The sequence below is a fragment of the Pollachius pollachius genome (genome assembly GCF_949987615.1).
Source record: "Pollachius pollachius genome assembly, chromosome: 2".
NCBI lineage: Eukaryota > Metazoa > Chordata > Actinopteri > Gadiformes > Gadidae > Pollachius > Pollachius pollachius.
The window spans coordinates 45638046-45709485 of NC_136935.1; the positions used below are offsets into that span (position 1 = coordinate 45638046).

Sequence of the window (71440 nt, forward strand, 5' to 3'; positions counted from 1 at the left end):
TTTGAGTGCACCAGGACAGATATCCGGTGTTTTTTTTAGAGGCAGCCTTTCTAAGATGCTCTGCCAGTGTAACATCATACCGTGCTATGAGATCAAGGATACCCAGAAAATTTCCATTTCTAGTATTTCCTAACATTTTTCCCCCTCAGTGGCAGGTTTCTTTCTGCAAGAAAGAGTATGCAGTCGATCACTCGAGTCAACAGGCTCTCTGCAATACGCTATCAATAGTTTTACCTGGGCATAAGCGGGATGCCAATTCTTTCCACATCAGATAAGCATTTATGTGATAACCACTTGTTTCATGGTGCTTAAGTATTTTTGAAAGACACTGCCAGTTATTATACCCCACCACAAGGCTCGTGTCAGCAACTCTAGCTTCACCAAAAAGCTTACAGGCAAAACAATAGACTCTGTTAGAACTTTTTGAGTACAGTAACCAATAGGGGTGGGAAAAATAATCGATTATTCGATGCATCGCGATACTGTGTAGAACGATTCAGTCTTGATTCAGATATTTTTTTTGATTATTAACTTATCTGAATCGATTTTTTTGTATCAACTTTATAACTCCGTTTTTACTGGGTCTATTCACATAAAACAAAGATTTGCATAGAGATTGAAGAAAAACAAAATAACCAAAAACAAGTTCCTTTATTTTTCTTGTCATGATCTGTTATATTGTAGGCTCCATTCTGATCAGTACACAACTGCAAGACAACAGTAACCTGTTGTTTTACTAGTAGTAGATTTAGCTAACCTGAATATTTACAAGCCTCCTCTTGATACACTGACATAAAAACGACTGTCTTTCAACCACTTTGAAACGCTTCATTTCATCCCTGCGCACTCTTTCTCCTTCCCAATCTTTATTTTTCTATGTTGTGACCCCGAGAGCTTTCTTCTCTGCCTCTCCATATTGAGGTACGTGTCATCAGATGACAATACGGTTCAAATGAAAACACTCTGGCGAGGGGCCGCGCACTGTAGCGCCGTGTGGGGAGGAGGGGGAGGGAGGCGAAGGAGGGGGGGGGGCCTTATCAGTGACGGTCCTCTGTTATTGATCATCATATCATTTACACAAACGCTGTTAAATACAGAAAATGCCGACTCAAATAATTTTACTTCCATCGCTTTGGCGCCCCTCTTGTGCGGCGCCCCTATGCGCCGCATATAGTACATGCCCACTTTTTGCGCCACTGGCTCAGAAAAGACAAACCCTCCTATGTTCTGTTTGATGGAAATGATCTCCAGAGGACTTCTCCTCATTTTAGGTAAACTTTTTCCCCTTTTATCGATTATTTGTATATTTCATTGCTCGGCTTCTGCACAAGAGGTCTGGTATTTATTTTCTTAAATGTACTTGAATATTCAGCGATAGAACGGCGCTGTGTGTGTGTTTGTGTGTGTCTGTGTGTGTATAAGTAGGCCTACTCTACGTTATGCTTGGTAATATATGTCGTTTATAGTTGTAATAATGTTGTAATAGTTGGCTATTAATCAAGCAATAAAAGCGGGTTTATAACGGTTGGATAAACAAACTATTTCCGCGTTTAAGAAGCAGTCGCGAGATACCACAATGCCAACTAATATTAATGGTTGAATAAACTCGATTCTAATCTGTTCCAAAAAGCTTAACTATTGGTGAAGGAATTATTCAAAAAGCTTAACTACTGGTGAACGAATGGTTGGCAAAGAGCAACAACTCATTATGATGCATGAAAGTACATCGAAAGTACATTCTGACAAAATGTGTCTTTCTCTATTACTTCGGCTAGGAAGGAGGAAACATGTTTATATTCTCAATAGTTATTATTAATGATCTGAAGTAGGCTATGTGTAAAATAAAGCACTTGATGGTAGGACAGAGTGTTCATTTTAAGTAGGGGATACATATTTTGGTAGGTCGAAAGTATACAGTCGGACAAAATATGTGTCCCCCTATAACATTGTTTAGAGAAAAAGAATCATGTATATTCTTCCTTATTCCTCATTCCTTAAGGCATCATAAGGCCCTACTAATAATAACGGGTTCTTCAGTGAATAATTGTTTTAGTATAGCCTACTCAGCGGCGGTTTTAGTTCACGGGTGAACCGGGCGGGGGCGGCAATCTTTCGTGACATGTGGGGTATTGGTATATTGGCGCCCCTATGGCTGCAGGCGCACCTGCTTGTTGAGAAGGTGCCGTTTTTATTAGCGGTTTATTTGTTTTTATTAGCGTGATGAGACGACCGTCAAGCGCGCTCCCCATTAGAAAACAACAGGTTTTTCTAGGTTTCTGAAATAACCGGGGCATAGCCTGGAGGGCGGAAATGGATTTTTTTTTGTATGCTTTATTGTGCATGCACATTTTTTCATTATGCTTTACCTAAATAAACAAAATACACAGTTATTATAGCTTTAAATATCTACCTGACTGCTGTGCTGCTTATTCAAAGACATCTAAAGTTCCAATCAAGTTATTTCAGAGTAAAATGAATACAAGTGAGACAGACCAGACCTACATATATATGACTGGGGATAGGATAGGTTAATTCACTTGAGGTGGTAAAGAGTCTGGTTATGTTTTTAAACTGTTTATTCTCTTGCCAGAAGGTCTATTTAGAATGACTAGGTTACTTTATTTTGAGATACCCTTGGAATCCCCATGTTTGTTTCTAGTGTAAAGAAAGCTAAATAAAATAAATTAAAAAATAAGCAAGTTGATATTTTTTCATTTTTCTTTTTGATCCTTTTTGGTATGACCCTGCCGGGCACGGTATGACTCGGAGTTCCGAGTTGCAGCTCCGGTCTCGGGGTATTTATAGCGTTCCCGTGCGACTTCGTGATTGTGTCATGAAATTGGCTAGTCGTATATTGTTAGCTACCATAGCCTCTTTAGCAAACCAGCTCGAAAACAAACAACACAACTATACATTGTATTAGACGCACAGCAAGATCGTGCAATGCATAAATTGGTGACCGGAATAAACTAGCAATGTAATCAAGTGTGTAAGAGCATTTAAAATTGACATTAAAATGACCAACGTTGTACAAATACAAAGAAAATAAATCTCTTGACGGGCGCAGACATTTTGTTGAGAGCGTCATCAATGCTCTCGGTCTACTCTCAGAATTCAGAGAGATGAAGACAAAAAGGGGGCGTGCCTCCGAGAAGTGCCGCAAGAAAGCTGGGAGATTTTCCAACTTCCAACTCGGAAGGCTGGCGTCCGAGGATTCAGGAACACAGCATAATTTACCCAGGTAAACCTTTGGTCTGTCTTGGCTTTAGCGGAAATGGCAAAGTGGCCATTAAACTTATCTACAAAATCATAAAAACGTATACGGTGTTGTCCATTATGTGAAAGAAGAAACCATTCATAACTGTTGTTAGCTTGACACATGTCATCAGAAATAACAGAGTAAAATAATTGACATCAGGTGGAGAGCCCTTTCGCTCAGGTTGGAGAGCCCTGTCCTGCCGTTAAGCTTCATCACCACTTTGCACCAAGCTCACACCAGCCATTTGCTTTATTATATTTAGACGTAGGACTACTCAAACAACCGGAAATGCCTCCGAGAAAATCCGCGAAAGAGTTCGCTAATGACAGGGGGCGGGGCAAGATGGCGGAGGGAGCAGACGCGCTGTAAACTGCTCCGAGTGGCAAAACCTTAAAACATGTAAATACAAATTTAAAACTCACAAAACTCGTCTTTGTTCGATGCGGAAAAATACCCAAGTCAAGTTAAATCAAGTCAAGTTAAAGTCGCTCAACTTCCAGTAAGTAATCCCGGACATCTAACAACACAAAAGGCTACATGGCTAAAGCTAATGTCAACGCTAAACCTCGTGCTCTCCAACAACACGATTACTGCGGTCCAGGAAACATGGAGACAAACGCCAAAGGCACAAAAAACTATCTAACATCGCCTTCTAATCCACCAACTCCGCAGAAAAAATCAAGAGGAGAGGAAAACACGCTTGCAGGAGCCCGTGCCGACGATGCTTAAAACGCTGCTATCCTGGCTGCAATTGGGACACTTCAAAACATGATGGAGGACTTCAAAAAAGAACAAAAACAAAACACAGTCACCATGGCCAGCATCGCAAAATCAGTTGAATTTAATTTGGCTGAAATCAAAGAATGCAAAGAAAAAAACAAAGAGTTGGGAACAGAAATGAAACAACTCAAGAAGAAAAACACAGAGCTGGAAATGAGAGCTGCAGAGTTGGAGATGAAAACTGCAGAGTTGGAGAGATACAAAAGAAGATGGAATTTAAGACTAAATGGCCTGATTGAAGAAAAAGAAGAAAACACAGGTCAGATCATCAAGGACATCATCGGAAAGATTGTGCCACACTGGAAAGAGAACATGGACTTCATCATAGACTCTGTGCATCGTCTAGGACCATACAACGCCGACCGTCCTCGCCAGATCATCATGCAGTTCACTGGGAGACACTTCAGAGATGATCTCTGGCGTACTACCAAACATCACTCAGTCTGCAAGGAGCTCAATATCCGCTTCGCAGAAGATGTCACCAAAGAAGACAGAGAGGCCCGAAGAGCTGTATGGCCAAAGATTGAACAAGCAAGGAAGGCAGGCCATAAGACTATGTTCCGAGGCCCCCATGCCTTCATCAATGGACAGAGAGTCACACCATGATCAAAGTAACAGGGGATTTTTAATCCTACAAGCAAGTGAGTTTTAATAAGCAATTGACACGCTTAGGGTTTTGCTACTATAATGGGTTAGTATCCTTATATAGCACCGTATTCTTGTTTCTAAAACAGTTCAGTTACTTCATCTCATTTTTTGTTTGTTTTGAATCATATGTTCCAGTTAAAAAATGATATTTCTCTGATGTCTGTTAATGCAAGGGGTCTAAGAGACATGACCAAAAGAAAAAGCTTTTTTTTTATTTTGTAAAGGGAAAAATGCTAATATTATTTTTTTACAAGAAACGCATTCCAAGATAGAAGATATCACTTTCTGGTCTAAACAATGGGGAGACAAGGTTTATTTCAGCCATGGTACTTCAAGATCAGCAGGAGTCGCCGTCCTACTAAAAAATTTCAAAGGTCAGGTTATTTCTCATAAGGCAGATGTTAATGGTCACTGGCTAATGCTCATACTAACCCTTGATGATTTCAAATTCATCTTAATCAATATTTATGGGTACAATGGGAGCACTGAAAATAAAAACCTGTTAAAACAAATTGGCTTACAATTAGCTAATATGAAATCAACATACTCAACTGATAACGTTATAATAGGTGGAGATCTTAACTTAGTCCATGATGAATTCTATGATAAATGTCCTACTAGATTCTCTGCAAGTCATCCAAACAACACTTTCATAAACTTCTGCAATGACCAAAGCTTAACGGATGCTTGGAGACACTTAAACCCAGGAATATTTAAATTCTCATGGTTCAACTCCAATTATAAATCCAGAATTGACCACTGGTTAATTGCAACCCACTTGCTATGCTATGATATCAGCTCTGATATATCTGCTGCTCCACTTACTGATCATAGTGTTATCTATCTATATGTTAAACCTAACAACAGTAGAACTTGTTCAAACAAATATTGGAAATTTAACTCTAGCCTAATCAAAAATAATGATTATTGTCAAAAGATTAAATCACTAATTACTGAAATTGTAAACCTGGAAGAACTAACACCTGTTAAAAAATGGGAATTCCTTAAATATAAAATATGCCAATTTTCCGTCTCATTCAGTAAAAAAAATAAAAAAGAATTAGAGAAAAAGGAACTAGACATTATCAAACAATTAAATGTTTACTGCAATAAACTCAACCCTACTGAAGACGATAAACAGAAAATACTAAATCTTCAACCTAAATTGGATGAAATGTATATTCAAAGAGCACAAGGGGCTTTCATTAGATCGAGAGCTAAATGGATAGAGGGGGAAAGAAATTCAGCGTATTTTTGTGGTCTTGAAAAAAGGAGACAAAAGAAAAATAACATAAATTCCTTGATAACAAATGATATAGAAATCACAGAACCAAAATTAATCTCCTCAGAAATCCTCAAATTCTATAAACAGCTTTATAGCTCTAAATTTTCTGATGTAGACTGCCATACATTCTTAAAGGATATAGAAAAATATATTCCCAAAGTTGAAGATATCTTTAAACAAACATGTGATAGTCAAATAACAATTACTGAACTGGACAAGGTAATTAGCCGCCTGTCTCTTAACAAGGCACCGGGTTCGGACGGACTCACAGGAGACTTTTATAGACATTTCTGGGAAGATATTAAAAAACTACTGCATCAAGTATTCCTGGAAATATTTGAAACTTGTATACTTCCACCCACAATGAGACATGGGCTTATCATCTCAATTCCTAAACCTGGCAAGGACCCCAGACTCATAGAAAACAGAAGGCCTATTACTCTTAGAAATTCTGATTATAAATTACTCACATACATCTTCACCACTCGTCTTCAGACAGGTATTTCAGAGCTTATTGCAGAAACGCAGTCTGGTTTCTTAAAGGGAAGATCAATCCACAACAATATAAGGCTGGTAATGGACATTATTGAATATAGACATCAAATAGAACATGATGGTTTTCTTTTCTTTTTAGATTTCTATAAAGCGTTCGATTCCGTAGAGCACCCATTTATCTTCCAAGTTCTTGAACATTTAGGTTTCGGAGTCAAATTTAGGAATTTAATTAGTGGATTATATCAGAATATCAACAGCTGTGTCATGCTACCTTGTGGCGCCACCCCCAGTTTTAATGTTAATGTGGGAATTCCACAAGGTTGTCCCATTTCACCATATTTGTTTATATTAGTCACAGAAATGTTAGCAATTTACATTAAAAATTGTAATGAAATAAAAAATTTAAATGTCTTAGGTACCAATATTGTCATCAGCCAGCTTGCGGATGACACAACAATATTTGTACAAGACAGACACCAAATTCAAATAACAATAGAAAAAATAAAAAAATTCTCCAAAGCTTCAGGGTTAACTTTGAACTTAAATAAATGTGAACTATTTGCAATTCATGATACAACTCTAAAAGACATCTGTAACGTCCCTATCAAGTCAGAAATTAAATACCTTGGAGTACACCTTACAAAAGACCAAAAACAAAGTCAATACTTGAATGTAGGAAAAAAAATAAAAGAAAGTAAAGCCAAGTTAAATTTATGGCTCCAAAGAGACCTCTCAATACTTGGCCGAATTTACCTTACCAAGATGGAATGTCTATCAAGATGCATTTACCCAGCCTACTCTAATGCCATCTCAAATAAATTAATCAAATCTATTAACCAAATTAATCTGAATTTTATTTGGAGGAACAAGCCACACTATATGAAAAAAAGTAATATGGTTAAAGAAATTAAAGATGGTGGTTTAAAAGTTATTGATTTTGATTGCCTCAATGGAACTTTAAAAATCAATTGGTTGAAATCTTGGATCAAACATAGCAACTCATTTTGGTATTGTGTTCCCAATTCCCTATTCAATAAGATCGGAGGTTTAAAATGTCTTATCATGGCAGACTTCAACATCGATAAATTGCCTATATCGTTGTCAGAGTTTCATAAACAAATTCTATTATATTGGAAAATGTTATATGTGCATAACTTTTCACCACACACTACTATGCTTTGGAATAATAGATATGTTTTATACCGAAATAAATCATTATTTTATCAGGAATGGTATGAGAGGAATATATGGTCTGTGGTTGACTTAATGGATACCAATGGTAATCTCTTAGATTATCAACAATTTTGCACTAAACATAAATTCAACCCATCCAAAACAGACTTTATTAAATTACAAAAAGCACTTCCTCATGGATTTGTATTTCTAACAAAAAATATATTGGCCCACCAACCTATAATACCACAGGGGATTTTAATCCTAGACAAAAAATGTAACAATCATTTTTATTTTAAGGAACTGCCTCAATGAAACATTGTTCCCCGGCAAACAAAACAAAAATAATATCCTACATAAATTTGATAATAAATCAATTGATAAACTAAGAACAATGTACCTAAAATTTCCTATACCCCCCAAAACAAAAGAAACACACTTTAAAATTATGAACAACATTTATCCTTCTAAAGAATTACTTAGACTACGCTTTAATATCAATGACAATTTATGCACATTTTGGGAAAAAGACATTGAAACCACGGACCATGTCTTCTTCTCATGTGCTATAATACAAACATTCTGGGTTAAAATCCACAATTGGATCAAACAAAAAATAGTATTCCAGCTGCTATCTCTCGTGATGATGTCACTTTCGGTATGATCTTACAAAACAAATATGATGAACTCTGTTGCAATTTAATTCTTTGTCTAGCTAAATTTTTCATCCATAAGAATAGAGTTATGAAGTCATCCCCCAAATTTATTGTCTTCATGAATGAATTTAAATTGTACATGAAATCACTAAAACTTGTAACAGAAATAAAGGCACAGAAACTATATAATAATTTAAAGAATTTTCCCACTGAAATGATTAACTAAAAATTATTTGAATTCCCCTTATGAAATCAATGTTTATTCTATTTTATATTTAATTTATTTTTGTCTATTTTGAGATGTTTATTTTAATTTTACTTTTATTTCAACTGAAGCAGTAATGTGTATGTTCCTATTGTGAGTTAACTTGCACTAATGTTGAATAAAAGTAAATAAAAGTGAAAAAAAAAAAAGAGTTCGCTAATGATGAGGAATACGTTACTGTTAATGTCCTAACAGGAATGTTACAACAGCAGAACGTTTTCTTTAAAGACATGATGGATCTCCAGGAAAATAACTTTAAAACGTTCCTACAACTACTCATGGAGACAACAAACAAGCGAGTTGACAACCTTGTTAAAGACTTCACGGCACTAGCGGCGCCAGGATTTTGATTGTGGGTGGGCCTCCAGAAAACTGGATGGGCCAGTTAAAATAAGCAAAAAACAAAAACCGGGTTGCTCTTCATCTCCGTTTCAGCGCTTTTCTGCGGCACTGAGGACAGCGACTCAGTTGCCTACCTGTGTGGCTCTTATGTTGCTGTCCTCAGCTCAGTGCTGAAGCGGACAAAGACATACACCTTGGCATTAAGCCTAACTTCATTTATCTCTTTTGAACGTTCAATACACAAAAAGACTGAAACGGAATTATATCTTTGGAGGTTCTGTTTCTCTCTCCATTTATTTACCCAGCACGGCGGGCAGGGAACTGTCCAAAATTATTTAACTGTTTCTTATAAATTCAGAATGACAGAATAACTGTATGGACATGAAATAACAGCAGCATTGAATCTAACACAGCTGCTAAACAAAAACAGCAGGAAAACCGTCAAAAATTATTTCTCCTGTAGCTTATTTCTTAAGAATAATTAAATTAATAACATATCTAACCATATAAACAAAAGCATAACAATCCGAGATAACTGATAAATAATCACAAATGCACACAATTCAATGAAAACGTGCTTCTGGGACTTGGGGCTTACAGCGAGAGACGGTGGGGTTTCGTGCTGAACACAGCAAGCATTTCTTGATATTCCAGTGAATTAGTCAATTCCCTTTCAAATGAAAGCAGGGACAAAGAGTGGAGTCTATATGTCAACATTTAAGCGTGCCTGTTTTTATCTGATTGACAGCTGAAAAGAGTCTCTCCACAGTACATGTCGTCATGGGTAATGTGAGGAGGCTGTTCATGATGGGAAAAATATCACGGGGGCATGCGTCGAGCACTTCTACGAGTGTTTATTTTTTCTCGTTCATGGTCTTGTTGGCCTTTGCCTTTCTTTTAAGCTGCTGCACAAACACAGTGTGCTCTGCGTCTTCCACCGGAATGGAAAAGTGCGCGCAGGCGGGCCGGATGAGAGCCTTGTCACCAAAGGTGTCTGACCGAGGCAAGCAGGCAGCAGCGGCTCTCATAAAGCCGTATGTGTCGGGCTTGAAACGAGTGTTCAGCTCCATCATCTGCTTGTCCAGTATGTCATTCCATAATTTCTGTAGTTCAGAGTTTTGCTGTACAGGTGATGATTTGCCCAGAATAGAATCAACGTGTGTATTGCAGCCTGTGGGCAAGCAGTCCACAATTGGGGTAGAAGCCGCTGATTGGCTGAGAAGCTTTTACTCAAAGCTTTCCTCAGGCTGCTTATTGGATGAACAGCTAGAATGAAAATCAATCACTACTCACTATAGGCCTGGGTCAAAATGGGCGGCCCCGGAACCTAAAATGGGTGGGCCCAGGCCCACCCGGGCCCAATGGTAGCGCCGCGGGTGCTTCACGGAATACAAACAGAGCCTGGACTACACACAAACTCAGAAATCAATCAGAAAAAGACCAGCGAAGAGATTGCAACATTTAGGCCATAAGGTGAACGTGTTTTTCGTTTCATCCCGTTCCCATGTCTGGGCACTAAATGATTTTTGGTTCTTCAAATAGATATATTGGTTTTAAACGAGAATAGAAAAGTTCTCCTCTTGACATCCTGCAGTATTTTTTTAATTAGTGTTTAAAGTCGGGACTATTTCTTGCTTAGCGTAACAATATTTTTGTTCCAAGTGGTAACGTTTTTGTCACGTGCTTCACATTCGAACAATCAGGTAGCCGTGCAAATCCAAGATGGCGGTGTCAACAACAAGTAGCGACGACGAGGAAAATGCTACAAAACATCTTAAACATCTTAAAAAAGGATAATAAATACGCTATATGCGTCTCACGGCTGTAAGAACTGAAGAGGTAAATTATTTTACTCTCCGAGGGTGGGATACTTAAAGAAACTGTACAACGGTGGCTTTGCTGTCATGGCGAGAGTCAAAAAGTAGCCGAGACATTCAAACACTGTATAGATGTTGGATATGAAAATGTTCCAGAGGACGCTGGGTTTCACCCGACTTGCCACCGGCGTTTCATTGACACAAGGCGCTTGTATTTTGCCGAGAAACGGGCCAAACGGCTGGCTGGAGTACAAGACGCACACGGGGGCGAGTCTGTGCCATGGACAACGTTAGTGCGTCAGGCTGTGACACTTCGGTCCAAGACGGGCCTGCCAATAGTTTCTGCTGACCCTGTGCTCCCTGCCTTGTGCATAATTTGTAAGAAAACGGACAAGAACATTACAGTTGGAGGCAAACGCCAGAAGGACCATCTGTCACAGGCAGATACGTTTTCAGCAGGTAACCACACTCACACACACACACACACACATACACACACACACACGTGTGATGTGAAATGGTGTTCATGTTAATTGAGGTATTAATGTATATTTTATTTAATAGGGTTAGGGATAACCCAAACACTATATCCACTGACCCTAACCCCTATGCTTATGATATATAATAATGCTTATCACTGAATGAACTTATCTTGATTACTGGTTAATTAATTACCCTTATTGTAAAGTGTTACTTATAATTGTATATATATATATATATATCCTTTTTATCAGTGCTAGATGTAATTTCCAAATGCAACTCTAGAGTTATGATAACAAATCAACAAAAGCACATCAATTCGCTAAATTCAACACCCAGATACCGGTGCAATAAAGGTATATGCAATAGAGCGCAACAATGTGGTTCCGGAAATAAAATTCCATTAATTTTCTCCATAGAGGTTTGATTTAAGGCCATGATGTCGTAACCATCCAAAGTATACTGTAGCGCCGGTCAGGGAGACTCGGAAGAATGAGACGGGAGACGGGTTTCAACCGCTTAGTACCACTCGCGCCCCTTACACCGCACGACTGCGAGAGTTGGTTCTTTATTTTAACAACGAACGTAACAGAAACACGGGACAGCTGACCAACACACACAACACTCGCACTAATGGTCCCGATCACACTACAATGGAACAACACACAATTAATGAAGACCCCAAACCCGTTAACCCCACTTAACCCCAACAACAGAACAAATCAACAAAACCCCTTTTGTCAACTGACAACCCCAACCCCAACTCCCAGAATCCCCCGCGGCTCCGGAACATGGCGCCCACACCCGTGGTCGCCACAATACTTACCACGCGTCGTTATATAGTGAAACGATAGAATATGCTGCTGTAGAAGCCGCAAGTTAAAGACGTGAACTTCTAGTCTTTTGAAAAACACGTTTTATTCACAATGTCGTTTGAAACCACTACACTACCCACAATCCTAAAGTGTAAGACGCTGTCTTTGATCGGTGGAGTCCACTGTTTCCATGGAAATGTTTACCACACCCGCGAAAAGTCAGTTGGTCGATGACTGCTGCCATGGACTCGATTGCTTACAAAAGCAACCTTGATTTCACTTAGATTAATGGAAAGTTAGAGAGTTGTTGAAAGAGCTGTGCAGGAAATTAGCTCTACATGTTGACAAATACTTCGATATGGAATTTATGCAAAAGAAAAATATATATATATATATATATTGTAGCGCCGGTCAGGGAGAGACGGAAGAATGAGACGGGAGACAGGTTTCAACCGCTAGTACCACTCTCGCGCCCCTTACACCGCACGACTGCGACAGTTGGTTCTTTAATTTTAACAGCGAACATAACAGAAACACGGGACACCTGACCAACACACACAACACTCTCACTAATGGTCCCGATCACACAACAATGGAACAACACACAATTAATAAAGACCCCAAACCCGTTAACCCCACTTAACCCCAACAACAGAACAAATCAACAAAACCCCTTTTGTCAACTGACAACCCCAACCCCAACTCCCAGAATCCCCCGCGGCTCCGGAACATGGCGCCCACACCCGTGGTCGCCACAATATTTAGCACTAGCAGTGCTTTTTAGTCATTTTGGTAGTATAAAGGCTAGGAATACATTATGTTGAATGAATACTTAACTGGAATACGAGACTGAATTCACATCTATTAAAAACGAGCAAAGTTTTTACGCGGTGATTGTAGTCAGGAACGAAGGAACGTACCATGTCGATGAAAACGCTTTACACTATATGAAACACTGTCTTAACAAACTGGCCAAATTATTTAAGAACAAGTACGCCACTTTAGGTGGATTTCTGTGCAGCGATGACTGTAAATTAATGCTCCCTTTCAGTCAGAGCTGGAAGTTGTACCAACTGTACAGTACTGTACTTACTGTTGTTCTGACTGTGATGTACCTCGTTGCTGCTAGGTGATGCTCTGGCTTGTGGCCTTTCTGCTCACACTAGCAGAGGATGTGTTTTTGCAAGGGAAGAAGGAGACACCTGCAGAGCTCCTCCACATCTACAGAAGACTCAGCTGGTCCGCTAGCCACGACGCCATGGTGGAGGAGTTGACGGCAGACATGAACAACGGGGCCAATGCCCGGCTCTGGGTAAGAGCTGCTTCAGTTCAAATTCAAATTGAATTAAATTAAATTAAATTAAAATACATTCATTAGCATGCTGTGACCCTAAAATTCAGTGGGGCAGAAACTACTGGCGTATGATCACACCCACAATTCTTTTTTAGATAAATATATGTACATATATAATATTGTATTATATATTATTATATATATATACAGTGGGGCAAAAAAGTATTTAGTCAGCCACCAATTGTGCAAGTTCTCCAACTTAAAAAGATGAGAGAGGCCTGTAATTTTCATCATAGGTATACCTCAGCTATGAGAGACAAAATGAAAAAAAAAAATCTAGAAAATCACATTGTCTGATTTTTAAAGAATGTATTTGCAAATTATGGTGGAAAATAAGTATTTGGTCAATAACAAAAGGTCATCTCAATACTTTGTTACATGCCCTTTGTTGGCAATGACAGAGGTCAATCGTTTTCTGTAAGTCTTTACAAGGTTTTCACACACTGCTGCTGGTATTTTGGCCCATTCCTCCATGCAGATCTCCTCTAGAGCAGTGATGTTTTTGGGCCTTCGCTGGGAAACACGGACTTTCAACTCCCTCCAAAGATTTTCTATGGGGTTGAGATCTGGAGACTGGCTAGGCCACTCCAGGACCTTGAAATGCTTCTTACGAAGCCAATCCTTCGTTGCCCGGGCGGTGTGTTTGGGGTCATTGTCATGCTGAAAGACCCAGCCACGTTTCATCTTCAGTGCCCTTGCTGATGGAAGGAGGTTTTCACTCAAAATCTCACGATACATGGCCCCATTCATTCTTTCCGTCACACGGATCAGACGTCCTGGTCCCTTGGCAGAAAAACAGCCCCAAAGCATGATGTTTCCACCCCCATGCTTCACTGTAGGTATGGTGTTCTTTGGATGCAACTCAGCATTCTTTCTCCTCCAAACACGACGAGTTGAGTTTTTACCAAAAAGTTATATTTTGGTTTCATCTGACCATATGACATTCTCCCAATCCTATTCTGGATCATCCAAATGCTCTCTAGCAAACTTCAAACAGGCCCGGACATGCACTGGCTTTAGCAGGGGGACACGTCTGGCACTGCAGGATTTGAGTCCCTGGCGGCGTAGTGTGTTAGTGATGGTAGCCTTTGTTACTTAGGTCCCAGCTCTCTGGAGGTCATTCACTAGGTCCCCCCGTGTGGTTCTGGGATTTTTGTTCACCGTTCTTGTGATCATTTTGACCCCACAGGGTGAGATCTTGCGTGGAGCCCCAGATCGAGGGAGATTATCAGTGGTCTTGTATGTATTCCATTTCCTAATAATTACTCCCACAGTTGATTTCTTCACACCAAGCTGCTTACCTATTGCAGATTCAGACTTCCCAGCCTGGTGCAGGTCTACAATTGTGTTTCTGGTGTCCTTTGACAGCTCTTTGGTCTTGGCCATAGTGGAGTTTGGAGTGTGACTGTTTGAGGTTGTGGACAGGTGTCTTTTATACTGATAAGGAGTTCAAACAGGTGCCATTAATACAGGTAACAAGTGGAGGACAGAGGAGCCTCTTAAAGAAGAAGTTACAGGTCTGTGACAGCCAGAAATCTTGCTGGTTTGTAGGTGACCAAATACTTATTTTCCACCATAATTTGCAAATAAATTCTTAAAAAATCAGACAATGTGATTTTCTGGATTTTCTTTTTTCATTTTGTCTCTCACAGCTGAGGATTACCTATGATGAAAATTACAGGCCTCTCTCGTCTTTTTAAGTGGGAGAACTTGCACAATTGGTGGCTGACTAAATACTTTTTTGCCCCACTGTATGCTTCACATCACTCACACCCGTGGTCTATATTGTCCTGTGCACACACTTGCTCGAAAAAGTGGACATGGGAAAAAAACAGTGTTTCTCTTTGAGCAGCCACATAGCCATTATTCCTTTTCATACCATACTTTGGAGAACAGAAACAGAAACAGAAACTCAACACTTTTAAGCACAGGCAAGGCAAGGCAAGGCAACTTTATTCATGTAGCACTTTTCATACACAAGGCAGACTCAAAGTGCTTACACGCCATATCTGCATCTGATATAGAAACGACGAAAGATACTGGTGGAATAATTTGAGTTAAAGCAACAGTTCTAGAATATGACCGTGGGGCAGACTTGCAATTCTTATTGCAGCCTGCTGGGTTATGCGATAAACATACAGAACAACGCGGTCGCTGAGCTGCCCTGCCCCAACATTGCATGACATGTTAAACTCAACTAGAATCGCCACCATCATCCAGAATTTGATGTCAACAGACCAAAAATAGTCGGAAGGCCTACAGAAACTATAGATAGTTATGTGACAATCACATTATTAGACTTTGAGCAATGATTTACTGAGGAACTATATTTTTGGGAGCATGCTTTTACAAGTAGTTCGCTGCCCTACCTGCCCATATAGACGGCACACGCCTGATTCCATTCAATTCTAATTAAAATTCACTTTACCTTCATCTTTCATTGCATTGCCCAATGTAACAGCGCATGAAGATGTGTGAGACAACATACGCATAAGAACAGGACAGCAAACAAGTGCATTTAAAAGCAGTATATGGCAGTGCATCTCAAATGGTGGGCCCTTTGAGTGGGTCGCAGAGCATATGCCAAACCTTAATCTTTGAAAAGAAGCCCTTTAAATAATGTTTTCATGTAAATTCATGTTTCAATGGCTGACTATTGAATTGAGTTGAGCCCAAGTTGTTGAAGCTTTTTTTTGGCTAAATGTTTGTAACAGAACATGAAGGCCTGGATGATTACTGTGATATTGGCAAATACTGATTTTCTTTGGGTTGTCACTGACTAATGACACATGGGGGACCTGAGGCGAGACCAGTTAACAACCACTGGTCAAAGGGGTCCAGTACAAGGCGTCCGCTAAAGCTTTTTAATTTCTGCATTGGCCTTACATATGTAGAACGTTTAGTTAGACAGGAATTGTTTTTCAGATTCTAAACTGTAATGCATCTTTTGTTGTATTGTCAATTCTTCGGCATTATTCCATATTTTGATTGATGTCAGCCATTTTGGGCCAAACGTGTTCTTTATTTTATTTTATTTTTTATTTCCTCTTATAACACAGAAACTAATGATTTTTTAATGCATAAAACATCATTGTTTAGCAAAATGTACCATGTGTATGTTCCATTCCACAGGTTGCTATTCACTGAAGTCACTTTACTTTTTTTTGTATATTTCATGGTCTAAATTCAAATTTAAGCATACTAATGCAAAAATACTTGTCTGAAATGTTAGGTATATGTATAAATGTATTTGTGAGAGAAATTTTGTTTCCAAAATGAATTTAAATAAATTTACAAGCAAAACCTGCTGCATAAGATTTTCGTTTTTTTTATTCACATTTTTATATATTTATGGCTCTTAAAAAAAAACTGCAGGATATTTTGAGGAGAACTTTTAACCCAATGTCCACAACCGTATTGTCTATGCAAAAATGCAAAATAAAAGTAGTGCCCGGACATGGGAACGAAAATCACTTTCTAGACACTTTTTCGTAGTTCACCTTAGGGCCTAATTGTGCAGAGATGCATGCAGAGACATAAACACTGTATGTGAATCATCACTTGATGGTTAAGTTGACTATCTCGAGGGGCAGTCTAAAAGGAACAACATCATTATGGATGGCATTTCGGAGTCTAGACGTGAGAGCTGGGAGGAAACAGAACAAGGTCCGCCAGCCTCTAGCTGGAAAGTTTGAAATGGACGAGGAACGGATCAACTTGGAAGGAATAGATTGGTGATCCGACAACAGAAGGACACCGACACAGACCGATCGTCGTCAAGTTTTTAAGATGGAAGGACAAGGAGGCTGTTATGGAAAGAGCAAACAAGCTAAGAGGCACAAACATCTACCTTAACGAGGACTACTCTGAAGCCGTAAGGCTGAAACGAAAGGAACTCATCCCAATCATGAAAGCTGAAAGATTAAAGGGAAACATTGCCTACATCCACCATGATAGACTCATTGTCCAACTTCCCTCCCAAAGGACTGTCGGAGGGGAAAGATCAGCCAAGAATACGGGTTTGTAATTTCTGGCGGGCACGCATACACACTCTGGACTGTATATATTAATCTTCCTGATGTCAACACTTCCTAAGAAAGCTAAAAATAGCTCAAGTGAACATATGTAGCTTAAGAAACAAAGTTCAAGACATTTATAACTTGTTAACGACTGACAAAATTCCTATTCTAGCCATCTCTGAAACTCATCTAGATAATACATTTGATGATGCTACAAACTTGTCCTAAGGATACAGCATTTATAGAAAGGACAGGGACATATATGAGGAGGGGTTGCAATGTATTTTCAGAGCCACATCCCAGTTAAGCTCAGAAGGGATCTAATGTCATGTGATGTTGAAATGCCATAGTTACAGGTTCACCTACCCCACCTAAAACCTATACTGCTGGGATGCTGTTATAGGCCACCAAGCTCTAGCAGCCAGTATCTTGATAATCTGTGTGAAATGTTTGAAAGAGCATGCAATAAAGACAGAGAAATCTATATACTGGGAGACCTAAACATAAAATTTCTTGCATCAAGCTGAAAAGAAAAAACTTAGTATTACCAGTGTCTGCAATCTGGTTCAGGTAATTAACCAACCAACCAGGGTGGTCTCTAACAAGACAGGGAATGTACCATGTACATGCATTGATCACATTTACACCAATGCTGCTGAACTCTGCTGAAAGCCATATCTGTTTCCATTGGTTTTAGCGATCATAATTTAGTGGGCATATCTAGGAAAGCTAAAGTTCCAAAGGCTGGGCCAAAAATCGTATATAAAATATCGTACAGGGGTGTCTGTTGTGACTCATATGTGGATGATGTTAGAAAGATTTGTTGGTCTGATGTCAGTAAACAGAGAGACCAGATACTGCGCTTAATTTTTTCACTAAACTGTTGGTTCCAGTTATGGATAAACATGCACCTGTCAGGAGGCTGACTGTTAGAGCTGTTAGGGCTCCCTGGGTTGATGACGAATCAACCCAGGGTTGAGGTGATGCAAAAGAAGTGGCAAAAAGGTCAGGCTGCACATCTGATTGGCAAGTATATTGTAAACTGAGGAAATATGCCACTAAATTGAACAAAAAGAAGAAATTGTATTATGAATCAAGGATAAACTACATAAAACATGATGGAAAGAAGCTATGGAGCACCCTAAATGACATCATGGGCAGAAAGAGCAGCCCGACTCCATCTTTCATTGAAGAGGAAGGGTCTTTTATAACTAAACCTGTAGATATTGCCAATTATTTTAACGATTATTTTACTAGCAAAGTCTGTAAACTCAGGCAGAAAATGCCAACACCACACGATGAGCCATTGTATTCATGTATATAAGACAAAATAATGTATGACAAGAACTGCTCTTTTGAATTCTGCAAAGTGACTATAGAAGAAGTGAAACAACTATTATTGTCTATCCGTAATGAGAAACCACCAGGTATTGATAACCTGGATGGTACGCTATTGAGGATCGTAGCGGACCATATTGCCACTCCCATATGCTACATCTTTAATCTTGGTCTTGACATTAATATGTGCCCTCAAATCTGGAAAGAGGCTAAGGTAATCCCGCTTAATCCGATCTATCTGTCCCATGTAAACGCACTGACCGTAGAGGACACTTTACAGTGTCCTCTATCGGACACTGTAGAAGACACTTAAAACAGCATCTGCAGATGGTAAAAACTATAAAAAAAATAATAATCTCATCTTCATAAACTCTCATCCGGAGTCGGTCTTGGGGGTAGCAGCTCCAGCAGGGGGGCACAAGACTTACCGGGCCACATTGACCAGCTCTGACTGGCGGACCCGAGGCGTTCCCAGGCCAGTGTTGAGATATAATCTCTCCACCTAGTCCTGGGTCTTCCCCGAGGTCTCCTCCCCACTGGACGTGCCTGGGACAGCTCCCTAGGGAGGCGCCCAGCGGGCACCCTTTAAAAATAAAACTATTATTCTATAATAGTTTTTTTCTGTTTTGGCCAGAGGGACACTTTAGCCAATCAGGGTGAGGGGGCGGCGGCTTGGGCCAATGCAGCCACCTCCTGTGTACATTTCGATATTGGGACCAGAGCTGACCAGATGCTATTGGATCATACTCAGCACCCCCTTCATGTCTGGGGGCGGGCTGAGACGGTTTGGCCAATGGGATGCATGAGGTCTATGGGTACGACATGTACTCTTTTTAAGAATCATAAACTCCTGTCATAGCTATATTCAGAGCAGTGGCCTGTGCACTATAGGTCCCAGAGATACAGTACATTTAAGCAGAGACTTTGCACTTATTTTGCAAATGCTTCCATGCTGGCTTTACCTGGCAGATATTTGGCAACTGTTTATTATTGCTGGTGTAGTTGTAAAAAAATGATCTTTCATGAGCCTTTTCAAATGTCTATAAAATATGCAGAAATCTCTACTAAAGTACTGCATTAGGGTCAGTGGTTCCCACAGGATTTTTGGAGACTATGCTGGGAGACTCGTGATCTCCTAGGGGTTTAATTTAATTTAATTTAATTTTCATTTAATTATTATCAATCTGGTGAATTTTTAGAACCAAAATACGACGATCAATTACTGACAAATTACTTATAAACTGCTGGTAATGATATGATTATTAATGACACAATGTAAAGGGTCATACTAAACGGGGTTGAGGAGTTTTCAGAATGCATTTAAGAAAAGAGGAAAACAAAAATGACTAAAACACAGTGCTGAGTCCCAACACACACACACTCTTACACACACAGCTGCCCTTAATACAGACTGCTGGGTTTAACCCAAACAAAGTAACACAGATATGTTGAGTTTGTCTTTTTTTATTTTTATTTTTTTAAATTTAAACTATGGCGGCCAAAATTTAACTATGGCGATGTGCCATAGTCTCGTCAATGTGTTGGAAACACTGATTAGGGTACTAACTACAGCACGGTGACAGAGTTGTTTGACTGAGGGATTTCTCCTGAATCTGTTACAGTGATGATGTCATCTGCTGACCAGGAAGCCAAAGAAGAGAACCTGACCTCCATCGTGGGAGGAGAGGTCACCATACCTAAGCCTATCAAGTTTCGTGGATATCTTTTGAAACGAAATGATGTTATCGCTTCAGTGAGAGATGATGTGATGGAAATAGAAAATAAAGATTTCAATGACAGACTCTCCTGGTTCCGAGACACCGGGCACTTCACCATAAGAAGACTGCAGAGCATTGATTCAGGGGTTTATTCTGTTAGTGCTAATGGAAGTGCTGCATCATTCAAGCTCAGTGTATATGGTAGGTCACATTAACTTCTTTTTGTTGTGATGAAGACCTTGCTCTTCTACGGTCTCCAGATAATGTGGGTCTTTCACGTTTAGAGGGTAGCGTAGTGGATAAGTGGTCAAGCGCTATACTAGAAGGTAGTGGACATGCCTAGGAGGGGTCAAGCTGTAAACTAGAAGGTAGTGGACATGTCTAGGATTGGTCAAGCTGACCTTGTGGTCTTCTGTCCCCAGACGCCGTCCTGGAGCCCGGTGTCACCGTAACGTCTGTGAGCAGCGAGGGCTGCACCCTGCTGTGTGTTGTGGACCAACTGAGTGGAGGGACTCTCTCCTGGTATGAAGGAGAGGACCTGGTGAACCAGAGCAGCACCCAGCGCTCTCTCCCTCTGACTGTGGACAGGCCTGGTCTCCAGTCCTCCTACCGCTGTGTGTCTGCCAACCCTGCTGGTAACCTCACCCGGTCAGTCGACGCTAAGACGTCCTGCCCAGTAGAACAGCCCACTGGTAAGAGGTCCTCACACACCCTGCCTCCACTTGGACTACACAGAAAGCTCAAAGACACTGCTCATGTTGTGGAGCTTTTAGTGACGTGAGTGCTGTGACTCTTATGAACAGGTGATGAAGATGAAGTGGAGCCTAAACGTCTGGTCCGGATTGTGATTCCCATCGTCTCTGTTATGGTCATCCTCTCCGTTTGTGTCATCGTATTCTTTGTTGTGAAGAGGAAGAAGACAGGCAGACATCTCCAAGGCAAGTCTTTTTTCTTGTTGTGTAAAGCTGCAGTTGGTAAAACATTTTGTTATAATTTGGTCCAAACATACTACGGGCCCTATTTTAACGGTCTGAAACGCAAGTGAGAAGCGCCAAGCGCAAGTAGCTTTGTGGGCGGTTCTATGGCGATGTTGCTATTTTACCGTGGTATTAATGAATCTTGCGCCCGGCACAAATCTAAAAAGGGTTGGTCTGAAGTAGCCTTATTACCCGTAGGTGTGGTTTGGGCGTAATGTGCACCAAACCAATTAGAGTGCCATCTCCCATCCCCTTTAAGAGCCATGAGCGCATTTGAATCTGACGAGTTGATATTTTGACAGCGTGTTTGCAGTCTCCGATGAGACAGATGCATGACCACATGAATTTCAAAACTTCAAATGGCTCATTTTATGATCAAATAATATGGCCTAATTCACACATGGAATAGCGTTTTCTTCCACAACTTCAGAAATACTGAGTCCTCAAATACATTTCGGCAAAGAAAACGTAACACACATATGATATGCGGTAACTGTGGGTCTATTTAATGACATACGCAATACATTAACAAACATAGTTTCTTACCAGTATTGTATGCATTATCGTTATCGGCTTGTGTTCCTCATATGCATGTATCCCCCCGTTAATATACATTGCCATGGACTGTATTATGTGTTACATGTTTAGATTGCGTGTGTTTAAACAGATGGACGCACACGCGCACGCCCGCATTCATTCATTCTTTTTAACTCGCAGTAAAACAATGTTTTCTCATGATCAAAAATTCATCAATCCTAAAAGTTATGGGCTTGTACACGATGTCTGTGTCAAGAAAATGTGTTTGCTGTACGGTGTTTGCAGATGCATTGATTTAAAAGTACAACTTATTACCGCTGTATCAGCTGTTCTTTCCCAAGTAATTTACCAAGAATGTGTGGCTAGGTAGATGAGAGAAGCAAAGTGTATGCGCGAGGTGCACAAGCAACATTATGCAAGCACCCTTAAAATAGCATCAGAACAACGCGCCACTGACTTTAAACCAGGTATTTCCTGGTTTGTGGCGCAATTGTTTTCTGAAACTGCAAAATAGCACCAGGGAACGTTTGCGCCAGAACACGCCTCCTCCTTTCGCCGAACCGCCCCTTGGGGCGCAAGATCATTCCCTAATTTATCGACGCGTGGCGGTGGAGGGAAAAGAACGCTCTGCGCCAGTTGCAAACTAGCAACGACACATGCGTCAGTGTAGAAAGTCAATTGCGCCGGATGCAAGATAGGGCCCTATATGTGAACGTAAAGACTGACTCTGATTGTCTTCTGAGGGAGTTTCATTCACCAGTGCAGAGATATTCCATTCTCATGTTTCAAAATTACTTTTTCGCCACCATGTTTATCATACCAAGAAGTAACTTTCCATCCAGCTATTGCTACTAGTGAGTCGGTTTAAGCTCAAAAAGCTATGGGTGCCTTGAATCACATGCACAAAGTTGATTGACAGCCAGCGGTGTGCTCTCTCTTTGAGCTTCTCTGATTGGTTAGAAGGAGTGGGCCGCGCTGTGAAACTTTGCACGACAGCACTCACCACTTTTCTGCAGGAAATGCATTTTTTCTAGTTTCCCCTGTGAAAAAAGAGAAATGGTACCTTGTGGTCTGGAGGTTTAAGATGTTTGTCTGTTGCAGAGCAGAGCTGAATAGCTGTTCTCGTTTTAGGACGGTGTTTTCCTGTTCTCAGGGGTAAAACCACTATATAATGTAGTTAAGCATTAAAGAACATTTATATCTTTAATTTTATTAAGTAGAAACTGAAACTTACCACTGTAATATTGTATTATTCAATTGTGAAAATGATCATGAGTTTTTGTGTGAACGGCCTATTATGTATTATTAATTATTATTAATGTATTATTAAATTGAATTATTTGCGGAATTGTACATTTAACATTAATTAACTTGTTGAACTAGTTCTTTAAGCTTCCAGCAGCTTTTAGGGGAACTGTTGCAACTCATTCCAAAATAAGAGTCTACTGTTTAATACGAGAAGTTCTAAAGAAATTGTAACATCTTGTTTCCACGTAAAGGTGGCAGAGAAAACAAAGAAACAGAGTTTTCCCCAAAGCACATATGCAGCAATCCTCTATTGTATTACAAAATAGCCATTGGCTGCTCTTCCTCTGTATATTTGTATATAAATGCATATTTGAAGATCAAATAGAGACTTCTCCTGGGTATCAACATGTTACCACTTTAACTGAAAGCGACAACTTAACATAGACCCAACAGCAGATCAGGTATACACATACTGCATGACCTACTGTGGCGTGCAGACTATGGCCGTGAAGGTGGTTCATCAATCAGAGATGAATCGGCGGGTGAATCAGCATCGATGGCTGACCGCGAGAGAGCCTGATGCCAGGGAGCGCTAGGGATAAGTCGGACTCTGAACCGTGCGGGGGGGACTCGTCGATGGAGGCTGGTCTTCCCCCTCACCACGTGCTTTGTTAAAATAATGCATTACATAACTGTTTAGCTATTGTGGTAACGTTAAAGAGCTAGTGAACCCAACCTTTATTTTTGGCTTTAAACATGTGAATTCCAGCTGGAATTCCAGCTGAAATTCCGTGGGTTCATCTGCTCTTTAAACCCATAGAAACCAATAACGCTCTGAAATAAAAAGTAAACAATGCATCAGGTTTATATTTATTTTCTTACATAAATCTTTCTATTCTTTGTAAAAATTGTATTTTCAACCACCTTGGCTGCGTTGAGACTGTGAGTGAGGTGGGAGGCCAATCACTGCCTATGCCGCTGTCTAAAGTTAGCATACAGTACAAAGGAAGGATGTTGAAATACCCTCTGCACTACAGTTGACCCTTTCAGTCCACAACTGATAATCAAGCTTCTGCATTAAGCAAAGAAAAGTGAAGTCAGCTCTTCAAGGTTTCTGTAGCCAATTAGCTTTGTGTGAACCCGGTTTTTTCATTCATTCATTTTGTTTCTTCTTTTGTTTGTAGCTCCAATCCAATTGGACAAGGACGTAACACTGCTGGTGGGTGCTCTGTGGGTGCCTATATACAGTCTAGTCCACTTTTCTACAGCCCTTAATCACATCCATTCCCAAAGGCCTTCGTAGGTCAAATTATTCCCTTAAATTATATCACACAAATCCACAAAACACATTTTCAAATTGTGTCTTATAAAATTACATCTTTACTCACTTTCAGATAATTCTTTACACACAAACTAGTCAATATGCTTTTGTTGATCTCGCAGTTACCGTACCGCAGGGAAGTAGAAAGGTCTGTAAAATGTGGATGCGTGCATAGCATTAACCTGTATATGGCGATATGCATATAAAAGGTAGTGAGTTGTAATCTACAATTCACATTGTGTGTACAACAATGCATGTACAACACAAATATTTGTAACGTGTTCTTTTTAAAAATGCTATCTACAATGCATACATTTTACTTGTGTTTTTTTTATTTAAATACTCTGACTCACTTGCAGAACAGAATTGTACACAGGAACTATTCAAATGATTTGGGGATCTCATAGAGTTTGGTCCAACCTAAGATGTGGCTGCATACATAGCATTAGACTCTAGATAGAGGTGCTGCATGGTATGGGTTTATTAAAATATAGGTTAAGATATCCACCCTTTTACAAAGCACAAGTACCAAGAATTGTGGATCGACGTACACACAATGTGAAATGTCTTTACGGGTTATAAATAATAAAGTCCATGAAATATGTCCATACATATCAGAGATGTGATGTTTACATCACACGATTCCTGAGCATTGAGCGTATGTATATGTATGTGTGTGCGTGTTTGTGGGTGGGTTCAAATGTGTGCGTGTGTGCGATGTGTGCTTGCCTGTCATCGTACGTATTCGTGTTTGTATGTTTGCATGTCTGTGTTTGTGTACGTGTGTGTCCTAATGTGTGTGTGTGTGGTTGTATGTGTGCGTGTACGTGTGTTTCTGTTCATCACAGGAGGAAGCTGTTCCGGACAACACCATGTACGACCTGCTGCGGGCTTCCCACATCGTTAATCCAACCGCTGCAGAGCGTACTTGAAGCTCACGAGGTGTGCGCCGCAAACGGCACTCTTGTCTTTTGGAATCAATGTGCTTCAGCCCATATGGACCCATACAAGGACAGAAAATCAACCTACAAGTACAGGGAATCACCCTGCAAGTAGATTTATTCACCCTACCAGTACATAGAATCGCCCTATAAGTACAGTGAATTACCCTACAAGTAGTGATTCACCAGTAGAGTTATTCACCCTACAAGTACAGCGAATCACCCTACCAGTACTAGGAATCATGCTACAAGTAGAGTGATTCACCCTACAAGTACAGGGTATCACCGTAAAAGTAAAGGGAATCACCCTACAAGTACAGGGAATCACCCTACCAGTACAGGGAATCACGCTACAAGTAGAGTGGTTCACCCTACAAGTACAGGGCATCACCGTACAAGTAGAGTGAATCACCCTACAAGTAAAATTAGTCACCCTACAAGTAGAGTGAATCAGTGTAATTTTTATATCTTTTGTCAGGGTGGGTCGGTGATGTGTTGGGGGCCAGCCGCCCCAAGGCCCATGACCGCCTACGCCGCTGACTATAGTTATCATACAAAGAAGGGAATGTGGAAATCCCCTCTACTACAGTGGGCCCTTTCACTGCATAACTGAAAGTCAAGCTTCTCAATTCAGTAGCACTTCAAGGTTTCTGTAGCCGTCAGCTTTGAGTCAAGCTGTTTTATTCACTCATTTTGTGCTGTCTTCTGTTTGTAGCTTCAATCCAGCGGGAGCGTGGCATTACACAGCAGGTAGTTACTCTGTGGGTGCATATGAACACCCAAGTCAATATCACTACAGCCCATCATCATCACAACACCCCTCCAAACCATAAGCTTGTGTGCTTGTATGTGTTGATATTTGTGTCTATGTGTGTTTTTCTCTTCACTATAGAAGGAGCTTAACATGGTCGCTACAACACGCACCTCAGTTACAACCCGCTGCAGGTTCATCGCATCGCTGCCCCGACCACCACAGAGCGCACTTGAAGCAAATGTAGTGAACCTCAGTAGGGGTTGCAAATACAACCCCATCTTAGCTCCTCCTCCTGCACCCAGGTGCAAGATAAAAGGGCCAAGATGGCTGAACTCAGCCTCTGTTGGTTACCTCCTAGGGTGGATCCCCTGCTAGTGTTTTGTACGGTTTTAGTTCTGTTTTAGCTGTGCTGTTTTGTTTTGGTTTTGTTTTGGTTCTGCTTTGCTATTTTGTTTTGATTGTTTTAGTTCGGTTTGCTTTTGTGTTATTTTCCCTTTATCTGTTTCATTGTTTGACCATTGGGTTGCTGGGTTTTAGAACCCGTTTTGCTGTTTGGTTTGGTTTGGTTTTGCTCGTTTTCTTTATTTAGTTATTATTGTAATAAAAGAAAGTTAGTATATTTATTGTCTCTGCCTCTTTAGTTCTCGAACCTGTGTCATTATTTCTGTAATATCATAGTTTAATTTTCTTTGTTCTATATTTCCTGGGGTGTAATTCCCCAGGTGGCGTTGTCGGCCCCTCTTTAGTTATTTCCCCCTTCCCCAGTTCATATTGTCTTTTACACTGAGCCCCGCCACACAAACAAGAACCAAAAGGACTTAAACGGCTCATGTTGTATCTTATTTTATGTTGTTTTTTATTGAAAGTTAGTCATTTTTATTATGAGCGCTTTGTTAAAGAAATGCATTTGTCCATGGCTTCAGAGTTCTTTGGAAGAAAGGAGCAACCCTTTTACGGTCATACTGTATTTGCTCAGTGTAGCTCCCAAGTAGTATACACGAGGCCAGAAGTCTTTGTTAGGAAACGGGGTTTATTTTCCAGGTCGAACCAACCCGTGAGAACTGGTTTTAAAGAGAAAAATAATTCAAATAAATAAATACAATTGACAATATGCAAATGTCTGTTTTTTCAGCAGCACAACAGGTGTTACATTTACACCAAAACACACTACACACAACTCACATACAGTCCGCAACTCAATATTAACTTGAACATTTACAAACTTAACTAACATATACATATTGTGGCATCCCGCCGCCGGACCTCGGACCGGGCGGGTCCGAGGACACTCAGTAGACTTGGTTTACCGTCGCCAACCCCCAGCTGGCGACAGAGAGCACCACGTCTCTCCCCCCAATCAGCGCAATCAGGGACACCTGGCCGGAAGAAGGGAAAGGACCAGAAGCCGGGTTTAAAAGGCGCACCAGACCGGGCGAACGAGGAAGTGCCACGGAGAGAGTCCGCACCACGAGGAAGTGCCACGGAGAGAGTCCGCACCACGGGGAAGTGCCACGGAGTGAGTCCGCACCAACGGGGAAGTGCCACGGAGAGAGTCCGCACCACAAGGAAGTGCCACGGAGAGAGTCTGCACCACGAGGAAGTGCCACGGAGGGATTCCGCACAGCACCGGGCAAGCGACACGGCGGGAGTGCTCGCTAGACCGGGAGAAGGGCGAAGCGACACGGAGGGATTCCGCACCACGCCGGCGAGCTAGAGGCTCACGGAGACCCTAGCACGAGTATACAGACTATTTATGCTGTGGAAATAAACGCCGGCTGCGGCTTTAACCCCTGCTTTCTGTGTAATTCCTAACGGGTATCTGACAATCGGGGAAACGGGTTGCCACAATATTCACGACTTTACATCGTATGCAAATAACCATCACGCACCAACCATGAATTGGAATGCAACACAATACAATTGTCCACGTTCTTCATTGACATAAATAAAAGATAAACATACCTCTGTTGTGTGTGAAAGACTGACACGCACACGTGTTGCTTCAGAACGTACACTGCATTTCTTTACTTCAGACTCGTGTCGATCAACACTTCCTTGTTTACAATGCGCGCGCATTACACGTCACGTCGCATCCCACAATAATCCCACAGTCTCTTAAAGGAACCGTAACCACTATTTAGCAACATACAGCAAACCCATGTATCACAGTGTGACCATGTTATTAGAACATAACATTATTAGAACATAACATTTTCCTCCCCCCACGAAAAAGCAAACAGCATACCACCCCAACTAACAACCAACCCAAACATTTGTCAAGAAAACTGAACATCTAATCAAGATATCAAAATTTACTAGGCAAGAATCTGTGAAGACAACCGCTAGACTAAACATGGTAATTCGTGACATAGTCCTGCAAGGCAACAGGCCGAGCCCTGGCCCGCACCGGCCTCGGGTCCGGCACCACAACCTCCTGGCGTGGAGCTGCAGGGGGTGCAACCGGGGCCGGGGGTGGGCCCGGATCAGTGGCCATGTTGTAGGGGAATGGTGACTGGGCTCGTGCCGTGGCCAAGTGCTCAGAGAGGGGTGCCGGGACTTTCCTCAGCCTACTAGCATGCCACCGTGATCCGTCGTCGAGCAGAAATGTGGCGGGGCCAAGAAGGCGACTGATCTGTCTGGGTTGGGACCAGAACGAGGCCAACTTGTTGTGTCGCTGCAGCCGTCGAGCCCTGACCCAGTCTGAGACCTGAAGGGACTGTGGCCTCGCCCTGCACTTCTTGTCCACCCTTTCCCTCGTCTCCTGCTGCCGTGCAGCAACAGTCTCTCGGATTCGGGCCAGGGAGGGCATGGGAAAATCACTATTTGGTGCTCGGAGCCTGTGTAATGGCAGTCCCAATTCTCGTCCGAGCATCAGAAACGCTGGTGACACAAGCGTGGTGGAGTGATGGCTTGCTCTGTAGTGCAGCAAGGTCTGGTTGAGTGCCTCCTCGAATGCACAGCCTTGGGCCAGGTGTGCACGAATCCCGTTCTTCAGTGTTGCATTAAAACGCTCTACTCCACCGTTGGCCTGTGGGTGGTAAAAAGCGGTTTGGATGTGCTTGACACTCCTGCTGGCAAGAAAGTCAGAGAACTCCGCAGACGTCATCTGCGGGCCATTATCTGTTGTTATGGCCCGAGGCACACCCCAGCGGGCAAAGAGGCCATCCAGTATCCGAACCATGACGTGCGACGTCACCGTCCCCACTGGCACAACCTCCGGCCACTTAGAGTGGAGGTCGTAAACGACCACCAGGAAGCGCTGGTGGTGGGGAAAACCACGGCCATGGATCTCCCCACAGATGTCCAGCTGTACATGTTCCCAGGGACGTGAAGGCCAGGGGAGCGGTTGCAGGGGAGGGGTTGAAGGGGGTCCGGTTTTCCCACTGAGGAGGCACGCTGAGCAGTCCTGGACCAGATGTTCAATATCGCGGTCGATGGCTGGCCACCACACCAACTCACGGCACCGCTGCTTGAGTTTCACGATTCCCAGGTGACCCTCATGTGCCATTGACAGGACACGTGCACGCAAAGTGTGTGGGACGACGGTGCAGAGCCCCCTCGAGAAACACGTGTCTGCCCAGCAGGAAAGCTCATCTTTCACCCGAGCAAACGGTTTCAACTCTTCCGGGATGTGGGACGGCCAGCCGCTTCTGATTTAGGTGCACAGCTTGGATAGCATCGGGTCTCGTCCTGATTCAGTGTTCAGTTCCTCCAGTGTGACTACTGGCTGCAATGGTGCATAGAGCGCTTGGATGAGAGCTGGTTCTTCATCGTGTGATGGTACAGAAGGGTTTGGGGCTGCGATGGAGCGAGAAAGGAGATCTGCCACCACGTTTTCCCTGCCCGGCGTGAAGATGAGGTCATAGTGGTACTGGCGGAGGCGTTCCGCCCAGCGATGGAGTCGGAGAGGCTTGTGTCCCGAACCTGACGTGGAGAGCACCGTTGTGAGGGCCTGGTGGTCCGTCCTGATGGTGAAATGACGGCCATAGACATACATGTGCCACCTCTCGCACGCCCACACACAGGCCAATGCTTCACGTTCACCCACGGAGTACCGCTGCTCAGTGGGTGTCAGGGCCCGAGATGCGAAGGCGATTGGCCTCTCCGTGCCGTCATGAAGCTGCGACAGGACAGCTCCAACTGCAGCAGTGGAGGCGTCGCAGGTGATGAAGGTTGGGCTCGAGAGGCTGAAATGGGCGAGGACTGGAGGTGAGGTTAATTGTTTTTTCAGCATGAAAAATGACTCAGAGCACTGTGGTGACCAAGCCCACGGCTCCTCCTTCTTCAGGAGCTGCCGGAGGGGTGCTGTCGTTTGTGAGTAGTTGGGCAGGAAACGCAAATAATAAGCCGTCATTCCTAGGAACGATGCAACCTGTGTGATGGAGGTTGGTTCAGGGATGCGTTGTATTGCGTCAACGTTGGAGGAGAGAGGTGCAATGCCATCAGCTGAGAGGCGGAATCCAATAAAGTCCACATTCGGTACTGAGAAGAGACATTTCTCCCCGTTCAGTGTCAGGTGATGTTTGGTGAGGGCCACAAACACTCTGTGTAAGCGGGCATCGTGGGTGGCTTGGTCTGGCCCATGCACCACAATTTCGTCCAGGTAAACTGCTGTCCCCGGGACCCCAGCGAGAATTGTAGACATGACCTTTTGGAAGCAGCTGGGGGCAGAGCTAAGACCAAACGGCATGCGTGTGTACCTGAACACCCCAGCGTGTGTCACAAATGCTGTCAGGTCCCGGCTGGCCGGGTGAAGGGGAACTTGCAGGTAGCCCTGGCGTAAATCCAACTTTGTGAAGACCGTTGATCCATGGAAAAGAGAGGTGAGCTCCTCAGCTGTAGGTAAAGGATATTTGTCTGGAATGACAGCTTTGTTGACCTGTCGCAGATCCACACAGACCCGGAGGCCCCCTGACTTTTTCTGTGCGACCACCAGGTTTGAGATCCAAGGTGCTGCATTTATTGGCTCGATGATGCCCTCTTCTAGCAGGGAGTTGAGCTCTGCAGTGACGCCCTCCCGGAAGGTGAGTGGCAGGCGCCTGAGGGGCTGCATAACTGGTGTCACGGCAGGGTCAACCAGGGGCCGATGAGTGAATGCTGTCAAGCGGCCCAGGCCGTCGAACAGCGCTGGCCACTGCTGGTGCATCGTTGGGAAGACCTGCATTATAGCTCTTCCACTATTGTCCATCAGAGAGAAGCCCAGTGCAATGAAGAGATCGAGGCCAAGAAGGTTGGTTCCCCGCTGTGCCACATGAAAAGGGAAGGATGGAAGATGTATCGTACCATAGCGGACAGGCAGGTCAATTGTGCCCACAAGCTCGATGGCAGAATTTGCATATCCCCGCAGGCTTGTGGATGGGGGTCCCAGTGGCATGCGGGAAAAGAATTTCCTGTATGTGGCCAAATTGAGGAGCGACGCTGCAGCCGCAGTGTCCAGGATGAGTGGCACGCTTACCTCCCCCAGCCGCACTGTGCAAGTTTTGAATGATACTCGTGTAGAACGGATATTACTAATTTCTGTGTATCCGGAAGTGGACTGAGGAAGCCTGTGCTGCCGTGCTTCATTGGTTGGAGCTGAACGACAGACTTTAGCAAAGTGGTTTAATCTAGAACAGTTTCTGCAAACCTGTCCACGGGCAGGGCACTGTGATGCTCTTGTAGCATGAGAACTGGATCCACAGTTGCCGCAATTGCGTCTGGAGCCCACAGTGGGGCGCTGTCTATTCATTTGTTGCACAGGCAGGCTGTCACCGCTATCAGAAGGCGGGAAAAACTGTGACGTTTCTGTGCGCTGCAGCTGTTGCGCTAACGCTGTGTGGTGAGCAGGGCTGGTCAGCAGAGTAGAGCATTCTAGAGCACATTCCACTTGCAACGCTATTTTGATTGCATCAGTCAGTGACAAATCATCAGGTTCCATAAGCAGTTTTTCCCGTGTCTTGTCACATGACGTGCCTTCTATCAGCTGGTCTCTGATCATTTGGTCATGCAATGCTCCATACTCACAGGCTCGTGCCAGCTCACGTAGGTCAGCTACAAAAGTCTGCATGGACTCGCCGGGTCGTTGGTGGCGCTTCCTGAGTCTGTACCGCCGTATCAGGACACGTTGTTTCCCAGAGAAATGGTCCGTCAGCAGCTTGACTGTATCCTCGAAAGCTGTTGCTGAGCCGAGCGCTTCAAGAACACGCTGGCCCTCGGTACCAAGGCAGTGGACGAGGATAGCGGTCTTTCGCTTGTCGGGAAGCTCGTCGTCGGAGAATCCGAGCGCATCAACATAGGCATTAAAACCTGTCAGCCACCGTGTCCATGGCACTGCGGGTTCCCCGGGTACCGCGAGAAACACTTCGGGTGGGGGAAGGCTAAATCCAGCCATCCTTGTCGCCAAATGTTGTGTGTGAAAGACTGACACGCACACGTGTTGCTTCAGAACGTACACTGCATTTCTTTACTTCAAACTCATGTGTCGATCAACACTTCCTTGTTTACAATGCGCGCGCATTACACGTCACGTCGCATCCCACAATAATCCCACAGTCTCTTAAAGGAACCGTAACCACTATTTAGCAACATACAGCAAACCCATGTATCACAGTGTGACCATGTTATTAGAACATAACATTATTAGAACATAACAACCTCGTCCACTGCTAACTACTTAGAGGGAATTTTCTTGTATGCTTCTTCCTTATCCTTTATAGTTTTTCTTCTTTAAGTGCCTTAGCTTTTAACTTTAACTTCTACGACTCGCGTTGATGGAGTCTGAGAACACTTTCACGAGGGCTGCAGTGGTATCTTCTTTGTTATGAAGTGGCATAGCTTGTGGTGGAGGGTGATCTTTGACAGGTTGCTATCCTGTTTGACCTCTTTCTTCTCCTTCAAGGGATGTGCGGCATTTACACTCAGTAAAGGTTGTCTCCCCCGGTTGGAAGGTTCTCATCTGTTATCGCCATTGTTTGCGCTGCCACACAAAGGATTGTCCTATCGCTGAGTGTACAACTGATGCTGTATTCATTTGACTAAACAAAACGATTAACAGGAACACAGAGAACGTCTGGGAAGAGTTGTGTCATTAACACATCTATTTACATCTTGTGAGTTTGGGCCTTTAAGTAATACTCACATCCTCCAATAACCTTGGTTGGAAGGAAAATGATCAATCACATCAACGACCTACCTCTACTCACCCGACCGCTATTTTCTGTCTGGGAGACATTAAGGGACTCTCATGTTCAATGGGGACGAGATGACCAACAGAATGACAACAGAATATTAACATTATACGATAGTCGAAAAATATATAATACACATGACACATCTGCACTGTACACACACAATGTACATTACACGTAGTCCATGTTAGTGTTTTGTATTTCATTCCACGAGTGAGGAGCACAAAAGCTGAACGATTCAATTCAGAGTGGACCTGCAGGAACATGCAGCGTGTTTTGGTAACCCATTAATTTGGTATCCTGCATGACATCCTGGTCACGTGATCATGAGGAATCGCAGGATGTTCTTTATGTGAGGGGTAGGCTGGTCCAACGCGTTCTTCTTTTAACGGTCCCATGACATGCTATTTTATGGATGCTTAAATATAGGTATTAGTGGGCCACTAACACAGTATTCAAAGACGTTCCCAAAATTCAGCCGTGGTGCAGAGTTACAGCCACGCCGAACCAGTCGCACATTGAGCTTCCCCCACATGCGCTGTTTTGGTGTCTGTAGCTATAACGCAAATGAGGAGGAGCGAGGCGGGTCAAGGAGGAGGGTGGGGGTGTGGCCCTGAGCAGCTCGCAGCCACGGTACCAAGCGCTCTGTTTACAGTGGTGTATGGCGAGGCGCACACAGCCTTTAGCCGTGTTCTGTTAATATTCTGGAACACACGGGAGTCCTGGAGCTCTATATCTAAATAATTTCATATTATACATGGATATTTATATCGTATATTATATATTATCACGGACAAAAGCTGTGTGAGCCTCCAGACGATATTATGAATCTAAACGACCGTGTAGGGTTCTCCGACGTCTCTAGTTCTTCCACGTCCACATCAATCTGAAGTAGACTGAACCACGACATGGAGGAGAAAGGGATTGTTGACCGCGGTTGTCTCCCGGCTGGTCCCTCGGCAGCGGGAAGCGGGGCTCAAGCGGGAGACATTCGAGGCCAACAATCCCTTTCTCCTCCATGTTGTGGTTCATGTACTTCAGGGAGTCAAAGCCAAAGTTCCTTTCCCCCCCAATTCATTGTCAACCATGGCTGAGATAACCCCCACTACGAGTCTCGTTGTGGAAATACCAGAGACGAGAGTCCGACGTGTTATGCGCCATAACACCAACAGCGTGTACAACACTTTGTGAGTACGCGTGTTTACGACACACGCGTTACAGTCCTGGAGCTCTATATCTAAATAATATCATATAATACATAGATATCTATATCATATAATACATATTATCACGGCCAAGCTTTGTGCGCCTCCAGACGATATTATGAATCACAACAACTTTGTCGGGTTCTCCGACGTCTCTGGTTCTTCCCCTTCCACATCAATCTGAAGTAGACTGAACTGCGCGGCCTGCTGCCACTGCCGGCCAGGGAGAGAAAGGGGAGGAGTTTAGATCCTTATGACGACATATGGGACCACATTCCAAATCCGCGCGTTTGAGCCTCCGTTTTTTCAAAGGCGAGCAGAACACCTAGTGCTCGTTTTACACCGAACGCAAGTTTTAGCCATTGGGGGACCATAGGCAGGATAGGGGAACTCATATTTATATTAGAAAACCTCATAAAGTGAGATTTTCATGCCATGGGACCTTTAAGGATGGCTGTGCCACCTGGTGGCAAAACAAAAGCATTCATTCAGCAGTCAATGTAATCTCTGTGTTGCATTTTTAGTTTTCACTTGGCTTTGCAGAAGAGGAAAGACTATAAAAAAGAAAAAAATGTCTCCCAGACAAAAATGTCTCCCAAGGAGCGCGCACGCAACTCGCAGATACAACTTTTCACCCACGGAAAAAAACGCACTTTATATAGCCGCAGTGATGGTGAACTTAAACTTAAATGCGTTTAAATTGAACAACTGCACCAAAACATGGACATATCATTGCACAACCCCAATGCATAAAAAATGAATAGATCATCACAGCCAGCCGCTCAATATAAAAACATGTCTTACCGTCATGCAGTTAACAAAGTATAAAGGGGCTTGCTCTTCTCCGCAACCCCGTCTATCACGTCATCCGAATCCAAGTTCATAAGGACCTCTTTGTCTGTCGCCATCACTGAGGGCGACTGAGTATAGCTTCCAAATTCCAACTTCCAGATTATAGTTTTCATCTTCCAAATTCCAACAACCCCAAACACGCAGACGCGGTCTGACCTAGTCGATTCGGTCTTGAAATTCCCAGAAGTCATTGCTTCATTTAATCTTTTGCAAACAAATATTAAATAATGAGAATACAGGTAAATTTGTTTTATTTCAAACCGTGCACATTTTCTAACATCTGAATAAGAAATTTGGCTACAAAACAGTGTAGATCGATGTAAGAATGGAGGGTAACCATGACTGTCTGAAAAAATGCAGTGGCGAGGTGCTTAGAGAAACTTGGCTTTCAGATGACCATAGACAATATCGCTTAAAAGTGGACCAAGTTGTTATGGGGGCGCCCTTTGCGAGGAAGGGGCCGGCTGTCGCAATCATGCAGCTCTCTGATTGGCCGGACGGCCCACGAGAGCCCGCCCCCCCCTGGCACACGCCCGAGAGCCAGACCCTGTGCACATCCGGGGCCCAGCCCTGAGGGGGATTCCCCGCACTCCAGCAGGCGCGGAGCTGGGAGACGGCCCTCGGAAAGTCCCGATTCTCACTTCAAAAGCCTTGGTTCTTCTTTAAGCTTTTGAAGTTATGACAACCCTGACACCATGTTCCCTATACATTACATTAAGCCTTATTACTGCCAACAACAAAAACCTTAATTTCCCTCAGAATATCTTTTTATATTATACATATATTTTTATATTTTATATTTTAAAGGGATACTTCACCCATTCATAACCGGTGTTCTATCCTTATAAAATCGCTATTGTAATATAATAAAAAGTTTTTTTTTCCCTCAGTCTAACCCAGTCTTCCCTTGGCCCAGCTTTCCTGATCTAATTTTCACCCGAGATGACGTCAAATGATGCGTTTGATGTCATCTCGGGAGAACTTTGCTTGCCTGCTAGAAGAGCCGAGGAATACAAACCACTGGTTCCGCAAAATTGTGAGCCCACCAATAAGGAATGAGGGGGGGGGGGGGGGGGGGGGGGAGCGCTTGTACGAGATGTAAACACAATGTCCGCCATGTTTCTTCACCGCTTAGCTAGAGAACAAATTTGCAATGTGAAACAGCCGATGTGGATTTTGAAAATCTATTGTTGGATTCGGACATTCAGGGCTATTAGTACGAGCCAGAATGACACCAGGAAGAATTGACACAAATAGAGGTGGAGGCTGCCGCGGCAGCAGCTGAACAAGCCTTGCCTGTTGCCGAGGATGAGGAGCCGGAGCGCGCCGGTTTGCTCTGTTCGCCTATAGACACTAAGACAGAGTCCCTGTGCTGCAGCGAATTTCAGCGATGCCAGTTACTTCTACAATAAATGGCTGAATCTGGCGAGGACGGGGTCATGTGTGTAACCTCTCACCCAAGCTTTACGCCTCATCTGAACAGTTGGGTATGTTACGTAATTTAAGCACATGGGCTACCCCGACATAGCCACAAGGAAGCAGGATCGAACACATAAACTGCATTACCCCAACATAGCCACTAGGAAGCAGGATCGAACACATAAGCTGTAATTACTATACATAGCCACGAGGGGGGCAGGACCCGACATACAAACTGCAATAACTACTCCAGCCACAGATAGCAGCACCTTTAGACAGGTGAGGAGGGCGGAGCCAAACGTCACATAGGCCACGCTTACTCGGTATTAAACCAGGGCCTGGAGCCAACGGACAGAAACATCCAGCAGTTCATACTTGGGAGTTAGATTAAGAGGCCTGCTGTTTGTCGCTCACACGCGTGTCCATACAATTCCCCTCCTTTTGCTTCATTTACATACCGAAATACTTTAACAAATAAAGTGAGTTAGAAGCGATCCGGATTGGACTACTTTCTTCAAGAACGCGGCAGGTATTGGATACATATTTCCGGGCCCAGAAAGTAAAGTGGAAACGCCAGCCAAAGCCCGCCAGGAGAAACAGACGTCTGAGCATAGACTAAGTGTTTTTTTACTAGCACATTTGCTACAATCGTTTTGAGTCCCGGGGAACGTGACAATGTAGTTATCCGAAAGTATCCGATCTTATTGGCAGAGCATAGGCTATGTTACGTTAGCTTAAAGTCTGTGTAATGCTGTATTGGCTAAGATTTACAGTAAAAAAAACGTAAGGTCCAGGGAGACGTTATATGGACGTCATGTTATAACACAACACATAAATGAACATTTTGAGAGTTTTGGCCTTTAAGTTATACTCAAATACTCGAATAATCTTGGTTTAAATGTAAATGATCAGTCACATGAAGGATCTAGCCCCTGTCTGGGAGACATTAATAAGGCTGAGTCCGATTCGAAGGGACACTCTTGTTCAATTTGGACGAGATTACCAGCAGAAATATTACCATTAATACACTGATTTTTTGAATGAAATGATACACATCACACATCTGCAATGTGCACACGCATTGTAGAGTACTTATAACCTCCCACCCTACGGTCTGTAGTCATGACATTAGCTTGTAATTATGTGAGGAGTAGGCTTCTGGTCCTACGCCTTCTTCAGGCCGACTGTGCCACCTGGTGGCAAGAGAACGCATTCCTTCAGCAGTCAAAATAATCTCCGTGTTGCATTGTATTTAATCTTGGCTTTTCAGACGAAAGTCTAAAGTCTTTATTTTTTCGAAATAAGATCGGTAAACACATTGCAACTAACAAACCCTTCTTGCGGTATAGGGTATATACAAATTTGATGTGTTTAGGCCATTTATAAGATCTAGTTACCATCATTAAAAGTAATTTCCAAACACATTAAAGAAAATAAATAAACAAAAGCAAAGAGAGTTTTGCAGCAGTAGCACACTTTTACTTAAACAGAGTGGGAGAGGAATCAGATTAACAAAACATCTAAGAACATCTAAACTGTCTAACACATTAACAAAGCAACATTAAAACATCATAAAAACATGACAAAAAAAACTTCTCAAAAGACAATACAAGACTTCCATGAATGTGCATTTGAGAGAGAGTTTGCTTTGTATTACAGCTGGCCTGTTATTAGCAAATTTCTATAGGCTACTATAGATCCATTTCAAAACATGTTCCAAGTAGGCTATAGGACAAAGCATAATACATCCTGGAATGAGTGAAGCTTGCCTGCTGACATGTTAAAATGCCTGTCACAACTGCCATGAGCAAAGAGCAAAACCATGTTTATAGTGTAGGCTACAGTAGCCTATTCAATATTGAATGAAGTAGGTTACTGTACACTCTTTGTCACTGTACAGAGTAGACAATATGATTTGCTTGTACAGCACCTTAAAAAACTCACTGTAGCCTATATTCATAGGCACACCCAGCCACGCTTTCAATATAACACACAGTCGCATTCCGTATCACCGTCAGTAAATAATATGAAAACAATATAAAATATCTTTCAACAAGAAAAAATAATTTGTTTACTGTAAATGGATAAAGGTCAACAGATGCGCAATGTTCAGCTCTCAGAAATGTGTTGTGATCACTTGTATTCCTCATAGCGCTCAGGCTGTGAGGAAATAAGCAGCCCGCGATCGCAGCTCCTTTGATGTGAATCCGCGCAGAGCGCAAAGCTCAGAGCCGGACAATGACCACCGTCTCTGACCGGGGCTTTAGGTTTTGTTGAGCCGGATAATGAACACAGAGCCTGGATATGTTGAGCCTCCGTCGTAGTAAAGCCCTCGGATCTACTCTTCATGTAATAACCTCATGTCAACTGCACTGAACTCATCATAACTTCATAAGTTCTCATTTTCAAATGATTATGAATACTATTATTGTTAATTGAAGCCGTGTCAGTCTTGACTGTGGGTGATGGGATCCTCTGTGTCTGCCAGTGTCTATATTACGGAAATATTTTTGCCGACATTATCAAACGGAAGAACTTTTATTTTGAAGAGCACAGGCAAACAAAGCACACTAGCCAATCAGAGGACCCGCCCACCGACGGAAACATGATATTGAGTGGTAAATTCGTTTAGTTAAGTAAGAACCAAAAACGAATAAACGAGCTTAACTTTTGATTTTCGTTTTTTTGACAGAACCAAAAAACGAATAAACGAGCTGAACTTTTGATTTTCGTTTTTTTGACAAAACAAAAAAAAGGCTTGTTTCTGGTTTCTGCTTGTGTCAATTATTCCCAGAAAACAGACTGATAAAACGTACCTTGCTCGCTATTATACCAGTGCTAAACGTATCAAGCTCAATCTGAATCATGCCCGATCCCGATTCATCCCTCCGACTTCTGATATTCCACGCACGCCTGCAAGAAGACGAAGAAGAAGAAACTGCGCGCTCGTTCACGTTGCCCTCCTCCGCGTCCACGTGAGCACCGCTGCTGCGTCATTTGCGCGCGTCCTCGCTACAGATAGTAGCGAAAAGCCTGAAGATAGATGTTCCGATTTCAGGTGAGTGTAACCTATTAAAGCCCAGGCCGCCTCTCTCTCTGGAGTGTTTCTGAGCAGTGCATGATAGTAGCCAGTGGAACGCGGGCCATTCGTGAGATTATATCGGCAGGTAGTGCCCCATTGTTTACATGATCTATGAAAAAAGAAATGGTTTCGGCCCGCGGCCTGCCAAGCACCGGGCTGTCCTAGTCACATGGAGCGGGGTGAGGCGACTCACGGGCGGTCGTGCCCCATGGTTTGCATAGACCCCCGTGGTGGCAGTCGTCCCGTGTTGGGTTATTGTGGTCGCCAGAGGTCGGCTGGTCAGATGTAGAGATGCATGTTTGGATGATTATTTCCCGTTGTGTTGTTACGTCACCTGTGGTTAGCATCTGTGCTAACGATTAGCATTAGAAATCGGTGCCGGTTCATCCTCACTTTATCTAAAAGGCTACACGCAGGGTTTCTTGTTTGAGTGTCAATATAAGCGGGTTTAAAGTTGTCGTTTTTCGCATTCATCTAAATGATTGGAGCTGTAAGTAATTTAACTGTATTTTGAATCATTTATACCTCCGAAACACTGACTGACTGTTTTTTCTACTGTAATTTAAAAGTCAGTTTATGGTTGCGGTGTTTCCGTCGCACAACCCATCTGTAACCGTTACCCCGGTGATCATTATGTGTTAAGAAGGTGTAGACCCCACGCCTCGTCCATCGGCTCGTCCCATCGTCTTGTTTAGCTGTAAACTGGTTTGTTATGCATGTCTGTACGCAGTGTTGTGCCGCATAACTCTAACCTTTGGGAACCGTATTTGGCCCCTCTGTTCCCGCTCGTTATGTCGTCATCCTGCCGGACTCCTCCCAGACCCCTGATGAAGACTGCACACTGGAGGAGGAAGAGGAGGCCCCGGTAGAGGAGGAAGATGATATCGATCAGTTCAATGATGACACTTTTGGTGCAGGGGCCATTGGTAAGTGGGTTGTTTCTGCTTGTGTCTGTTTTTCAGACTAAAGAATCTAACGGCCAAATAGCCAGTGCTATCTTGTCCCCATTTACCCCAATTTAGCATATTTGTACAAGTCACAAAGATACACGGAGGATACTGCCCAAAATGTATATTTTATAATGTAACCAAGTGGTGTCCAAAATTAGAAGATGTGTGCCTATATTTGTGTCTAAGCCACAACACCAACAGTTTTTCGCAACCCTTCATAATGCCATCTTAGATTACGTTTTGACATGGCTTTGTGTATTATTCCCTGGTTGTTACTTTCTCATTTTACTGGTGTTTTAACATTATTGTAGCTACATGCTAATGCTGGTAAGGTTGTCTAACCACTGTAACCTGCCAGTGTTTTTGGTCTGTTCAGCTAACTACTGTAAGGCAAGTAAGCTTTTTTGAGCCGTCTGTCTAAGCTTAAGTCTTCTGCAAATGCCAGATGAAACAGATTCAAACCTTCTGTTTTAACTTCTTCCATAACCGCCCCACATGAACCAGAGTCTGTCTTGCTTCTGTTCTACGTTTTCAAGTCAAGCATTTTGAAATCCTCCAAACCGGCTACAGCTGATGGCCAGCGCGGTGAATGGTAGTTGGGGTCATGTTGCCGTGGTGCCTTATAGCCCTGTTTGTTTGACCCCCTCCACCCCTCCAGATGATGATTGGCAGGAGGAACACCAGCGCCTGGCGGGGATGGAAGTGCGTGCCATAGGCGGGGGCGTGGCCGGGGGAAGAGCAACGGAGATAGGTGGAGCAGTTGACCCCCCACCTGCCTCCCACCTACCTCTCCCGTCCTCCCTTCCTCCCCTCCACCTTACCCACGCCCCCTCAGGGTTACCCCCACCTGGTGAGTACACACACACAGGCACACACAAACACACGCACACACACCCCTCTAACTCACACACCGCCATTCTTCTTCTCCATGCGTGTGTGTGCGCAGGTCTAGAGGACGGGCGAGGAGGAGGGGGCCTAGCAGAGTCCCTGGCTCGGTTCATCCTGGGGGCCGACCCGGCCATCGCTGGGCTGGGTGCGGCCCAGAGCCCCTCCCACCCCCTGCCCGGGCCCCCTGGCTCCGCCCTGGACCTCTCCCGGTTGCTGCCCCCCCCTTCGCTACGGCCCCACCTCCATCACCCTCCCCATCAGCTGCCCGGCGGAAACTCCTCTTCCTCAGGTAGGATGCGGTCGCCATGGCAATTTGCGCTGCGATTTTGGTAACGAGCTTGTGAGGGTGAGGTCTGGGCTTGGACGTTTAGAAAGGGTTGTAATGGTTGTCATGGTGAGAGGGTGAGACCAGAATATTGGGGGTTGTCATGGTGACACTGTGCTCTCCTCCCCCCTGCAGGCATACACCCCTCCTCCATGATGAGCTACCAGCAGCAGCAGCAGATGCTCTGCCGTGGCTCCGGGCCCATGGGCCAGGTCAGAATCATCAAACATTCCGGGACTATCTTGAATCACCTGTAGAACCAGATCTAGTATGAAGTCTCTAAACTGCAATGCATCCAGTAAGATGTCCTATCTACAACACTCCATCTGTGTATTTTTCTTTTTCTCTCTCTCTCTCGCTCTCAGATGGCCTCTCCCAGTATCTGGGAGAACAGTATGGGCTTTGGTCCAGTCAGCCGCTCTCCTGGGCTCATCCCCCACATGGAGGTAATGCTGGGTCTATTGTTTACAACAGTGTTGGGTCTATTGTTTACAACAGTGTTGGGTCTATTGTTTACAACAGTGCTTGGTCTATTGTTTACAACAGTGCTGGGTCTATTGTTTACAACAGTGTTGGGTCTATTGTTTACAACAGTGCTGGGTCTATTGTTTACAACAGTGCTGGGTCTATTGTTTACAACAGTGCTGGGTCTATTGTTTACAACAGTGCTGGGTCTATTGTTTAAAACAGTGCTGAGTCTATTGTTTACAACAGTGTTGGGTCCATCGTTTACATGGATCAGCTAGTAAATCAATTGGGAGTTTTGGTAGACTGGATAGCCCCACCCATTCTGCCAGCGATTTGAGTTTGTCCTGCAGAAGGGTCTGGAGAAGAGCAGTACATTTCCTTTTGCTTACGATACGTTTTTGCGGGAGCCAATCACCAAGCTGGCTTTTTCCCCTGGTGCGCTATAGGCTTGTTTAACACAATGATGACAGGAAAGCGACGGCAAGCAGCCAATTGCGTACAGAGTAATTTGAACTAGGCCCATTGATCACACCTGTTGTGCTGAGAAAATGGCGGCAGCTTCCCCAGACCAACTTGCAATCTACGATTGAGCTTGGTCTGGCAATAGCCAGGCTAGTGTTTCGGTGCATGTTCACCGAAATGTTACCAACTCTTCCCAGCAGGTGGCAGTAGGTCAACATTTGAATTACTTATAGGAATACTTTGCTTTAGTGAATTTTTATCTGTTATTGTTTGAAACATGGTAAGAGCGCTATACTTCCAGATGTTGGATTTTGGAACTAAAATGAAAGCACCTGTGCTGTAAAACACTGCAAATTATCTTTATCGCTATCAATATCAAAGATGGCTCCTAAGGATTCTGGCTATTCTGTGAAATAACTATTGACCGCAGCTAGTGCAGGAGACAGCCTCCTATCGGATTGATCCATGCTAGGCCGTTTGGGATTAGAGTTGCATAGAAATGGAAGTCTGAATATGAGGGCGTACAGATCTTTGTCAAATATTCAACGATTGTTAAATGTTATTATACTAGGGTACGTTTATACGGATATCAGAAAATGAAATTGTTAGGGTGAGTTATTCCTTTTAAAAGGGAAGAAGGGTTACTCCCACTGTGTGTGTGTGTGTGTGTGTCCTGCCACTACTATCATCATCACTCTGTTCAGTATAGCTAACACTCTGTCCCCTATCACTAATCAATATCACCCTGTTCAATCACCTTTCTGTTACTCTGTTTTTTTACTCTGTTCACTCTAGATATCACTATTTACTTAAGCTAACACTGTGCTAGCTATCACTCTGTTCACTACAGCTGTCGCTGTTTACTATAGCCTTCACTCTCTTCACTATCACTATGGTAACTATAGCTATTCCTATTTTCACTATAGCTGTCAATCTGTTCATTATAGCCGTCAATCTGTTCAATATGGCCGTCAATCTGTTCACTTTAGCTGTCACTTTACTATATCTTCCACTCTCTTCACTATCACTTTGGTAACTAAAGCTATTCCTGTGTTCACTATAGCCGTCAATCTGTTCACTACAGCCCTCGCTTTGTCCTCACCTGTTTTCTCTGTCTCCTGCAGGATAGCCCACTCATGTCAATCATTAAGGAGGTGGGTCTACCGAAGCAGCCTCATCCACTCAGGGGAGAGGACCCACGCGACCTGTCGGAGAGGGTCCTGCCTCCTCGTTCCTCCTCCCCTGTGATTGGTTCCCCTCCCGTGAGGGCGGTGCCCATCGGAACCCCGCCCAAGCAGCCGATGAGCCTCAACCACCAGGTAGGCGTCCGAGTCACCCGGTTGTGATGTCTCATCCCAAGGGTAGCCTGTTCCAGGCGAGACTCCATATTCTCAACATTGGGACATTTCATTGTGACGTATCACTATGTATGATGGGGATGAACCTTTGTGATTTCAGTATACATGGAGCTGTAAGTAGTGATATTGTAAACTGTTTGTAGATCCACCACCCCACGGCGGTCCACGTGAGAGCTCCCCTCCAGCACAGATACCCTCCTCCGTTCCCTGACCGCCTCTCCCCCAACACCCTGCTCAACCTCGCTGTGAGTCTCAATTTCTGCTCACCGTGGAGCTCATCACTCTGGTCACTATAGCTCTCACTCTGGTCACTGTAGCTCTCACTCTGGTCACCATAGCTATCACTCTATTCACTAAAGCTATCACTCTGGTCACCATAGCTATCATTCAGGTCACTATAGCTATCACTCTGGTCACCATAGCTATCACTCTGGTCACTATAGCTATCACTCTGTTCACTGTAGCTCTCACTCTGGTCACTATAGCTATCACTCAGGTCACTATAGCTATCACTCTGGTCACCATAGCTATCACTCTGGTCACCATAGCTATCACTCAGGTCACTATAGCTATCACTCTGGTCACCATAGCTATCACTCTGGTCACTATAGCTATCACTCTGGTCACTATAGCTATCACTCTGGTCACTATAGCTATCACTCTGGTCACCATAGCTATCACTCTGGTCACTATAGCTATCACTCTGGTCACTATAGCTATCACTCTGGTCACTATAGCTATCACCCTGTTCCCTTTCACCTTATTCACTTTGGTGTGTGTGCAGAACAACCCAATGTGCCGTGGTCCGTTCCCTCCTGGCGTGGGTCCCGTTTTGTCTCAGCTGCAACGAGCTCAGATGATGAACTCTCAGGTGGGTTTTTCCGACCGTGACACACAACGTATATTAGACCAATCGGAGAAGGCCGTGTCAAATATCAGAGGGATAAGACTGTTCGCTGTAGATTGAAAGGCTATAATGTCTCTCTCGCTCTCTGCCCCCCCCCCCAGGTGGCAGGGTTCCCTCGGGGCGTCGGGCCTCCTCCCATGCTGCAAGGTGGCGGTGGTTTTAGGCCCTTCTTCGGGGGCCCTCCTCCACCTCACCACCGGATGCCCCCCCCGCCGCTCCACGGGCCGCCCATCTACCACACCACCCACCTCCACCCCCAGCACCGCCGCATGCTCACCCAGAGGATGCAGAGCAGACCCCTGGGGTATGCAGGGCCTCCAACTGAAGCCTAATCCGCCCCCAGCACCGTCCAGTCGCTCCACCTGTGCACTGGGACTACCACTTGGTGGACGACCACTAATCACTTGGTGGACGACCACTAAGTGGACGACTACTATTAACATGGTGTCCTACTACTTATCCCTAAGTGGACTTCTAATAAGCACTTAGTGGACTACTACTAATCATTAAGTGAGTGACTACTAATCACTAAGAGGACCACCACTTATCAATTGGCACTTCACTATTTTATAGTCCCAGTGCCCTGTGTAACCTGTGTGTCCTCAGCAGGGACTCCTACAGTAACCTGTGTGTAACCCGTGTGTAACCTGTGAGTCCTCAGCAGGGACTCCTACAGTAACCCGTGTGTAACCTGTGTGTTCTCAGCAGGGACTCCTACAGTAACCCGTGTGTAACCTGTGTGTCCTCAGCAGGGACTCCTACAGTAACCCGTGTGTAACCTGTGTGTCCTCAGCAGGGACTCCTACAGTAACCCGTGTGTAACCCGTGTGTAACCTGTGTGTCCTCAGCAGAGTGGGGTTGGACAGGCGGAGCAGGGACTCCTACAGTAACCCGTGTGTAACCCGTGTGTAACCCGTGTGTCCTCAGCAGAGTGGGGTTGGACAGGCGGAGCAGGGACCCCTACAGTAACCTGATGACCCAGAGGGAGAAGGAGTGGGTCGCAAAGATCCAGATGATGCAGCTGCAGAGTACCGACCCCTACCTGGATGACTACTACTACCAGGTTAGTACTAATAATACTACTACTACTACTACTACTACCAGGTTATTACTTATACTAATACTACTGCCAGGTTAGTACTATTACTACCAGGTTAGTACTTATACTAATACTACTGACAGGTTAATACTAATACTGCTACCAGGTTAGTACTAATACTTCTACTACTACCAGGTTAGTACTAATACTTCTACTACTACCAGGTTAGTACTTATACTAATACTACTGCCAGGTTAATACTAATACTGCTACCAGGTTAGTCCTAATACTACAACCAGGTTAGTACTAATACTACTACCACGTTAGTTTCATAGGCGGTCACTTCCTTCTCTTATTTCTGAAGTGGTTTTCCGTTGCCCAATGAGTTATGAAGTATGATTAATATTGTGTGTGTGTGTGTGTGTGTGTAGAACTACTATGAGAAGCTGGAGAAGCGGCAGGAGAGAGAGCGGGACAGCAGCAAGAAGGAACACACCACCAGGCTGATCACTCCCCAGGTGGCCAAGGTGGAGCACACCTACAGACCAGGTAACTACGCCTAGCGACCAGGTGACTACACCTAGCGACCAGGTAACCTCACCTACTGACCAGGTAACTACACCTACTGACCAGGTAACCTCACCTACAGACCAGGTAACTACACCTAGCGACCAGGTGACTACACCTAGCGACCAGGTAACCTCACCTACTGACCAGGTAACTACACCTAGCGACCAGGTGACTACACCTAGCGACCAGGTAACCTCACCTACAGACCAGGTAACCTCACTTAGCGACCAGGTGACTACACCTAGCGACCAGGTAACCTCACTTAGCGACCAGGTAACCTCACTTGGCAACCAGGTAACCTCACCTACTGACCAGGTGACTACAACTAGCAACCAGGTGACTACACCTAGCGACCAGGTGACACCTACCAACCAGGTAACCTCGCCTTCCGACCAGGTAACCACGCCTACCGACCAGATGACTATGCCTAATGACCAGGTAGCTACACCTAGCGACCAGGTAAGTGCACACATTGACTGTGCGTGTGTGTGTGTGTTCCAGTTCAGTTTGCTGGCTCGCTGGGGAAGCTGACCGTGTCCAGCGTGAACAACCCTCGTAAGATGATCGACGCCGTGGTAACCAGCCGCTCCGACGACGAGGTCTGCCATCTCCCTCTCTCTGTTCTCTTGTGATGGTGGCCGGTTTTAAACTGAGAGCAATTCATATGACACAGATCAAATGACCGCTGGGCTGGCTTGGCAGCGTGGAGGCAGCTGTGGCCATGGCAACAGGCACGTAGCTCTGTTGTGTCAGGTCTCTGATGTCCTCTGGTTACTTTAGATCAGGGGGGCCCAAATTCTTCCCAGTGGAGGGCCAAAATGTAATCGTGGGGAGGCTCGTGGGCCCAAATTTTAATTTTTCAATATGTTTAGTCAAATATGTGGGAGGCGGCTGAACAGGATAGGAGCTCAACAGCGCCACCCTACCATCAATGTATCACAATGTTATTCTAGGGTCAGGAATGGAAGTGCACCAATAAATAATATTCAATGAGAGCGAGCGCAGATTCTGAGCGCTGATGGCGGAAAACAATAATATGTACAGTGGGTAAGGCGCGGGCCAAATAAAATCGGGCCCCAAATTGGGCAGCCCTGCTTTAGATGCTTGGTTTCCTATCATACCATTCAGTGCGTCTCCATAAGCACCACTAGAACCCTCCTCATCGAATAATATCGGCATTTTCTGTCATCGGAAAATGTTACGAAAGGCAACAACAAACGATGGCTGGGTGTGCTGGCCAGTTAAACTGTGTGTGTGTGTGTGTGTGCAGGAGAAGAGGGAGAAGCAGGTTTGGAACAAGCGGAGGCAGATCCTCTACACGGTGGAGAAGGTGAGCGATGGTTGTACTGGTCTCCTCCTGCTCTGCTGTCAGGACCAACCAGGGGCTGCCTGGTGGTCTTCAGACCGACCCTGACCGTGTGTGTGTGTGTGTGTGTGTGTGTGTGTGTGTGTGTGTGTGTGTGTGTGTGTGTGTGTGTGTGTGTGTGTGTGTGTGTGTGTGTGTGTGTGTGTGTGTGTGTGTGTAGATGTACAGCTCTCTGCTGGAGGTGCAGGACTTTGAGAAGCGCTTCGTCCACGCTGCCGAGGAGGAGCGGGGCGCTCTGCTGGAGCGACACAAGACCCACACGGAGACCCTCTGTACCCTGCTCACACACACAGAGCAGGCTGACAGGTCAGACACGCACCACACACACACTCACACACGGAGACCCTCTGTACCCTGCTCACACACACAGAGCAGACCGACAGGTCAGACACACACACACAGACCCTCTGTACCCTGCTCACACACACAGAGCAGGCCGACAGGTCACACACACACACACACACACACACACACACACACACACACACACACACACACACACACACGGAGACGGAGACCCTCTGTACCCTGCTCACACACACAGAGCAGGCCGACAGATCAGACACGCACCACACACACACACACACGGAGACCCTCTGTACCCTGCTCACACACACAGAGCAGGCCGACAGGTCAGACACACAGACACACACACACACACACACACACACACACACACACACACACACACACACACACACACACACACACACACACACACACACACACACGGAGACCCTCTGTACCCTGCTCACACACAGAGCAGGCCGACAGATCAGACATACACCACACACACACACTCACAGGCCCTCTTCACCCTGCACTCATGTTGACACGCGCTGGAATTTTGTAACTTATAACTGAAAAATACAAATATTCTTTACCATTTTATACTGCAGGGAATGATGAAACCGTTTCAAATTTCAGTGTATACACACACACACACACACGTTAAGAAGACCGCACGCACGTTAAGACCCTACACACAAAGACCAAAGACTGTGTGTGTGTGTCTCTGCAGGGTGAGTGACGAGCAGTGTGTGACGATCATGTCCGTGAGGAAGGGGAAACGGCTCATCTCAAGGCTCCTCCCCTTCCTGCCCGCGCAGCAGGCAGCCGCCGTTGTCATGGCGATCGCCCGCAACCTCCCGGCCCTGGCCAAGAAGGACAAACAGGACCAGGTAAAGGATACACACAAGCAGGCACACGTACACACACATACTCACACGTATTCACACATGCCCACACACACACTCGTGTGCTCACACACTGATTTCATGGACTAAATATTAGGAAGGTTGCAGGCTGCTGTTGTGGATGCTAACCTGGGCGTATGAACACTATGTGTATGACGTCTATCTATAGATATAGATAAACATAGAACATAATGTGGAGCCACCTGGGGAGCATCACCCTGACCTCTGACCTACCTGTGCAGGTGCTGTGCTGGTTGGTGGAGCCCGTTGCCGTGGTGATCCAGTCTCTATCAAGCGCCGCCCTCACAGATCTACTACAGGAGATCCAGGGCAGGGAGGGCAACCTGGCCTCCGTTCTGCAAAACAAGGTACTGCTCCTTCTACTGGTACTTCTACCTTTTATACTAGTACTTCTACTGGTACGTCCGTTACTAATACTAGTACTTCTACTGGAACTACTGGTACTTCTAAACAATACTATCAGTACTTATATACTAGTGTCTCTCCCATGCGTGTCTATGTGTGTGTGTGTGTGTGTGTAATGCGTTGTGTGTCTTTGTATGTGTAGCTGGGTGTGACTCTGCTGTACCTGGTGCTGAGTGAGGGCGACAGGATGCAGAGCTCTGACCCAAACTGCCAGCTCATGGACGACAACCGCTGGTGAGTCTGTGTCTGTGTCTGTGTCTGTGTCTGTGTCTGTGTCTGTGTCTGTGTCTGTGTCTGTGTCTGTGTCTGTGTCTGTGTCTGTGACATGTGACATGTGACACGTGTGTCCAGGACGGAGCTGGTGTTCTCGGTGGCCCGGGAGCTGCTAGCCGCGCCCTCCTCAACCCTGGCCCCGCCCCTCTTCACCCCCCCCAACCTGCTGGGACTCTTCGCCCGCTACGTCGACCGCCAGAGTCTAGAGCAGCTGCAGGAGAAGCTACAGTAACTATCACACACAGACTCACTCTATCTCACACAGCTAGCAGTGTGCATCTGTACTGAAGCAGTAAGGCACCAACACCCCCCAGCTGTTTAAACTCATGGCAGTTACGGCCTCAAGTGGCTTATTGCTTTTAACAAACGGTTACTGTAGACCACCAAAAAAAAACACATCAATATAAAATACGAGTGTTTATTAAACCAATCACAATTCTTCCACCAAGAAGGCGTGGCTCCATCGTGGATAAGCCCCGCCCACCTCATTCGTCACATCCGGACCGTAGAATCAAGGTCTCCAATCAAATGTTCCTTGCAGGGTTTATTTCCTCACTTTTTCTAATCAAGAAATATCCAATTGAACAAAAAAAAAGTTTAAAAAAGGAAATGGGTGCAAGACTGTCGTACATAGAATGCAAGCGACTGAAACGGTCTACAGGAGGCTAGCCATATTGAAACAGCCCAAACACGATCACGCTGTCTTCTGCTGCTTTTTGCTCCTCTGAGACGTACGTTATGCCTGTCAACATCAGTGAACTGTCGTAAAGTTATTGCCTTGTACCCATGACATTTCTGCAACAAATTACATTTATTTATGGATAATTTTATTTAAAATCAGACAAACCCTGACATGAACATTTCAAGTAGTCAGATTGAAATCAAAACTTTTCCACTCAGAGAAACACTGGTCCAGAGCATCTTTCAACCTCAACTAACACCCACCACTCATTTGTGTTGGTTTAGAATTGATGAGATGCAAGCAAATGGTTTCCTATAATGCCCACATAACCACCGTTCCATGCTCCCGCGGTCATGGACGTGGTCATCACAGGTACTGCGTTTTAGGAGGACATTCTCAAAGGGTCCGACGAGCCCCACACAGTGCAGCGCAGTGTGTCTGCTGGGTCCCAAGGAGAAAATGTTTAAGAACCCCTGCTCCACTGCTCCTGGGTCATAGCCAGGGTCATAGCCCGGGCTTATCCAGCAGTAGGACAAGTCGTTCCTCTGTTCTCGCCAAAACATGTTTTATTTTATATTCCACGGTGGTGGGAAATGGTACCAGCACAACAGCTTGTAGTTCTTGAGTTTACTAGTTCATGATAACAGTAGAGGACAGTAACCAGTGTGAAGACTTGAGACATTGTGTGTGAAAGTAAATCCACACTAACACCGCATGTGATGTTTGTCTTTCAGGATCTCCACGCTGACCAGCTAGAAGTGATTGCAGACATGCCCCCACCCCCCACCTATATGTGGCCGAGAGAGAGAATGTGTATGTGTGTGTGTGTGAGAGAGTTGGTTGGTTTGATTTTTAAGCCAGCTAAATCTCCAGGACCATCATGTGTAGCATGGTGTACAGAGAGAGACCCTGGGAAAGATGAAATCTTTTTTTAATTTTGTTGTCAACGATGCCTGTGCTGAACATCCAATTAAAAGTATTTCTATTGTACATATATAGTCTCCTACTTTTCTCTTCAAATGCCAACTTGCTCCTGGTAGCGAGGGAATGAGTTGATGTGCTGTGGACCAGAGGAGAGCCTTACTGGTCCTCATTGCTGCAGTCTTCCTCCAGGTCATCCTCACTCTTCTCCCTCTAGCGGGCTGGGAAAGAAAAACAGCAAGGTTTATCCTGACCCCGTGTTCAGACCTGAAACCCGTCACATGGGGATGTTTTAGTTGGAAGGTCCCATATTATACCACCAGGTGCCAGTGTGATTAGCCGTTGCAAGCCGTTTTGAAAATCTGCCTCTGACATCACAAGTGGGCGTGTCCACCTAGATGTATGCGTGATAGATCAGTCTACCAGCCTGATCTATAGCAAACGGTGCTCATCTGTCTTGTCTATGGCTTGTAACGGCTAATCACTCACACCAGGTATAATGTCACCTTTAAGGATCCATCTCACACTAATTAGGCTAATTAACCTGTTCATATTCCTGCAATAAATGATGCTTAATGTCATGATATTAGGGGGTCCACTGGTCTAGAGGTGAGGAACACTGGTCTAGAAGTGGGGTGCTCTGGTCTAGAACCTCACCTTCACAGATGACCTCCACGCTGCTGTCGGATGGCCAGGGGATCACGGTGCCACAGTCGAGCAGCGCGCTCTCCGACCCCTGGCAGTCTGAGAAGTAGCACAGGGAGCGTGTGCGATGGCGCCCTGTCACCCGGCGCGTGGAGACGGCCGCGCCGCAGCGGAGCTGTCGGCACACGATGGCGTCGTGCTGCAGGCCCCAGCTCGCCGACTCGCTCGCCAACATCTCCCACTTGTCCTGGAAGTTGACCATGAGCCGGCCGTCGCACGGAGACGAGCCCCACACCAGCATCACCTCCTCGTAGTCTGGGGAGCACAGCATACCTTCAGCCACCTGGGAGCTGCTGGGACCCATAACCTGGTATAATATACATCATATAAACGTACAACCTAGTACAACGATATATCAATAATATAAACTTATATAATTATATATCAATAATATAAACTTATAACCTAATATAATTATATATTAATATAATATAAACCTAGTATAATATATATATATATAATATAAAGGTATAACCAAATATAATTATATTTCAATATACATCATAATATAAACCTAGCATAATATCAATATATATATAATATAAACTTAGAAGCTAGTATATAATTATACAAATATATAAAATATCACCTTGGAACCTAGTTGTATATCAATAGTATAAACTTAGAACCTACTATACTAAAATAAAAATTTAAAATTAAAACCGAGTATAATAATATATATTAATACTTACACTTAAAACCTAGTAGTTTGGAACAAAGGAACAACAGAGCACCTTAAAGGGGCAGGGTCTACAATTGTGTAGCATCTAGCGGAACGGACGAGGCAGAACAGGAACATAATATTCAAGTTTTAATTTGTGTAAAATCCCATGAAATAAGAATAGTTATATTAGTAGTGGGGGTATTCAGTTGGCTGCAATCTACACGCTACCTCTAGATGCCAATGAATGCTACACAAATCTAAAAAATGATTGTGCTTGCTGTTCACCGTAGTCAAGTTGGTTTGCGCTGTCCTTGCATATTAGTACAAAAACAAGTCTGGGCTACTCTGCAACAGGACGCTGGTCCACTCTGTTGGGTCCAGACCTGGTCTGAGAACCCCTAGTCTGGAGGGAAGGGGGCGGGGGGGGCTCACCTTTCCAGATGGAGAAGGAGAGGACGGAGCTCCTGGAGGTGAACAGCCCGGAGCGGTACATGACCCGGTACACACAGGTGGAGTTCCCCTGCTGGGCGGAGACGGCAGCAGGAAACCGGAACGGGGCGGTTTTGTTCACGGTGGGCTTGCTGTGGGTGGTGCCGTTGGAGCCGCTGAAGAGCAGGAGGAGGGATCCTCCAGGGTACTTGGGCCGGACGGAGCAGGTGACGGTGAAGCTGTGGCCCTTCAGCACCGACGGCCCGTCCCGGCCCTGGCGCCAGGGATCCATCATGGAGGACACGGAGATGTTGGGACTCACCAGGATGTCTGCGGAGGAGAGGGTACTCACACATAAGACCCCCCAACACGTGGGCCCTCATGTCTTTGGAAAAACACACACACACAAGACCCCCCAACACGTGGGCCCCCATGTCTTCAGAAAAACACACACAAGACCCCCAACACATGGTCCCTCATGTCTTTTGGAAAAACACACACACACACACGACGACGTTTATTAAACTATTGATTCAACCTCATTCTCAGCCAATGGGCACAGGTGGTACCTGAGCAGACCACCTGGACGGGGGGGGTCTGCGGTGTGCAGCGGTCGTACGACACCACAGTCCGTCAGCGCCGCCTCTTCCCCCCCGCAGTCGGACAGGAAGCGCCAGGCGGGCCGCGGGCGTGCCGGGGCCCGTCCCGTAGTCACAAGCGCACCGCAGCCCAGCTGTCGGCACACCACGCCCCCCCCCGCGCCCGGGGGGGGGCGCCACTGGGGGGCGCCACTTGACCGGCCGCCACTGGCTCTGGTGCCTCACCTCCAGCTCGCCCTCACAGCCGCTGGCTCCGCCCACCAGCCGCACGTCACGCGGCTCTAGAACACGGACACATGAGGATTTAGTGATGAGAGGGTGAGGTTAGCCTCAACAGTGTGTGGGGTGAGAGGGTGAGGTTACCCTCCACAGTGTGTGGGGTGAGAGGGTGAGGTTAGCCTCAACAGTGGGTGTGGGGTGAGAGGGTGAGGTTAGCCTCCAGTGGGTGTGGGGTGAGGTTAGCCTCCAGTGTGTGTAGGGTGTGGGGTGAGAGGGTGAGGTTAGCCTCCAGTGTGTGTAGGGTGTGGGGTGAGGTTACCCTCCAGTGTATAGGGTGTGGGGTGAGAGGATGAGGTTACCCTCCAGTGTATAGGGTGTGGGGTGTGAGGGTGAGGTTAGCCTCCAGTGTATAGGGTATGGGTTGAGAGGGTGAGGTTAGCCTCCAGTGTGTGTAGGGTATGGGTTGAGAGGGTGAGGTTAGCCTCCAGTGTGTGTAGGGTGTGGGGTGAGAGGGTGAGGTTACCCTCCAGTGTATAGGGTGTGGGGTGAGAGGGTGAGGTTACCCTCCAGTGTATAGGGTGTGGGGTGTGAGGGTGAGGTTAGCCTCCAGTGTATAGGGTATGGGTTGAGAGGGTGACGTTAGCCTCCAGTGTGTGTAGGGTATGGGGTGAGAGGGTGAGGTTAGCCTCCAGTGTGTGTAGGGTGTGAGGGTGAGGTTAGCCTCCAGTGTATAGGGTGTGGGGTGTGAGGGTGAGGTTACCCTCCACAGTGTGAACGGTGGGGGGAGAGAGGATGAGGTTGCCCCACAGTGTGTAGGGTATGGTGTGAGGTTACCATCCAGTGTGTGAGAGGGTGAGGTTACCATCCACAGTGCGAACGGTATGGGGTGGGTGGGTGAGGTTATCCTCCAAACTGTGTATGGTGAGGGGGTGATGTTACCCTTCACATTGTGAAGGGTATGGGGTGAGAGGGTGAGGTTACCCATCGGTGTGTAGGGTATAAGGTGAGAGGGTGAGGTTACCCTTCAGTGTGTAGGGTATAAGGTGAGAGGGTGAGGTTACCCTTCAGTGTGTAGGGTATAAGATGAGAGGGTGAGGTTACCCTCCACAGTGTGTAGGGTATAAGGTGAGAGGGTGAGGTTAACCTTCAGTGTAGGGTATAAGGTGAGAGGGTGCGGTTACCCTCCACAGTGTGTATGGTGAGGGATGCAGCATTGTGGAAGAGGCCGGGGGCCTCCTCCACACTGTAGGAGCATCTGTAGACCCCCCGGTGGCTCTGGTCCACGGCCGGAAACAGGAAGTGGGCGGAGCGGTTCACGGCGGGCAGGAACCACTCGGCGCTGGCCTGCAGACGGAAGGTTTTGACAGTGTACGCCGTGCGGGTGACGCACGAGATGAGGAAGGCGTGGCCTCTGAGCACATCGGGAGCACCGCTGCTGTCGCTCTCCAAGGTGGAGGACAAGGTGGAGGTCAGGCTGATGAACGGCTCCGCCAGACGATCTGGAGGTGGGTCACATGGTACACGAGGGGGGACAACCGGAATGAGTAACGGATTGCAGCTGTGTGATGCATCTGCTGGCCCCTAGAGGCGAACGCTGTCTAAACTCAGAGGTAACGACTGACCGTCTACACCCGGCACATGAATGATCTGTTTTAACGGTTTGCGCTCCAGTATGTTTGGTAAAGTAAAACGACCAATTGCAGAGAGACGCCGAGATCGTTTATTGGCCTGTGGCATGTGCCACCGCGACCACTGACATACCATGGCATATGCCGTTCAGGAACGACATATGCCATTGTAACGGGTGTTGAACTGCGTTGTGTTCTGGCGAATGCGTTGGAAGGGTGGAAGGACGGCTGGACAACAATGGAGGAGTTTCTCATTTATTGGAATCTGGATGAGCCAAAGAAAATCATGTCACCGCATGTAAACCGTCATAGCCAGGACCACATTCCCGCCTCCACTCAGATAGCCAACCGCATTCTCACAATATATAATAACATAAAAATAAACAAGATAGCATAATGAATACGATTTGACTGCACTCCAACAAACATAACCAGCATAGATAATATACATAACAGATAAAACATTCATACCTGGATGAGCCAAAGAAAATCATGTCACCGCATGTAAACCGTCATAGCCAGGACCACATTCCCGCCTAGCAAACAAACAAACGGATACTCTGACGCACATATATACAATAAACTCTCAAAAGTTACATTTGCAAAGCGTTAGCTGTTATAACGGTGCTGTAGCATGTTCATATATAACATTCACATTATCTACAAAACGATTTATATGCTTAAAATGTCACGACAAATACATCAACATACCTCCACTCAGATAGCCAACCCCATTCTGAGCTTGCCGCTGCATATACGTCACTAAAACACGAACTTTTCTTAAAGCGACAGTACAGGTATTGAAAACACATTGACATAGGGGTTGGAACAGGTTACAAAAGGGACCTTGAACATAGAATAAACACATGTATTTCTTACTAATCAGAATTTGGTGACATTTCAACATAACTAAAACATGTTGTTTCACCCTGGTTACACCATTCAGGAACGGCATATGCCGTTTAGGATCGGTAACTGCCGTTCAGGTGGAACGGTATGCCGTTTAGGAACGGTAGCTGCCGTTCAGGTGGAACCGCATATGCCGTCCAGGAACGGCATATGCCGTTCTGGAACGGTAAGTGCCGTTCCCAACAACGGTATATGACACCAGCACGCCCCGCCTCCTCCGTATAATTTCAAGACAAGTATTGTCGTAAATGTAAAGCTATATATATTTGGTCTTCATCGACACTATATCACAACATAACGCTGTAAATAAAGGGATTTATACGTTTCTCGTGTCCGTTCTGTTGTTAGTATATGTGCGATCTGTTTGTTGTTGCTTTTGAAATGACAGATGCTTTTGAAAACAGCCGGACTTACTCCGGTGACGGTAGTTAGCCTAGCCACCTAAACAGGTCTGACTAATCAATAACAGAGATTTAGAGCTATAGTCTATGACTACAGAGGCAGGTCCCTATATCTACCATGGGATGGAACTGTAGCCTATGGCTAGACAGTCATCCATTTTTCCACTCGTGTTTTACCAAGGTGTCCTAGTAGCGTAGCCTGTATAGCCTACTGTATGACTGCTTCAACTCATAACTATTCAATAGGCCAAATATTAAGTTTTGCATTTGTTCTTATTGGTGTTTAACCCAAAAATTGAAGTAGGCCTACAGGTTCCTATCATTTAACACTGATCCAGTGTCACAAACCTTTCTATATTTCTATTGTTACTAGCAATCGTAGTGTCCTGGGGGCCAGTGGATCCAAACAGTCTGGATCCGGACAGCCGGTTGGTGGTCTGCAGGGCACTGGGTTGCGGCTTCTACGCGCACCATTGCTCCAAGCCGCGTCCGGCCGCCTCTGGTCCGGTCCGTCAAGTTCAGCTGCCACGGCAACGCGAGCAGCCACGCCGACTGTCCCGCGCCACTGCCCAGCAGCACGTCGGCCCGGGACCAGCAGGCTCTGTACCTCGCCCGCACCGGTTAGGTGCCTCCGATATGGGTCATGATCCTGGTCCACATCTCAGTCTGAAGAACGCAGGATCAAATATAACTTGTCCCTCTACAGGTGAAGCGCGTGCTACTGCATGCACTGCCTGCAATTGCAGTAGGTCCGAGATCGTTTATTGGCCTGTGGCATGTGCCACCGCGACCACTGACATACCATGGCATATGCCGTTCAGGAACGGCATATGCCATTCAGGAACGGCATATGCCGTTTAGGATCGGTAACTGCCGTTCAGGTGGAACGGCACATGCCGTTCAGGAACAGCACATGCCGTCCAGGAACGGCATATGCCGTTCTGGAACGGCAAATGCCGTTCCGGGGGGGCATGGTATATGACACCAGCACGCCCCGCCTCCTCCGTATAATTTCAAGACAAGTATTGCCGTAAATGTATAGCTATATATGTTTGGTCTTTATCGACACTATATCACAACATAACGCCGTAAATAAAGGGATTTATACGTTTCTCGTGTCTGTTCTGTTGTTAGTATATGTGCGATCTGTTTGTTGTTGCTTTTGAAATGACAGATGCTTTTGAAAACAGCCGGACTTACTCCGGTGACGGTAGTTAGCCTAGCCACCTAAAGAGGCGGCCGGACGCGGCTTGGAGCAATGGTGCGCGTAGAAGCCGCAACCCAGTGCCCTGCAGACCACCAACCGGCTGTCCGGATCCAGACTGTTTGGATCCACTGGCCCCCACGAGCCCCTCGCAAGGACCAGCCAGACGCAGCACGGGCCCCGCCCCACCGGGCCCCGGGGGGGCGGGGCCCGGTGGGGCGCCACCCTGCCGTTCTGGGGGGTAGAGAGCGAATGGGGTAAACCCTAACTGGAAGCGTGGTTGTGAGATATACCTGAGCCGCTCTACAACAACAACAACAACAACAACAACAACAATAATGCGGTACTGACACTCACGAAACACAATAACAGAACATTAACAACATCACTACCAATCACATGAACATCACAACACCATATCATGACAATACACCACCACAGCAAAACATCACAACATCACATCACAGTCTCAACAACATCCCAACATTCCAACAAAACATCCCAACATCACAACAGCAGCAGTGTGTGTGTGGCAGGTGAGCAGGAAGTTAAAAACACACATAAATAAAACCAAATTAATAAAAACTAAATCCAACTATGAGACGGGGAACCTTAGTGTATATGTAGTAGTCCTACCTTACACTAGGGCCGGGCGATTAATCGAATTTCGATCACGATTTCAATTATTTATTTATTATTTATCACAAAACTAATAGAAACGAGCTGAAACTTCTTTTTTTAATAAAATGCTCAATAGAAAGGGCAGAACAGCTGGACACATCTGTACATTATTTTAGATTTGAACATTTTCTATTTGACCATTTAGTGTAAGTGTTCGTTCGTTTGAATAGTCGTGATTTCAATATCGACCAAAATAATCGTGATTATGATTTTTTCCATAATCGAGCAGCCCCACCTTGCACCCGCTAAGGCTCTGCTGTAGTACTGTAGTAAAGCCAACAGAGACAGAGCCAGGCCCCAGGCCCGGGCAATACACATCGTATACTGGCCTGCTCTCCTCTGGACCCTGCTCAGTCAACACACCAGGCGCTACAAGGTTCAGGAGGCCTGATCAATACCTCTCTGGGCTGCTGACCTCGAACAGAACATCCTAACCTACGAGACGATCTGCTTCGATTGTATACTCGACCATGAATATAAAGCCCCGCCCACGGCTGACTGACTGGGCCACGCACACGGAATGTAATCCACTGACATCATATTTGGCCCCGCCTGCAGCATTTAGGGTTAGCAGCATACCCCCCCCCCCCCCCCCCGACAGGCGACCCTACTAATAAAATATATAGCCCCGCCCATAAACTACGTAGCCACACCAACAACATATATAGCAACTGCCAAAATATGAGCAGGCTTATCGTTTTTTTTCTGGGTGGGTTTGAGTAACTCAGTTGTACAAACAAACCGACTTGCTTCATCAAAGCGACACACACACAGGATCACGACCCCGGTCCCTAAAACAACACGCACAAGCAAAACAAGTGAGTGCCGGGACAAAGTCAATATATAGAAACATTTATTCACCACAGTTACTGTAGTCTTTAAAACTAGGGTAGGCCATTTATTTCCAAAGCAATGTTTGTCCTATTGGGTGAAATTGTCATTAAATTGTCAGTAATCAATAAATCAAATGCTCTGACAACAAATAAGAAATAAATCCTGTAACTGAGGCTGTTGCAGGCCCGGTCATCAATTATTTTGGCCCGAATGATGAGATTGGTCGGCCTTCCTGTCCGTCTACCTAGCTAGCCAGCTAACTGCGCGCACTCTGCCCTGCACACCTTGCAACTGACCTGTCTTCCAAGGCTAGGCAGACCTATTGCTAAAGCTAGCGAGCTAATCCCGTGTTTTCAGGGAGTGGCTTTGGAGGGAGGCCTTAGAGGGGTCAGATTGTTATTATTGGATACTTTCAAAAGCGTGCTTTCTCTGGCTGTTTTCTTCAAATGGCCCGCGCTAGCTGGGATCAACTCTTCAAGGCCCTGCAGATGTTCCTAGATATCGGCACCGGATCTCTGAACCAGTGAATGAGTGGACTTATAAACAGTCTGTCAATAAATATGTTTGTACAGTACAGTAAATACTATATCAATCTCTGTGCATCAATAGATATAAATGTACATATACTTACTGATATGAATTCATATCCTTGCAGGATGCAGTAGTTCACGGTCCAACGTAGCAACACAGTTCCGGTCTTAGAGTTCTCTTGTAAGGTCAAGAGAACCTTGGTACCTTGGAGCCTGATGGCTACCAACCCAAAGGACTGGCCGAGGCCCTCTGGGGTGGAGGAGGGACCACCACCTCATATTCACTAGCTACTCATTGTCACTAGCTCCTGATCTTCACTAGCTCCTCATAGAGGGCATTTGAGGCTTCTCCAGGATAGCATCGGCTTCCTTCTCATCCTACCCTCCACAACTACCTCCGAGATGGTCCTGAACTGGCCCATCTGGAGGTTGTGGTGGATTTAGTTGTTTTATTACCGATTTGAGTAACGTTGGACCACTCATTTAATTAAGGTCAAATCCTACGATATATAGTCTACCTAGTCATGGCGGAGCTTTCATAATCTGGCAAGGACGAAAAAGAACTACCGCCCGAACAGGGACTTGAACCCTGGACCCTCAGATTAAAAGTCTGATGCTCTACCGACTGAGCTATCCGGGCTCTGAGAGGCTCAGAATACAACGTTGACTTTGAAAAATGGATATTGCTAGGTCAGCGATTACTTCCATAGTCCGCTTTAAAAACTATTTGTTATCCTTCGTATTTCTCATAACCGTTTAGACGGTGTCACCTTAATGGTTTAATAACGTTAGATCGCGTCGGATCAGTACAAAACAAGGCATGTTATGACGCCGACAGCAGCCCTACTCTCCTGCTCAACACCGCCACCGTGGTTCCAAAGACAGACAACCATACCTTTTTTTTGGGGGGGGGAGGAGAATTACTTAAATGCGGAAAACAAGCTATGAGGTCAACGTTAATTTGATTACGCTAAGCAGCGGAAACTTTCTGAATGCCAAAGGTAAAACGGAACGCTTGAATATAAATAAACCGTATAAATGATACAACTTTATAAACGGCTATGAGTTGGTTTTATGTTCTGGTAAGATTGGAAAAACTCGGACTCTGCTCGCAGAAGTAAAACCTTGCGAAAAATATCGACTTGGATGCCGGCGTGTTCGTACCTAGAGTTGGGATATATGCCCTGCGGCCCTGTACCATCAACAGGTGGCTCCGTGGCGCAATGGATAGCGCATTGGACTTCTAGTCAAACACTGAGATGTGATTCAAAGGTTGTGGGTTCGAGTCCCACCGGAGTCGCACCTTTTTCTTTCGATACTGGGCATTAGAACAGCACTTAACGAACACACCGAGGCTCGTTAGCATCTCGCTGATATCGGTAAAGCAACAACAACCGGTTAGCAATTTGTAAAAAGGTTAAGAGAAAGCCCGGAGTTTGTCTCCCCCAATGGTGAACCTCAGAACTGTAGTCATTAGTGACCTTGCTAATTGTAGCTAGAAGCTAAATAAACATGCGACGACGAACACTTCAGTTGATACATTGAACAAATCTCACATAAGCACTGAATAATTCATAAAAATAACTAGTGCAATGTTCAATAAAATACCCTAAGTTACCCTACCTTAAGTTTAATTAGCTCTCATTTCAGCACGTCTAGCACTAGCAGCTGCATGGTGCGGGTGCGATCAAATATTTGATTTGCTAATTTCACCGTGAAAATCTATTTCACAGTGAAGTATTCGTCCTTAAACGTAGTTCCTGGCATGTTTTGCACTTCAGAGACAAAGTTTAAAAGCTGTTTCTCTACAGTCATGTTTTGGTGTGCTTGTTCCAGGAGGTCGTAGCTTCGACTAAATTGCGTCTTAGAAGATTTAATTGGAGCAGCCACGAACATATTATTTCCACCAGTAGAGGGCGCCTCTGTTATTGGGGAAGAGAAATGGGAGCCAGAAGGAATTCGTGGGACCGGCTGACGGTGGGTCAGAATATAAACCAAAGAGCAGTCTCACACAGAGTAACTACAGTAACTACTTACAGTTACAAACAGTATCACAGAGACGCCACGATGGGAAAATCTGTAGGAGTTCTGCTAAGATATTTGGCCTGTCTGTTACAGCTGGCTCTTGGCCGGCCGGTAAGACCCACTTTTCTAATTGTATTCATTGAGTTGTTCATGTATGTATTAATGTTTTGAGTTAAGTATTATCTATTATTATATTATTTCAAGAAGACATTGATCATTACCACATCAGTGTGTTTTTGTATTGTAGCACAGCGCTTTCTAATCATGAATATAGTAACCCAAAATACTGCAGTGTTCACTTTGTAAAACAAAGTTTTTACAAATGTATATTACTCAAGGATCTTTAAGATTATTGTATTATTAATAGAGGGTCTATGATATTATACAATTATTATTCAAAGGTCTATATGATTATAACATAATTATTCAAGGATTTATCCCATTATTATGTTATTATTCTCCTGTCTTTACTATTTTATTATTATATATTGGTCTATAAAATATGCATGCTAATGGTGTGTATGTGTGTGTGTGTGTGTGTGTGTGTGTGTGTGTGTGTGTGTGTGTGTGTGTGTGTGTGTGTGTGTGTGTGTGTGTGTGTGAGAGGAGGCCCCGCTGGACCCCTGCGAGCAGCGGGTGGTCCAGTTGGAGGCGGAGGTTCGGGAGCAGCAGCTCTACATCGAACAGCTCCACGCTAGCCAGGCCCGGCAGCTGGAGAACATCCCCAACCTCCACCTGGGCCCGGAGAACCAGTACCGAGGTGCGGGGGGGGGGGGGGGGGGGCGTCCGTCAACATGCCTGTGTCTATGTGTGCACATGTAAATGGACTGGCATTTATATACAGTGCTTTTGTCCAAAGCCCTTTACAACATTGCCGGACATTCACCCATTCATGCACACATTCACACACCGACGGCAGAGCCAACCATGCAAGGCGACGGCCCCCTCGTCGGGAGCAGTTAGGTTTGTGTGTCTTGCTCAGGGACACCTTGACACTCGGCTAGGAGGAGCCGGGGAACTAGCAACCCTTCGGTTACCAGCCGACCCGTTCTACCTCCTGAGCTGCACACATGTGTGTGTATCTCTAAATGTATCTGTCTACTGTGTGTGTGTGTGTGTGTGTGTGTGTGTGTGTGTGTGTGTGTGTGTGTGTGTGTGTGTGTGCGTGCGTGCGTGCGTGCGTGCGTGCGTGCGTGCGTGCGTGCGTGCGTGCGTGCGTGCGTGCGTGCGTGCGTGCGTCAGACTGCTCGGAGGTGTTTGCGGGGGGGAACGTGGCCAGCGGCCTCTACCAGGTGCGTCCAAGCGGCGCTCCGACGGCCTTCAGCGTGTTCTGTGACATGAACAACGGAGGGGGCTGGACCGTGTTTCAGAGACGGACGGACGGACAGGAGAGCTTCGACAGGTACAACACACTACATACAGTACACAGTATACACAATGTACACGGTATAAATAGTACGCAGAGTACATAGTATACATAATACAGTACACATTACATACACACTGACTTTCTGTGTGTGTGTGTGTGTGTGTGTGTGTGTGTGTGTGTGTGTGTGTGTGTGTGTGTGTGTGTGTGTGTGTGTGTGTGTGTGTGTGTGTGTGTGTGTGTGCAGGGCCTGGGTAGAGTATAAGAATGGGTTTGGAGATCAGTTCTCACCTAAAGGAGAGTTTTGGCTCGGGAACGACCCCCTACACTACATCACCTCACAAGGTGAGTGTGTGTGTGAGTGTGTGCATATTATAACATTTAAAAGCAGTTGGTTTCCTTATTTTGTGAATTTTTAGGTACTTCCAATATAATGAAACGTAACATAGTGTACTGGAATGTAATGGATCGCATAGTATCGCATAACGTACCATAATGTAATGTAATGTAAAGTAGTGTAATGTAACCTAATGTAACGTAACATAGCATAACGTACCATAATGTAATGTAATGTAGAGTAGTGTAATGTAACCTAATGTAACGTAGCATAGCATAACGTAACATAATGTAATCCTATGTGATGTAGCGTAGGCTAACGTAATTGATGTCGTGTAATGAAAATATATGTAATGAGATGAGAGGGTGTTTCCAGGCGACTACGAGCTAAGGATCAACATGGAGGACTTTGAGGGGAACCAGCGGTTTGCAGAGTACAAGAACTTCAAGGTGGACGAGGAGAAGGTAGAACCTCCTCCAGTCAGTACTACTACCGGTAGCAGTACCAACTTGTAGTAATGCTAAATATGATGTGTATAGTAACCCCTGACTAGCTGGTAGTACCAGGTAGTGACATTGCTCCCCCCTCTAGGACCAGTACCAGCTGGTAGTAACACTACTCCCCCCACTAGAACCAGTACCAGCTGGTGGTAACACTACTCCCCCCACTAGAACCAGTACCAGCTGGTGGTAACACTACTCCCCCCACTAGAACCAGTACCACTAGGACCAGTACCACTAGGACCAGTACCAGCTGGTGGTAACACTACTCCCCCCACTAGGACCAGTACCAGCTGGTGGTAACACTGCTCCCCCCACTAGAACCAGTACCAGCTGGTGGTAACACTGCTCCCCCCACTAGGACCAGTACCACTAGGACCAGTACCACTAGGACCAGTACCAGCTGGTGGTAACACTACTCCCCCCACTAGGACCAGTACCAGCTGGTGGTAACACTACTCCCCCCACTAGGACCAGTACCACTAGGACCAGTACCACTAGGACCAGTACCAGCTGGTGGTAACACTGCTCCCCCCACTAGGACCAGTACCACTAGGACCAGTACCACTAGGACCAGTACCACTAGGACCAGTACCAGCTGGTGGTAACACTGCTCCCCCCACTAGGACCAGTACCACTAGGACCAGTACCACGAGGACCAGTACCAGCTGGTGGTAACACTACTCCCCCCACTAGGACCAGTACCACCTGGTGGTAACACTACTCCCCCCACTAGGACCAGTACCAGCTGGTGGTAACACTACTCCCCCCACTAGGACCAGTACCACTAGGACCAGTACCACTAGGACCAGTACCAGCTGGTGGTAACACTACTCCCCCCACTAGAACCAGTACCAGCTGGTGGTAACACTACTCCCCCCACTAGGACCAGTACCAGCTGGTGGTAACACTGCTCCCCCCACTAGGACCAGTACCACTAGGACCAATACCACTAGGACCAGTACCAGCTGGTGGTAACACTACTCCCCCCACTAGGACCAGTACCAGCTGGTGGTAACACTACTCCCCCCACTAGGACCAGTACCACTAGGACCAGTACCACTAGGACCAGTACCAGCTGGTGGTAACACTGCTCCCCCCACTAGGACCAGTACCACTAGGACCAGTACCACTAGGACCAGTACCACTAGGACCAGTACCAGCTGGTGGTAACACTGCTCCCCCCACTAGGACCAGTACCACTAGGACCAGTACCACTAGGACCAGTACCAGCTGGTGGTAACACTACTCCCCCACTAGGACCAGTACCAGCTACACCTGGGGGAGTACACGGCGGGGGACGCAGGGGACGCCCTGCGGGGGTCCAGCCAGTGGGCCCGTTCGGGGCCAGGCTCAGCAGGGGTGAAGTTCCGCACCGTGGACCGGCCCGGTGCCCCCCCCAGCCTCAACCGGCTGGGAGGCGATGACGATAACGCCGAGTGCATCAGACTCGACAAGTCGGGATGGTGGTCCAGCAGGTAGGAAGTGACGTCGTCATATCAATAGTACCACGACGTCGTGACGTTACCTTCTTTACTTTATGGTTATACAACGCTACCTATCTAACCCCACCTAGCCCCACCTAACCCTATCCAACCCCATCTAACCCTCTCCATCTTACCCTATCTAATTTAACCCCATTTTACCCTTTTTTTACCCTGCCTAACTCTATCTAACCTAACCCTACCTACCCAACCCTATATATCTAACCATATCTAGCCCTAACTACCTAACCTTATCTAAACCTACCTTACCCTATCTAACCATACCTTACACTAACTAACCCTACATTACCCTATCTAACCCCACCTAACCATACCTTACACTAACTAACCCTACATTACCCTATCTAACCCCACCCAACCATACCTTACACTAACTAACCCTACATTACCCTATCTAACCCCACCTAACCATACCTTACACTATCTAACCCTATCTAACCCTACCTTAAACTACCTAACCCTACCTAACACTATCTGACCCCACCTTACACTAACTAACCCTACATTACCCTATCTAACACCACCTAACCATACCTTACACTATCCAACCCTACCTTACACTACCCTACCCTAAATAACACTTATCTAACCCCACCCACCACTATCTAACCCCACCCACCACGATCTAACCCCACCTCACCCTGATCCTCCGGCGTGCAGGTGTGAGGCGGGGAACCTGAACGGCCACTACTACAAGGGTCCGTACGAGGCCATGGCAGAGGACGGGGTGGTGTGGTACACCTGGCACGGCTGGTGGTACTCCATCAAGTCTGTGGTCATGATGGTGCGCGCCGCAGACCTGGAGGCCACGACCCCTAGCGACGCCCCCGTGCTGCCGTGGCAACAGCAGCCGCTCCTTCACAACACGGTGGAGGAGGTGCCAGGCGGTCAAGCTCGGCGTTCTGAGGCTGAGGAGGGAGGCTGGAGACAAGGCTGATAGTGTTAAGAGTAGAAAACCACTCAATAAAGGTTTCCTTTAAATTTCTTTTGGGATTTTTCTCTATTTATTTGCAAAAGTATCATTTATTTAACACAAATCAATGCGTCAACCATCATCTCTTCCCATCGATGTGGTTGTGTTGAGCTAAATAAGTTATCAGTATAGTTGTATTATCTGCTTTCACATGAAGTGTACATGAAGTATACATTATCAACACCCAACCCTTCTCTGATTAATAATTAAATGATTATTGATTAAAACCATTAGGGATGCTCCCATCGATAAGCCGCCGATCGTTATCGGCAGATATTAATTTTAAAGTGTTTGATCGGTGCTCTCTATAAAGGCCGATCATTATAACCGATCAAATGACGCAAAACATATCAGACCATGGCCTAATAAAAGACTCAAAATATGTCCCATCTGATTCAGAAATAAAGACACACAGCCGGTTGCATCTTATACTGCGTTTATTATCGATCGGAAAAGGAGCAGGGTGAATTGCGGCATTGTGGGTAAAGCAGAGGTTTCAAAGGCAAGAGAAGAAACGAGGCCGGACGGGCACAGAGCGGGGCCTGACCTCGATCTCAGGTCGAGCGTCAGCGGCTTCTTTATCAGCTCAACGCTAACATGAGGGAAGGGACCACAGCCCAGCATCCTCTGATCGCCCCGGGAGTTAAGAGGGTTCAACCAAGGGTTCAGCAAAACCAAAAGTAAGACGTGAACTCACAAGGGTTCTATGGTATATGATAGTTTGGGGCAATGACCCCAGAAGGGTTCTATTGTTCATGGTCGTTTGGGGTTGTGACCCCTAAGGGTTCTATTGTTCATGGTAGTTTGGGGCTTTGACCCCAGAAGGGTTCTATTTTTCATGGTAGTTTGGGGTTGTGACCCCTGAGGGTTCTATTGTTCATGATAGTTTGGGGTTGTGAACCCCGAAGGGTTCTATTGTTCATGGTAGTTTGGGGTTTTGACCCCAGAAGGGTTCTAAGTTTCATGGTAGTTTGGGGTTGTGACCCCACAAAGGTTCTAGGTTTCATGGTAGTTTGGGGTTGTGACCCCACAAGGGTTCTAGGTTTCATGGTAGTTTGGGGTTGTGACCCCACAAGGGTTCCATGGTTTGTGTTATTTTGGGGTCTTCACCCCTGAGGGTTTTATGGTTTATGGTAGTTTGGTGTCTTGACCCCTGAGGGTTCCATGGTTTATGGTCGTTTGGGGTCGTGTCCCCGGAGGGATTAATGTTCGTTTGGGGTCGTGACCCTGTTAGGGTTAGTGAAGCAGGGTTCCACGTGCAAGAGCCTTTACATTCGTTGTTCTCCGTGAAGGTTGTGTCCTTCCTGTTCGCCCATATACGGACAAAACACAGTCACTCCATGAGTCTGTTGATTGGCTGTCGCTCTTTGAAAAAAATGAAAAAGAAAATACAAAGTCTTTGAGGGCGGCATGGGAAGAGGAAGGCTCCGTCCGTTCCCAGGAGGACAACCACACCCAGACAGGTTTCCATGGATACCACGCTGCCCCGCTCCCATTGGCCAAGGCCGTGTCGGTCACACACACACACACACACACACACACACCCAGGTATGTTGGGAATGGCAACAAGACAAAACACAAGAGTTAAAGATATCAACACCGAGAGGAGAGGACGAGAGACTATGTACAGACCCTGAGTAGGCCGAGGGGCGAGAGACACCCGGCTCTTGGTAGAGAGAGAGAGAGAGCGAGAGAGAGAGAGAGAGAGAGAGAGAGAGAGAGAGAGAGAGAGAGAGAGAGAGAGAGAGAGAGAGGGAGGGTTAAGTCTGTTGTGATTTCCAGTCTGGTTTCTGAAGGTTCCCGTGGGATGCAAAGCAGCAGTCTCGCGGGTTTGTGATGATGATGATAAGGACAAAGAGTTGATGGGAATGTCTGACGTGCACAGCCCACGAGGACTGTGTGTGTGTGTGTGTGTGAGGGAGGCAGGGTTATCTTGGGGACAGAGGCGGAGCCGTGGGAAAGTGGGGAGAGTTCGGCGGCGAGTGGCAGGGTGAGGTAGGCGAGAGCTGGCGGGGGCTGCCCAGCGGGTCGCCGTGGTGCAGTTTCCATAGCAACTCCTCGTTCTCCATGGACAGACGCTTGTTGACCTTCGACTCCTTTTGCAGGTTCTTCTGCAGCAGGGCCTGCTCACTGGTCAGCTGCCTGTAGGGGGCGCCACACTGTTATACACTATATACTGCTCACTGGTCAGCTGCCTGTAGGGGGCTCCACACTGTTATACACTATATACTGCTCACTGGTCAGCTGCCTGTAGGGGGCGCCACACTGTTATACACTATATACTGCTCACTGGTCAGCTGCCTGTAGGGGGCGCCACACTGTTATACACTATATACTGCTCACTGGTCAGCTGCCTGTAGGGGGCGCCACACTGTTATACACTGTATACCACACGTACTTGGACAGCGCAGCGTGCTTGCTCATCCTGGCTCTGTAGTCCTCGTTCTCCTGCTGCACCCGGTTCATACACTCCTCGAGTTTCACGTTGGTGTCCACCTGACAGACACACACACACACGCACGCATGCACACAAACACACACACACACACGCACACACACCGACACACACACACACACACACACAGTGTTTCAAAAACATTTGTATCCAAATGTGTTTTAAGTGTATCCATGTACATTCAGTTGTGTGTCCAAGCATGCATGTGTGTGTGTGTGTGTGTATATTTTTTTTATGTTGAATATATATATATATATATATATATATATATTTAATTTTTGATTTTTTTAATTGTGTGTGTGTGTGTGTATATGGTTGTGTGTGTGTGTGGGTGCGTGTGTATATATATATTTTTTAATATATTTATATACATTTTTTTTATTTTTTATTGTGTGTGTGCATGTGCGTGTATATATATATATTTTTTATATATTTATATATATATTTTTTATTGTGTGTGTGTGTGCGCGCGCGCGTGCGTGCGTGCGTGCGTGCGTGCGTGTGTGTGTGCGCGCGCGTGTGCGTGCGTGTGTGCGTGCGTGTGTGTGTGTGTGTGTGTTCTCACCAGCTTCTCCATCTCCATCAGCTTCTTGTCCTTGAGGTGCAGCTGGGACGTCTTCATCTCCAGCACCACCTTCAGGCTGTCCAGCTCCTGCTGGAGGTAGAGGTACCTGGGCTCTGTCTGCGCACACACACACACACACACACACACACACACACACACACACAATAAATACACACATACATGTATATTTACTCTTATCTCATACTATTTTTTATTTTATTTTATTTTTTTGATTTTTGCATTGTTAAGGAGAGCTTGGGACACAAACTGCCAGCTGTGACTCCTCTGCCCGAGGCTGTGAGACTCACCAGGGACATCCTCATTGCCTCCTCCTCCGCTCGCAGCTTCTCCTCCAGCTCCTCCTTCTCCTGCAGGAGCACCGACACCCTCCCCTGGGGGGGGGACAGGGAAACAGGGGGAGAGGGAGAGAGGGAGAGATTACTCACTCCTATCCCCAACACCAGCCTACTTCATATTTTTAAGATATTTATTAGGTTATAGGGTTATGGAGAGAGGTGTGCTGTTTTAGAGAGAGAGGGAGAGAGAGGTGTTGTTTTAGAGAGAGAGAGAGTGAGAGAGTGAGAGAGAGAAAGAGAGAGAGAGAGAGAGGTGTCTCTTACACAGAGAGGGAGAGAGAGCAAGAGCGAGAGAGAGAGAGAGAGAGAAAGAGAGAGAGGTGTGTTCTCTTACACAGAGAGGGAGAGAGAGAGAAAGAGAGAGAGAGAGGTGTGCTGTTTTAGAGAGAGAGAGAGAGAGTGAGAGAGAGAGAGAGAGAGGTGTGTTCTCTTACACAGAGAGGGAGATAGAGCGAGAGAGAGAGAGAGAAAGAGAGTGAGAGGTGTGCTGTTTTAGAGAGAGAGAGAGAGAGAGAGAGAAAGAGAGAGAGAGAGAAAAGTGTGTTCTCTTACACAGAGAGGGAGAGAGAGCGAGAGAGAGAGAGAAAGAGAGAGAGAGGTGTGCTCTCTTACAGAGAGAGAAGCTTCTGTCTCCTGTAGTCTTCTGTCCAACTGGTCCATGTTTTCCTGGTGGCTGCTCTGCAGGTCTATGCACACACACGCACACATACACACATGCACATAAATATAAGTATATACTTATAAATATTTGTTTAGATAACCCTTAACTATATATGTT

General features: G+C 45.5%; 4 protein-coding genes across 8 annotated transcripts in view; 3 read left to right on the forward strand and 1 right to left on the reverse strand.

Moving 5' to 3' along the window:
* Positions 1 to 1108: 1108 nt before the first annotated feature.
* Positions 1109 to 27543, forward strand: LOC307070799 (uncharacterized protein). 3 transcript variants are annotated; one of them, XM_079729455.1, is made up of 9 exons: positions 9599 to 11179; positions 13145 to 13327; positions 20349 to 20645; positions 20867 to 21136; positions 21248 to 21382; positions 24391 to 24425; positions 25376 to 25469; positions 26184 to 26218; positions 26361 to 27540. In XM_079729455.1, the coding sequence occupies exons 3-7, from the start codon at positions 20351 to 20353 to the stop codon at positions 25457 to 25459; spliced, it is 819 nt and encodes a 272-aa protein (XP_079585581.1). In that variant the 5' UTR covers positions 9599 to 11179; positions 13145 to 13327; positions 20349 to 20350; the 3' UTR covers positions 25460 to 25469; positions 26184 to 26218; positions 26361 to 27540. The 3 variants fall into 3 exon arrangements, with proteins under 3 accessions (XP_079585580.1, XP_079585579.1, XP_079585581.1); XM_079729454.1 differs by lacking the exons at positions 9599 to 11179; positions 13145 to 13327 and adding an exon at positions 1109 to 1271 and having other exon boundaries at positions 26364 to 27543; XM_079729453.1 differs by lacking the exons at positions 9599 to 11179; positions 13145 to 13327 and adding an exon at positions 1109 to 1271.
* A 12328-nt stretch (positions 27544 to 39871) lies between these two features.
* On the forward strand, positions 39872 to 51846 carry patl1 (PAT1 homolog 1, processing body mRNA decay factor). 2 transcript variants are annotated; one of them, XM_079730285.1, is made up of 20 exons: positions 39872 to 39922; positions 40767 to 40872; positions 41555 to 41746; positions 41843 to 42073; positions 42245 to 42321; positions 42475 to 42555; positions 44164 to 44358; positions 44541 to 44642; positions 45182 to 45268; positions 45406 to 45608; positions 46232 to 46367; positions 46775 to 46892; positions 47415 to 47512; positions 48184 to 48243; positions 48440 to 48585; positions 49301 to 49460; positions 49718 to 49843; positions 50044 to 50135; positions 50253 to 50402; positions 51591 to 51846. In XM_079730285.1, exons 1-20 carry the CDS (start codon positions 39908 to 39910, stop codon positions 51610 to 51612), a joined length of 2397 nt encoding a protein of 798 aa, XP_079586411.1. In that variant the 5' UTR covers positions 39872 to 39907; the 3' UTR covers positions 51613 to 51846. The 2 variants fall into 2 exon arrangements, with proteins under 2 accessions (XP_079586411.1, XP_079586412.1); XM_079730286.1 differs by having other exon boundaries at positions 46235 to 46367.
* Positions 51847 to 62588: 10742 nt separating this feature from the next.
* Positions 62589 to 67298, forward strand: LOC307070412 (fibrinogen-like protein 1). 2 transcript variants are annotated; one of them, XM_079728866.1, is made up of 7 exons: positions 62589 to 62716; positions 63215 to 63365; positions 63848 to 64007; positions 64219 to 64316; positions 64684 to 64772; positions 66069 to 66286; positions 66974 to 67298. In XM_079728866.1, exons 1-7 carry the CDS (start codon positions 62648 to 62650, stop codon positions 67248 to 67250), a joined length of 1062 nt encoding a protein of 353 aa, XP_079584992.1. In that variant the 5' UTR covers positions 62589 to 62647; the 3' UTR covers positions 67251 to 67298. The 2 variants fall into 2 exon arrangements, with proteins under 2 accessions (XP_079584992.1, XP_079584991.1); XM_079728865.1 differs by having other exon boundaries at positions 62642 to 62716; positions 63212 to 63365.
* Positions 67299 to 67723: 425 nt separating this feature from the next.
* Positions 67724 to 71440, reverse strand: part of LOC307071386 (uncharacterized protein) — a gene marked incomplete at its 5' end in the record, with an annotated part of 36451 nt that continues 32734 nt past the window's right edge. Inside the window, 5 exon segments of the mRNA XM_079730368.1 lie at positions 67724 to 69428; positions 69685 to 69782; positions 70307 to 70423; positions 70615 to 70698; positions 71275 to 71348. Of these exon segments, the coding sequence (XP_079586494.1) occupies positions 69215 to 69428; positions 69685 to 69782; positions 70307 to 70423; positions 70615 to 70698; positions 71275 to 71348 (587 nt within the window). The 3' untranslated portion in view covers positions 67724 to 69214.

Bases quoted from the DNA above. Each gene is read 5' to 3' on its own strand.
- LOC307070799 (XM_079729454.1), top strand. From the start codon at position 1,178: ATGCCCACTTTTTGCGCCACTGGCTCAGAAAAGACAAACCCTCCTATG. The intron at 21,383-24,390 runs GCAAGTCTTTTT...TTTTGTTTGTAG, and splicing joins GACAGGCAGACATCTCCAAG to CTCCAATCCAATTGGACAAG. The intron at 24,426-25,375 runs GTGGGTGCTCTG...TGTTCATCACAG, and splicing joins ACAAGGACGTAACACTGCTG to GAGGAAGCTGTTCCGGACAA.
- patl1 (XM_079730285.1), top strand. The intron at 46,368-46,774 runs GTTAGTACTAAT...GTGTGTGTGTAG, and splicing joins TGGATGACTACTACTACCAG to AACTACTATGAGAAGCTGGA. The intron at 49,844-50,043 runs GTACTGCTCCTT...TTGTATGTGTAG, and splicing joins CCTCCGTTCTGCAAAACAAG to CTGGGTGTGACTCTGCTGTA.
- LOC307070412 (XM_079728865.1), top strand. From the start codon at position 62,648: ATGGGAAAATCTGTAGGAGTTCTGCTAAGATATTTGGCCTGTCTGTTA. The intron at 62,717-63,211 runs GTAAGACCCACT...TGTGTGTGAGAG, and splicing joins AGCTGGCTCTTGGCCGGCCG to GAGGCCCCGCTGGACCCCTG. The intron at 63,366-63,847 runs GTGCGGGGGGGG...TGCGTGCGTCAG, and splicing joins CCCGGAGAACCAGTACCGAG to ACTGCTCGGAGGTGTTTGCG.